Consider the following 66,234-nt stretch of genomic DNA (forward strand, 5'->3'; position numbering starts at 1 on the left):
TGAGTCTTTACCTGTATTTCCTTTGTATATCCTGATGCATTTGTTGGTAGTTTGTTGAGTACGGTGGTTATACTTAGCCTTGTTTTCCCTTTTTCCCTGGAAGCCGAATTGTGTTCAACGACAAGCCACATGAAGATGGCGAGTTGCTACACTTATGTGCTGCATGTCGAGCTATGCTGATGCTATCGCTTCTTTGGAAAACTGTATTAAATTTTGTTTTTCTGCTGTGTTGTTAAGACTGTTTAATTTATTTGTTTAGTTAAGACGATAGATTTGTATGAAATTGTTTGTATGAAATTGTCATAGGGTCTACTCGGGATGTTCCTCGACTGAGATTTAACGTATACTACTATTTGGAAATTAGTATAATTTATGCGTGTGACATTATCCTTAACAAGATTGATTGATTATCACGGTAAAATTGTATCCACTTATGTTAGATGATAGCAGATGGCTGCTATTGCAACTCTCATTATTCTAGATTTACTGACTCTCATGTTTATCCTTATTAGTCATAATTTTTTACTACCTCGGTTTGGTCTGATCTATCGAAATTGTTTTTTATAAGGTTAATATTAATAGGAAAGTTAGTAGATTTCAGTTATTATCGGTTAGTTCTATACAACATTTTTCATAATATTTTTATATTCATATTATTTTGCTATTGGAAATATAGCCAACCATTCTATTAGTGTGTTCTTACATCGGATCGGCTAATTGCAACAACGACCATCAACCGGAGGCCAATCGACTAGTTGACATAACTCCGATTTTTCTATCTTCCTAGTCAATTACAGAGGTCAAATTGACGGGCACATTTCTGAACCCAATCATTTACGAATTGCACTAAAGTTAATCAGATTTCCCATACCTTCACGTGCCTGCGTAATTTCTGTATCACATCAGTACGAAGTTTCCGTCAACAGGTGCATCGGAGGTGTTCTCTGTCTTCTATCACTACTAGCGGGCCTCCAGCCATTAGGGATGAGATGAAGTCATCGCTAATCACTTATCTATGATAAGGATCGAACCTGTCATAGGTAAGTGTAACTATCTTTCGCTGCGGCTTACGCTTATATGCCAAAATTTGAACTTTTAACCTCATATTTAATATTAATTTTAGGAGTTCTAACCAGAAGTATATTTTGAGTCTTGGCTTTTACATCGCTAAAAATACATATATAATTTTTTTATTTATAAATTATTTTCTTTGTAAAATATTGTTTGACTCTTTTCATAAAAAGACAAACAATCACCCCATGATCATCAGCTAACTACACAGCTTCAGAACCTGCCATGTGCACATTTCCAACTAAAATAAACGATGTGAGCAGTAATGACAATTGTCCTTCCACTCATCGTATAGAGAGGCGTGAACACGATGGACTAGTACACCATTGATACTGTACATGACGTGGTTGGTTTTCGAATTAAACAAGCTTGGCCCAGTATTAATCTTAATCCCACTCCACTGCGAGTCTGCAATACAAACTGAAATTAGTCTTACATAAAAAATTCATAATGAATTGACTCAATTTAAATAGACAGTCATCACAACACCTATTGAGAGGTTCGTGAAGACAGATGGACAGCCACACACCCGTGCGCTAGGCTAGCCAATCAGGCTAGACCGAGGGCAAGGGCAGTGTGGGCCGGCCCATGCAGCTTTGTCCTAATGTTTTGTGAAATGTAAAAATGTATTAACTATGTTTGACTCCGGATTGAATATGATATAGTGCTCAAATTTAAGAGAAAATTCGATCTATAGCACAGAAAAGAGGCCGGTACCAATAAATAGCACTAAAATGTTTCACTCTCGACTAGAAGCACAGATTTTCAAACTTTCTATGTTCCGTAACACTTCCGTCGAATACACCATTTGTTGGATGGATTAACCGTGACTTTGAATAGATAAATAACACTTCCGTCGAATACACCGTTTGTTGGATGGATTAACCGTGACTTTGAATAGATAAAGACCAGCACACCCTTTCTGATATCTGTATAACACAAGCACTTGGTTGGGCTGGACCATTATTCTGTTCTTAGCTCATTCTTCTCTCGTTCTTCTCTCTGTGCTTCTTCCTCCTCCCTCTGTGCTTCTTCCTCCTCCTATAGCGAGAAAAGGAAGAAGTTGGGCAGGTTGCAGACCCCTGGCGCGGCGCATCAACGCTCGACGACGGTGGGTTCCAGGCCATTGGCGACGGCGACGGGTTGCGTCTTGGTCGAGGACCGTGGCTACTCATCCACATCCACAAACCCTAGCTTTTTGTGGACAATGGCAGCCAAATCGTCGACGCGCACCTCATCCATTGATGGCTCAATAATACGGCGCTCCCGTGTTGCAGCATCAAGGGAACAATCTTCTCGCACAGGTGAGAAATTTTGTTCAAGGTTTCATCTCGTCGTCTTCTGCTGCTCTGTCATTGCCATTGGTGGATTGCCCGGATTGTGGACAACAAATTGGTCAATATGTATCCAGTAGTAGGGATAATCTGGATCGAGTGTATTATAAGTGTGAAAACCACGGAGGGGTAAGCTTGAATTGCTGAAATTCATTTCATCTTACATTATTCAATGGTTAATAAGGTTATGAAATGATTAAATTTGTAGAAGCATGGGCCTTGTAATTTTTGGTATTGGGAAGAAGTCTACCACAAGTACCTTCTTCATCATGGATTGCTCAGAGGAGAATTTAATAAAGGGAAAATCAAGGAAGAAGAAAGGTTCAATGAAGAGGAAGATGATATTGAGTGTTCAAAGAAGTTGATCAAGCTTGCAGTGGTAGTCCTTACCCACTAGGAATTTCATCTGGATCAACCATCCCCCCTGTATAGCAATAGAGCACCAATCCACTAAGCAATCTTATTTACTGCTTCAAAAAAAAAAGCAAACCTATCAAATCCTATTCTAGAGTGAAAATAAGGGCCAAACATTCCAATGTAGGGTTTTCACAGCAACTAAATGGATCCGTGTACCTGCTAATGTCTTCACCAAGCAATGAGATCCTTTGAGCCCCACTGCCAAGAACAAGCTGCTTGGTTGGCTAATCCCTCGGCTGGCAGCGTCGACCACAAAATGCAGTCGCCGACCTCCGTCTTGATGTCGTCGCCGCCGCCGCACACGTCCGCGCAAGCCGCCGCCGCACACGTCCAGCAAGCCGCCACCGCCGCCTTAACCCTAGCTTCCACCAGCACGGTCAAACAATGGCATGGATAGCAAGCAAACAACCTGGCCCAGTCCAAAAGTTCACTACGATACATGAAGGGCATGTTGGTCTTTGTGCATTCCAAGTCACGGTTAATCCATCCAACGAACGGTGTATTCGACGGAAGTGTTACGTAACGTAGAAAGTTTGAAAACCTATGCTTCTAGTCGAGAGTGGAACATTTTTGTGCTATTTATTGGTACCGGCCTCTTTTCTGTGCTATAGATCGAATTTTCTCCAAATTCAAAGGGGCGAACTTTGGTTCAAGGTGTACTAAACAACATCATTAAAGAGCTAATGAGTTCAAATTCTTTCAATGGATTAAAAACTTGTGCTTTTCCTGAGAAATTCCTCAACAGATTCAGGTTGCTTCCGCAGACAAGCACCTTGAACAAGCTTGTCTCCTAAACCCAGTCCGCTTGAGTACTCGTATGGGTAGGCAGACAAGATTTTAGGGGACCTGACTTTTGCATGGTTGCTCTATTTCTTCCTCATCCTCTTTGTGGAAAGGAACTACAGCGTGGAGAGGATGAGCTGCTATTTCCCGCTGTGACCCATGTAGCTCTTTCCTAACTGGCTACACTGTGCATGTGAGTGTCTTTTCTCCTTCAGTTGATGGATTTTCTTTGCATTGCACATAATCTCCAAGGATTTGTGGAACTATATCATTTTAAATAGGTATGCCAGTAAGAAATACTAGCACTTATTTATTTTCCTAGATTAATGATGGTCGTATTTGATACTTAATGACTGTTCACAGTATGTTCGAGGGCGATGCGGCCTTTACATATTTACATATTGCTTGACCTAGTCTCAACCCATCGTATTCCATGGTTCATGGTTGATCTATCAATTTATCCAATTTGATGGCGAAGTTGTTCTTTTTTATTGATTTGCTGTCTCGAACAGCTTCACTGAAAGAATTAGTCAAGAATTGAGGTGAGTCATTGAAATCACTTGTGTTGTAAGCTATCGCGCGCGCATGGCAATGCATGTTACCGTCATGTGTTGTATTAATTTTGTTGGCAAGTTGCATCAATATATTCAAAATTGCATAAATCCAAACTTTATGTTGCATTTGTTCAAGATAATTGTTTACACGCCTGAATATACTTGTTTCGCGAAGGTAAGCATTAGCATTTGACATGCGGTATCATCTCTTGTCATGTAGGTCGAGTTCGGCGAGCCCCCATAAGTTATCTTATCCTTCTCGTTTTCTATGCGCACGCTTTCAGAACTACTGGTATATTTTTTGTAAAAATTTTCTATAGAAAAGTTGTTTTAAAAAATCATATTAATTCATCTTATATTTTTTAAATAATTGATAATTAGTTAATCATGTACTAATCTATTACTATATTTTTCGTATCGGATAACTAACACCCTTCTCCCCTCAAATGAACGTGGCCGTAGTCCAAGCCCATAATAGCAGTTGCAACAGTTTGAAAGAGTAATTGAGGTTCAGCAGTTTATTAAAAAAACGGTGACATACAACTACTACCCCATGGTACGGTTGAATATATTTATTTTGCATATTCTCCATAATCGTGGCCACGAAGGTCACCCTTCTATATAGTTCATTCAAGCTCTCGGTTGACTTCGCTTCCAGTCCATCTAACTTATACATTTAAGCATCCTTTTAGCACTATATAGGTTGCATGGGTTGTGTTCTTTTGTTATATGAAAAATGAAAGATTATCTTATTTTTTATAGACATTCTATTATATGGTATGAACGATGGAATTTAGAACTAGAAGATTGAAAATCTAGATTAAAAATATTAGATTATCAATTTTAATATAGATTTTTTAAAAATACTCCGTTTATCGGTCCAAGAATCTTGGACACAAAACACAAGCAATAATCTGACCAAAAACGTGTGCAGAAAATAAATGTCTTGACAGTAGAGGTCTTATAGTAAAACATGGTCTCTACTAGCCTGATAGAGTATTTGAGAATTCTTCTGATGGCTATCTTAAACACTACTTCGGTAAACAGTTTTTAGAGACGGTCGAAATGTATTTTCACAGGCTGGAGTGGCAGCCGAAGGCAATAGATCGCCCATGAAGACGAAGCACATCTTCAATATTTAAATGATTAAAAGGTCTTGATGCAAATGCATGCTCCATGGTCATATAAGGTGTGGTTGAAGCATTGTGTTTGGAGTGTGCATCTGATAGTAGGACACCCCGTTTGCTTGTTGAGTATGGCTCTTAAGTAAGCTTAATTGACATTCTATATGATGGGCATCAGTCATTTGTTGCTGTGAATGTCCTTGAAATAGAGTTTAGAACTGTGTACTTGCATCGCATCTAGGGGCAGGACAATGATATGTATGTGGTTTATGACTTTAACAAACCAAACAAATTACCATCCGCTCTTGGCTTCCTATTGTGATAGGGGCAAGGCAAGATGCTTGTGCCATAGAACTCGTGGTGGAGCCATCTTTCCATGATGAACCATCTCGGAATTATTGATGTTTGAGAGTGCATCTTTTTTTGCGTCTCTTTTTCCTTCTCTATATAAATAGAACACATCGGATCATTTGTAATCCTAGCCCCCTCTCATGGTTACTGTATGCATTAGTATTCTCAATGGAAGGTTTGGGTTGCCCCTAGAATATGTTCCTTGATTTGACAAAAGGAACGGCGACAACCAGTTGAGCTAATAGGTTTCTAACATTTTATTCAACTTCAGTTGGTTCTTGAACACAGAAGAAAGGCCATCTATTTTATCATGGACACTTTCTAAAGTTTTGTCATTGGCTTCTAGCTTTTTTTGACATGCTTTCCTTAATTCTAGCCTAGCCAAACATGAGATCTTTCAAGGAAGGTCGGTTTGAATTGGCATCATTGATATTACTATTGTTTTCTCCTTGGTAGTAGGGGCGTGATTGGTTTCACTTCCACCCCTAACATTCTTGCAGATGATAACCGTTATTGTTGTTGTCCATGAAGAGTAAGTCTTCATGGGTTTTGGGGCAACCCCTCCCCGACTATCTAGTGTTATCACATATTTTGCACGTCGATTGCTCATGATGTTCTAGGATAGTGCTATGCATTTATGTCTTCTTACGCGTGTATTTGTCTAGGCACTTTTATGAGGAGATCCAATTAATCGATGGACACCTCCATTTGCTTTATAGTGTGCATGCCCCATTAACGAGTTTGGAGCTATCTCGAGACCATGTTCTCTACTAGATCTACTAAATTAGGATCTGTCGGCGAGAAAAAGAAAACTTCTACATCAAGATCAATATGCTCATGGACTACAGGAGTCAGCCCGTTGTTGAAGTCTTGGATGATGAGTCAATCATCCATCGCATGCTCAGGGCAAGCCAATATGTATTTTTTGAATTCTTTCTCATGATCCCCGAATTATCTCATTGGCCAGTGGCCACCTAATAGAAGCTGGAAGTTCTTCCACAAAGGATATTGGTTTTGCCCATTGGAAAGTGTAGGATCGAAACAGAGTTAAACAGACCTACCAGAGGGGGGTGAATGGTAGAGAAAACCAAAACCCAAAAATCTTTCGCGGAATAAAAGATTACCTCTGGTTAGCCGCTCCTGCGATTACCTCTGGTAACGCCGTCCTATGCCGCCAATCTGGTTACGCCGCTCCTGAAATTAACTTGATCGCGTTGCTCCTGTGCCGTCAATCAGATCGTCGAGATCCAGAGAAATACCGTTAGATGAAAGCAGAATCTGTAGATTGAATGCTCTCAACTTTATTGCTTCAACTAGTATTTTCAAAGTGCAACAACAGCACTCCTCTCAAAATTGTTGATCTAGAATCAACAACTATTCAACTCTAATTTTCTAATTCTAAATCTCCAAAAAGCGTACCGAGGACATACCCCTCGGTACTTATTTATATCAACAAAATCTATCTCTGACTAGGAATCAGACTCCTTATCCTAGTAGGACTCATCTCCAAAATTATCTCTAATTAGAATCCAAAACCAAACCTCGGTGCTACAGTACCCGTGCGCTACAGTGTCCGAACATGAACAGTGCGCGGTCGCTACAGTAGTCCGACTCTGCTACAGTAACCCGCACGGCTACAGTAACCCGCATGGCTACAGTACCCGACCAACTCCTTTTCGCTTTTTCTCATCCGATCTTGATCGGATTTAATTCACGATTTTTCCGATGCTTACACATGCAACATGTGAAGCCCGTTACGACTCCATCCCACACATTGTTCCTCCACCATGTGCCATCTCGTATTCAACACTGTCAACCGGCATCCTTGATCGTCCGGACCTCAGCTCCTCTCTGAGCTTAGTCACGATCCCACCGCCGGTGACCGGTATTGACCTCCGAGAATCACGACTCTACTCCAACCATGTCACATGACATTCCGACCATCCAGACCTCGGTTCCTCCCTGAACTTAGTCATGGTCCGCATCCCGACCATCCAGACCTCAGTTCTTCCCTGAACCTAGTCATGGTCCTTACCAGACATTGACCACAGTTGACCTTAAGTCACCTGCACACACAGAGACAAACAAACCGTTTCTGGGCACAGATATCGCAACCTGACCCGCATTAGTCACACACACTCACACCAACACAATAACTATTTACCAACTAAATCTATCAATTTACAAGCCAATTGTTCATCACAAAATATAGATCATGAGTATGATCTTACAGAAAGAAGTTCATAGGGAACATTTTAGAACAGTTTTTCCCATGGTCGATGACAGTTTGCTTTGCTCAAAACACGGTTTTGCTGTATAGAGTAGAGAGAAGAGAAATAGTCAAACTATAGTATTCTAAATATGCATGTGATAAATGGTAGTACTTCTTTATTGTTTTGAGATAATTAACCATCAATTTTGGTACTTAATTACTGCGAACAGTGTCTCTGACGGTGATGTCTTTGTATGTTGCATATTGCTTGACCTAGTCCCAACCCATCAAAATACATGGTCTATCTCTCAAACTACGGAGTATTTGATTTGATGGTCAGGTCGTTCAGTCCGATGATTTGCCGTCTCCAACTCATTGAAAGAATTAGTCAAGAAAAGTGAGGTGAGTCATCGAAATCACTACCCCGATGCTACAATTAATTATCTTGGAATGTTGCATCAATATCTTCAAAACATATATCATTCCAGATCCAGCATTGCATAGATCCAAACTTTATGTTCCATTTGCTCAAGATAATTGTTTACATGAATTGGTTGGCAAAGTTGAGCATTACCATAGACATGGTTGTAGTATTATCACTTGCCGGTAGTCCAAGCCTATCATTGCAGTTCAAACAGCTTTAAACAGTAATTGAAGTTGCAGCACTATTAAAAAACACAGTGACATACAACTGTTCTCCAAAATTGTGGTCGCTAAGGTCTTCCTTTTATATAGACCTTGTTTAGTCCCAAAAAATTTTGCCAAAAATATCATATCTAATCTTTAGATATCTAAATAAAGTATTAAATATACATAAACATTAAAACTAATTACACAGTTACAGGGAAAATCGTGAGACGAATCTTTTAAGCCTAATTAGGACATGATTAGCCATAAGTGCTACAGTAACTAACATGTGCTAATGACGGATTAATTAGACTCAAAAGATTCGTCTCGCGGTTTTCAGTAGGAATCTGAATTCTTTTTATTCGTGTCCAAAAACCCCTTCCAACATCCGGTCAAACGTTCGAGTGACCCCTTTAGCAAAAAAATTGCCAACTAAACAGTACCATAGTTCAATCAATCAACCACTTGAGCATACAAGTGTTGACTTCGCTTCCAGTCAATCTATTTTATTCGTTTAAGCAGTATACTGTACCTAAAGTAAAATAAATGGGTTAAACATCCGTTTTTTTATTCAGGTCCGAAAACCCCTTCCAACATCCGGTTAAATATTTAACGAGAAAAATTTTCTCGATCTAAACAGCATCGACAGTCTCTACGTGTTGTATGAGGGGTTTATTGACAGTGCTTCCCTAAAAAAAATATATTGTGAGAGCCAGTAACAATTGTAAGGAACATGTAAGCATGGTACCGACCTGCCCCATGCGTTGTTTCTTTTTTGAATTGTGCATTTTTTAACACTTCTATGAAACTTGAGAATTGTTTTATATATAATAATGCCCTTTATCAATTTCTTGTACTCTTGGCACATACTCGCTCTGTCTCGCTGAATAAGGCGCAGATGCATTTTTATTCAACTTTTCAAATTGTGAACAATTATTTAATATAAATTATATTTTATTTGATGTAATCAATATGATTTAATTAATATTTTCAATTTACTTTCCTATGGTTACAATTGTCTTGCAACAAAGTATATAAGAAATTAAAGTTAAAGTCAGTTTTGGACACTGTCAAATTTGACCGCACCTTGTTCGGGAGACAGAGGGAGCATCTGAGGATTCTTCTCATGGCTAGCCAAAATGTTGTGTAGTCGTACAGAGAATCCGATTCTTAAATATTGGGTTGAAAGCAAATTATTTGGCAAATCCTTCAATATGGATCGTGCAGATATGCATTGAATGGAAAAGATGGCCCCTTGTGAATCTGTGGAAGAGAAACAAATGTTTAATGAATATTTAGTTATGTTAGTACTATCTCCAGTTTTTATGTTTGAAGCAGTTAACTTTAGAATTTATCTTTTTCTGACTTGTCTCATTGAAAAAATTACTTAATAATTATATATTTAATATTATTTATTTTATCATTAAGTAAATTTATGTACGATTTTATTTCTTTACATAATAATTATTTGTTTTGTTATAATTTATTTTATCTATAAATAAGCTTTAAGCATGCGTAAACTCCAATGTGCCCTGCCTCCGCATTTTCGTAGATCTGCACTGTCTTGGTTCCTTATCACAGCTACTAGTCCCTCACGACGAATTAAGAACAGGTGCAGTTATGGCTGAATCGTAAGGACTGCACACAGTTAATTTTAACCTATTTTGATAATTGACAGCCCACGGTCGTCACTACAGTAACGTTTTCAGCCGAAAAATATGATACAGTGTACCGCTACAGCATTCAATCAGTGTGCTGCGCAGAATTGGTATCTACAGCAGTATTTGCACAGAATTTCTAAATTAGATTAATGGTCAGATATTTAAAAAAGTCGATGGTGTTATCTATTAAATTATTAAAAGAGTGTTATTAAATTATTGGAAGAGTGTTAGGAGCCAACCCAGAACGGAACTGATGCTCGCTCTGTACGGTACTCTTACTAAAAAGATTACCCCCTGTTTCCTAGAAATTTTGCTAGCACAAAATGTACTAATCATTGTTTCTACTTCACTAGTTTGACTGAGCGCTCAACACCTACCAAAGTCACCGGCATCCGTGATATTAGGTGGTGTTTAGATTGAAATTCTTTTTTTAAAAAACATCACATCAAGTTTTTTGATACATATTTGAAGTATTAAACGTAGTTTAATTATAAAACAAATTTTAGATTTCGGCTGGAAACCGCGAGATGAATTTTTTGAGCTTAATTAATCTGTCATTAGCACATGTTGGTTACTGTAGCACTTATAGCTAATCACTTTCTAATTAGGCTCAAAAGATTCGTCTCAAGATTTCTTCCGTAACTGTGCAATTAGTTTTTTGGTTTATCTATATTTAATACTTTATTTAGGTGTCCAAAAATTTGATGTGATATTTTTGAAAAAAAATTGAAACTAAACAAGGCCTTAATTGATCTGTCCCCATTTGCTTTAATGCTCCCTCTCTCAAAAGTATTTCTGTCTTTAGGTTGCAGTTATGCAAAATACCGATTGCATCGTCATATGCTTACCATTTAGCACAATTGTTTTTATATAATTTTCCCACTAGGGCCATGTTTGGGAGACTAAGAGTCTGTTTGACGGAGTTTTAGATTCTGAGAAGCAGCTGCTTGTTAGCCAATTTATGAGGATCTGAAAAAGCTTTCAAACCCAACATCTCTAACATCTAGATTCTTAATTCATTTTTCAAAACACTTGACTACAATGGAAACGGACCTAGAGGCTGACCTCAAACGGGTCTCACCTTTTGTTGCATGTGAGTGATCACTGATAACTACATGTACCTTTGATTGGTAATGATCCGTGAAAGGTAGATATACATCTGACGAGCACTTGGCAAACACCTCTCAGACGTAGAAATAACTATGACCAACGCGCTCTGTATTATTACCACTCATCGCAACCATAGTTGATACCGTCCGAAGTTGACCTTCTTTTGCGAGTTGATCGCAAAAGTTATCACCGGTAGGTGTCACCGTTATGGCTTTTATTTACACGTCAGTGGTATGTATATTGAGGAAGTGGCTAACCATGTCCTCTGGCATTTGTCAATATGGGTAATTTTACCATCTCTAAAAAAATATATATCTAGGTACCAAAATTTACTCTTATAATTTTGTTCCCGCGAAGTACAAACTGACTAGAGTGTTAACAACAAAATTTGAATTTAGCCATTAGAGCAAAAAGCGGGAAGATATAACCGAATTGTTTCGATCTATGTTCTAGCTTAGCGTAGTAGTTTATCCTCGATCAAGGTTTATAGTTGCGTTTTGTCTGATTTGTCGGTACTGGTTTGGTTTATATGATTCTGTTTTGATTTAGTCCGATCAATCTCGTTTACTGAATCTATGTCTATAGATTAGATTAAGTGCTTGCATGTACCTTTTACGGGAGTTCTAGCCTACATTATCTTGAGTAATCTATAGGTTTATTTATTAAACTTGTAGATCATCATGTTTTCTGTCATTATATTGGTTCAAATCGCATACTGCCTCGGTTTGGTCCGATCTATGTTTATCTGGCCTAATATAGTTTCAGAAGCTAGTTTGATCTCCTAAGTTTAGCAAGTAAGTTAATAAATTACACTGGTTTAGTTAATTGTCATTAATATGTAATTTTATATTAATTTCATGTTTGGTCATGCTTAAACCTGAACTGCCTTGGTCTAGTATGTGATTTAGCGTGAGTATGCATGTGATTGCTTGACATTGTTATACACTGATGATTAGTCTACTAATCCAGTTTTATGGTACTTAATTTACATCGGACTCTATCGGCCGCTGACTACATGTGCGATAATTACTCGATCAAGCCAATCAGCAGGTTAATGTTGAAACTACCTCGGTTGAGTCAAATCTTTCAGGAGTAATTAGTTGATTGATTTGTTTGGTAATTATTATACTTATAATTCAGCCAATAAGATATTTTAAACTTATATATCGTGAAATTCCTATAAAGCCAACTGATTTATTCCATCGGTTAGGGTTCTAAGGCGATATTGGCTATCTAGCCGATAGAATTTTTGGGTTTAATAGTTTATCCATGTTTGTTTATATCTTGTGAGTTACAGAATCAAAATGACTGACACGTCCATGTTTTCTAAGAATTTAGGTCTTGCACTGAAGCGATCTTACAAGGACTTCCAAATTTTCATGTGTGACACGTCGTCAAATCAGCTTTTGACGTCAATATAGAGTTACCAAAATTTACAATAGAAAATATGGTACCTTCCGGTACTTTCTGAAGAATTGGTAAAATTGTGTTATTGATATAACCAGACCTCATTTTATCCCTAGAACATATTCAGCCATCCGTAAAATTCACATGTTCTACTCATACAGTACATTTGTCAATGAATTAGTCGCAGCGAAATCAACAACATTGTTTGCGATATTTGTAAATCCTTTGATGAACTACAGTGGAACATTCCTTCACTCGGAATTATTTATTGGACAATGAACCTAACTATATGTCCTCTTATCTGCCCAAGTTCAATGTAGATTATGTAGTAAGTTTCTTACTACAGATATTAAAGTAAATTAGAACAGATATTCGCTCCTGGTATCAAACATTAGGTTTCACACCATAGACCTAGTGCATCACAATTGACATGCTATAGCACCCATGGAAACTGAACCTATCATCAAACTGTTCCTGGCGTTAATTGAAGTCCATTTTGTAATTGAGGTCTTCATTGTTAACTTTATGTTTGCCCACAGAGCGTGAACTACATTTCGAAGAGCCGTGTAATCATATTTGCCAGAATTGTTGGATTCAATAAAGTAAACTGTAACAACCCGTCCACTTACACATATTGCTTTGTATAAAATGGTCAACTTGGAAGTGATATGGTTGGAGGGGTGATGTCACGCACGATAGTATGCATTAAATCTCGGTTCAGGAATTAGCACGAGTAGACACTATGACAAAGTTGAATACACAGTTCCACAACTTAAAAATATATAAAAACAATAGTCTAACGAATGCAGTGGAGAAGAAAAACAAAAATAGCTAATCTTGAACTCGAGACGATGACTTTACTTCCCAGACATCCTTGACAATTGGACGAACCTTACTCCTGAGGGCTGCCTCCGTCGAACTCAAACTCTAACTCTGAAAGGGGTAAATTAAGCAAGCGGGAGTACATACTACCGTACTCAATAAGTAACACTCAAGAGAGAGGAAATAAGTAAAAGCATTGGGTATAAGGATAGGCTAAATTTAGTTTGCATAAAACAACAGTTATTTAGCAAAATAGTAGTTTTAAATAGACTGCATAAAGAAATAAAGTAAATATTTAAATCATCCACTGTCCCACATTAAAACACATTGCTGCCAATAAACCACCAACTGAACTACACCAGTTCCACATTAACCGAATTATTAAACATGGGACTAATCGCGATAAATTTGGCAGTTCGCTCAATAACCACGCGCAGGGCTGTTCGAATAGTTTTACTCTGATAAGAGGTATACAACTTTACCCACAAGACATGGCCCCACAACACGTTAACATGTGCTGACGTATTGCCATGATACTTCGGAAAGGAAACCATAATAAACCATTCACATAACTTGCCCTATTCAATCGTACCATACTTTAAGTTTTGCCTCCACCTTTACACCAAGGCAGACAACCCCCTCTTGTGCCTAGGTAAAACTGGAAAAAGCATAGGCCATCACGGGACTCATTCATGTTCCTTCACGCTCACCGTTTCCTGGATAGATCGGACAGAGAAAAGCTACCCTTCCAGTTTCCCCGTTGCGCACTCTAGCTTGTGGTTAGTACATATATTACTTCTAGGGTTTCTCAATAATCGGTCCTTAATTGCTATGGGCATACCTCTCAAAACCATGCACCCACTTCCCACCATTAAGCAATATTTTAGTTGCAATTAACTCACATAGGGTAATTAATGGTAATCATCAACTATCATTGTCTAACATTAATTAAGTGATAACCCATGAGCTAGTTGAACTAAGCTTGGCTATGCAATACCGAAGCCTAATTCTAGACAAATTACCCAAGGTATACAATAATAATATTTGGGATACAATGGCTAATCAATAGGTAATTGCTTGGTAAATAGATAAAAGTTAGAGTGCCTCTTGCCTTCCTCTAGACCTTGCGGAACCTCAGTGACAGCTTCAAAGTAAAGCGGCCTGTCGACAAAATTAGAATCTACACTACATACAAGACAATTAAATACAAAAGGCTATAAGACTACTAAAACAAAACAAGAAACTATTTTTAGTGATTCTTGACAAAATCATTGATCCCTTCAATTTGAATGAGTTTAAACGGACTTCGAATTAATTAGTTGTGATTTCTAGAAGTTATGTTGTTTTCTTGCTTAGCCTAGAGGAAAACATGTTAACAACTTTTAACAGCAACCTAGACAAAACCGGGAAATGGCCAGGGACAAGGGAACTCACTGGACCGAGGACTGATTAACGACTCACGCACGAAGCAAAGATTCGTACAACGAACTCGTTAATGGGGAAGTTGGAAAACATGAAACGAAACACGAATTCACATGACAGGACAGAAACGTGCATGAATCAAGGATTCAGATGATGAATCAATATTGATACGCGAGTCATGAACGTACGACCGAAACAACGATAGGGTTAGCGACTGGATTAACGACAAGATTAACGACAGAAATAACAACATGATTTAACGACCCATTAATATAAATTTAATGACTCGCTAAACCGAGAAATTTAACGACTTTAACGTAAAACCAATCTATGTGTACAAAATGGAATTATGTACTGTAGATTGATATCCCGTTAACTAAACTAGCTAGGGAAACCGAACAATTAAACGATCTAGGGAATTGGATGGATTTGCAACGAAAAAGTAATGTGAACCTCGAGATTGGGTATAGGATGGATGCTCTCGGCCAGGGTTGGGCAGGGTTGGCTCAGGCAAGAGGTGGCGGTTGCTTTGGTGTGCCGGCTGGCCGGCGGCCGGTGGCTGGCTGGCATAGGGGGTGGTGGCTCGACGGCAGGGAGAAGGAGGGTTGGCGATAGGGCTAGGGCAGGGCACAGGGTAGCATGTAGCAGGAGGACAGTGGGGCTGGCACATGCCTGGAAGTAGGAGGGAGTGGTGTTGGAGCTAGGGAAGGGCAAGGGGATGGCCTGTGGTAGGTGGACGACGGGGCTGGCTCACAGCAGGAAGCAGGATGCACAGAGGGCTAGTGTGGCAGGAAACAAAGAAAATAAAATGTGGGGATTTGAAGCAGTCGGTGAACTTTTAACTTGTTTTTTTTTTAAATTCAACTGTAGATCTAGTTATTTGAATTCGATCCGACGAAATATGAAAACACGCATTCATGGCCTTTGGATGAATTAATTAAATAATTTATTTTGGTTTATTAACTCTTGACTAAACCAACACGATTTCTTGTAATTTATTTTAGGGGAACGATTTTTAGGCTTAGGGCAAAAATCAGGGTGTAACAAACCTATCCCCTTAAATAAAATCTCGTACCCGAGATTCGAATGAGCTGGTGAAAAGGTGCGGATAAACGGCCTTGAGTTCATCTTCCTTTTTCCAAGTGGCTTCTTCTTTTGAATGGTGGCTCCACTATACTTGGTAGAATCTGATAACTCAGTTTCTGGTCTTCCGCTCGCTGGTTTCCAAGATCCTAGCTGGTGTCTCCACATAGGTCAAATCTTCTTGGATGTCAAGATGCACTGAATCTACTTTCTCTTTGAGGACTCGCAAACATTTATTCAATTACGACACATGGAACATGTCTTGGATTCCGGCCATGTTAGTGGGGAGCTCTAACTGATAGGCAACTTCTCCCTTGCGCTCCTTCACACGGTATGGTCCCACAAAGCATGATGCCAACTTCCTTTTTGTCTGAAACCGATAAACTCCTCATAGTAGTGTAACAGGAAGATACACATAATCCCCTGTCTCGAATCTAGGATGACTTCGGTGGTTGTCAGCATAGCTCTTCTACCAGGTTTGAGTAGTTTTCAATCTGTCACGGATGATTCTCACTTTCTCCTCGGCTTCACTCAGACCTTCTATTCTGAACACATGGCATTCTCCTGTTTGTTCCCAAAAGAGCGGTGTATGACATTTCCGGCCATACAATGTTTCAAATGGTGCCATTTGCAAACTGGTCTGATAACTGTTGTCGTATGAAAATTCACCCTAGGGTAAGCTTTTATCCCATGTTCCACCAAAATTGAGCGCACGAGCTCGCAACATATCCTCAAGAATCTGATTCACATGTTCTATCTGACCATCTATTTGAGGATGATTAGCGGTGCTGTTTGACCAAAACTTTGAAGTGAATTGACTCCTACGATCAGGTGCAATCTTCTTAGGTACTCCATTGTCACGCCTAGAAATTCCTCACATGAATTTCTGAACTTTAATGTATATTAAAACCCCTGTTCAGGACTAGCGAGGGTACACAAATAGACAATATTGATTACATAACCATCGTTCTTAAAAACAAATAAAAATAGAACAGTTAATCTTACGAAAATGCAACGGAAAGATAACGCAGACTAGCTCCAGCATAGCACAACTCCAGTCCACAGGCAACGGCTTGACGGTGGACAGCTTACTCCTGAGAGTAACCTTCATCGGATTCGACCTCTAACTCTGAAGGGAGAAATTATACAAGGCTGAGTACAAACCACCGTACTTAACAAGCAGCATGGAATAGGAATAATAAATGATGCGATGGATCACGAGGAATTGGCTAGGGTGAATTGTATAAAGCAACATTTAATAAATAACAAAGATTTAAATGGAATAGCATAAATAAATAAGTAAATTAATACTTTTAAAGTACCAACATAACTGTCCAATTTTGCACCACGTTGCAACAGGCCAACCACTACTTAACGTTACACCTATTGCAGTAGTCCCAAACCAGTACCAGATTAATCAAGTTATTAATGGTTCGGTTCGACTAATCACAGTGAATCTGCAGAGGAAAACCTCAATTTTGCTGAATTCTGAATTAATTTTTTTAAGCATAATTTTGTACTCTGCAATTTAAATTTAAATCCAGTTAATGATTTTCCTTGTTCCTGAGATATTCTGAAATATTCCGATGAACTTAAATTTAATTAAATTAGTTCTTTTGATGGATTTTTCCTGAGTTAATTAAGCCATTATTATTTAACAATTTCTTTAATGATTTAGGCGGATAGAAACTTAGGGTGTGACATCCATCCAAACACCCGATTCTTGCCACATAAATCTCTATGAGTTTCTTTGTGAAATAAGTGGTGTGTACTAGTATAAAATGTACCACTTTGGTTAGGCGATCCACGATCACCAAACGGAGTCATGTCCTGCAAACGTTCGAGGCAATCCAGTAATGAAATCCATTCCGACTTCTTCCAATTTATATTCCAGAATCTTGAGATGTTGAAGCAATCCAATTGATCTCTGATGCTCTGCCTTCACTCGTTGAAAAACATCACAAAAGGCAACAAATTCTACTATCTCTCTTCTTATGCTGACCCACCAAAACTTTTCTTTGAGGTCTTGATATATCTTAGTGCTTCCGGGGTGAATGGAGTACTGAGTTTGATGGGCTTCTCGGAGTATCAGCTCTTTCAACTCCTTATTTTCTTGCATACACAATCTTCCCCCCATCCAAATGGTCCCATGTTCATCTTTGTTGAATCCACGAGATTTACCGACCCTCATATTTTTCTTGAGTTCGGCTATTTCTGGGTCTTTAGCTTGTGCTTGACGAACCTGATCCACAAGCATGGGCTGTGCCTCTAGGGCAGCTACATACCCTTCCTTGACTAAACCTAGATTTAGTCATTCAAACTCCAATTGCAACTGTTCACAAATTCTCGCGCCTAGAGAAGTGTTGCAATAGCATCTGCTACAACATTGGCCTTGCTCGGATGATAATCGATGCTCAAATCATAATATTTGGTGAACTCCAACCATATTCGTTCTTGAAGATTCAAATCCTGTTGCGTCAAGATATACTTCAGACTTTTGTGTTTCGTGTGGATCTCACGTCGATTGTTGATTAGGTAATGCCACCATATTTTTGGGCATGAACCACTGGTGCTAACTCCAAATCATGAGTAGGACAGTTAATCTCATGAGATCACAACTGATGAGAAGCATAAGTGGACACTCTTCATTCTTGTATTAACACACAACCTAGTGCAAGCCTAGATGCGTCATAGTACACCTGGAAATCTTTTGTCTGATCCCGCAAAATTAAGACCGCTTCAATACCAATTTCTCTTTGAGTTCCTTAAAGCTTCTGTTGCACTCGAAGGTCCATTTGAATTTATCCTATTTCTTCAACAGTTGTTTCATCAGTTTGGCAATCTTGGAGAAGTTCTCAATGAACCGACGGTAATACCTGCAAGTCCTAAGAAACTTCTGATCTCAGAAACCGTTTGTAGTGGGGTCCACTTGGTAACTAACTCCTTTATACTTTGTTAGCCAGTCCATTCCCAAAATGACATCTAGGTTTGTAGATTCGAGAAGGATAAAATTGGCTAGAAAGTGTGATCTTTGGATTTCTATAGGCAATGAGGTACTATAGCTCATAGAAGTCACAATATTTCCTAGGGTATAAACCCACATTGGGTTCTTTAATTCCTCTTTTCTTAACCCATAATTCCCCACAAATTTCTTGGAAATAAAAGACTGCGTAGCACTAGAATCAAATAGCACTGTAGTAGGTATTGAGTTCACATGAAATGTACCCAATACCACCTCAGGTGCTGCTTGTGCCTCCTTAGTTGATGCATCGTTGACGCCGGCTTGCACGAACCTTAGACCGTTGCGTCTTGGCTTCGGACACTTGTCGGTGAAGTGGTCGGGCTTGTTGCAGTTGAAACAAACTCCTGGCTTTCCCCCGAAGTTTTTCTTGGCTAGAGCAGCTTGGTTTCAAGGTGCTGGTGCTATTTGAGGGCGTGCAGTTTGCGTCCTTGGCAGACGCGGAGCTGGTGGACGTTGAGGTTGTCCACCACTATTGTTGTTGCCACCATTGTTGAAATTTTCTCGGGTTGTTGGGACGGTGCTAGTGAACAATCAGGGTCCATACTGTTGTCCAGTGTGGAAACGAGGTTTCTGGTTATTTTCCTAGCGAGCTCTGAACTGTGTCGCCTTCTTTTTGTGGTCCATCTTGTTGCGCTAGTCTTCTTGACTGATAGATTTGTGTACCAGTTTCTCAAAGTCCACGTAGTCGCTGGAGATAAGCTGGTTGGTCAACTCATCATCCCAGCCAGCTAAGAACATCTTCTGCTTTTCAGCGTTGATGTGCATGTCCTCTGGGGCGTAACGTTTGAGACAGAGGCAAAGGCGACGGGTTCCTGTAGATCTCTTGGACATGAACGGGAGCGATGGTCGACTTCTATGGGGTCACACGGATACAAGCACCTCGGGCTCTGGACGTCCCTACAGTCTTGCGTTCTCTTTCTTCAGTCTGGCCACCTCGTCTTGAAGTTGAACATGTATATTGTAACATACCCAAGCCATAAACCCGAGAACTAAATTTAACTTAAATGCATCATGTGGTTGGGAGTGATTTTAATTGTTTTTGGATCTTAATCATCTCATCATCACATGCAATAATAGACCTAGAGTCACAAAAATAATTAATTTGGTATTTATGTGCATCCAAAAATTCTGCAAAAATTCTGAAAAATACCTTGATATGTCAGAAACCAACCCACAAATTTTCATAATTTTTAGTTAAGGTTTGATAACTCTTTGATTTATTTTAATCTCTCCAAAAACCTGAAAAACTGTTAGTAGATTCAAACTTGCTCTCTTCGAAAAATTTATTTAAAAACCTCTTTTAAAAGTTTTGTTTCAGCCAAAGTCTTCTACTAACTTTCTTCTAACACCAAGAGGAGTGGCACACGCTAGATCGCTATCTAAGCATTTCTTCTCATCCTCCAAAAATCCTTTGCAGCCAACTCTACTTGACTTAGCCTCCAAGCCAGATTTCAAATTTCTTTCAATGACAAGTGGGCTCCACACCCCTAGGACCCACATGGCAGCCTCCCACTCTCTCCTCACAGCCTCCACCGCCCCCCATGGCCAATGGAAGCCCAAGAAATCCCATCATAGCACCAGCCACCTTCTCTCCCTCTCTCAGTCTTTGTAAGCATTTCGTCGAACACCTGACGGGCGTCTTCCTTGGAGTGGAGAAAACAGCACCCCTAGCTTCCCACCATGCCATGTCGGGCCTTCTCCACGAAGCTAAGATGTTAGCCGACGCTGCTGATGGGTCTAGACACCGTGTCTCCATACCCATCGTCCACCTCGCGCCACTCACCACCCGTGTACGACTCCATTGAAGGTAGACGAGGCCGTTCCGACCAAATCACCGCGCCTAGACCAAATCTCCTCCTCCACTACTCTTCCACGGCACGCTGCACACGTCCTGACGCGCCCAGCCGCCCTGTTCCATCGTCGCACGGCTCGAGAACGCAGGGACAGAGCTTAGGCCATGGACCGAGCTCACGGGCACCGCGTCCAAACTCCACCTTTAAACCAGCCCTCGCGCCAGCAGGCTCTCCTACCTCGCCTCTTCACGTTCCAAGCGAACTCCGGGAAGGAAACCACTTGGGATGGCCGGAACGCGAGCGCCCATGTCGGCGCCGGCGAGCCCACGTCGCCATTAATCTCTCCTAGGTGAGTCTCACGAGAAACCGTCCGCGTCATCCTTCTTAGCATCCCTCAGTAAACCCATTTTACCCTTGTGCTCAGACGAAACATCACGCCGAGCTCATCCGTGCCTCTTTTGCCCAAGAAGCAATCTATCGAACACGTGGTGGGCGTCACCGACCTCGCCGCCGGCCAACGTCTTCACCGCTCCCGTGGACATCGTTTCATCCGTTTCTTCGCTTGGTGAGCACCCTAGTACCTTGAGACATCTCTGGCACTAACTATTTTGCACTAACCGAGCCCTTGCATGCACTAACCAAGCCACTACAAGCACATGCATGGCCATACCAAGACATACCACTGTTGTTGCTCGTGTTCCATGGGCTACGGACCACCATTTCCCTCACCACCACCACTCACAGATGCGCAAGGACTCCCTCTACATTTTCTCTTTTGCGCTCAAATCGATTCAGGCCACCTATCGTCGCCGGCGAGCTGAAAATCCAACTCACCCATGGCTGCCCCTTGTTTGAGCCGACGAGGGACCTCCTTCGGAGAATTCGACTAAAGCTAGGGTCCTATCCGAAAACTACCTAGACACATATTACTGTAGCAAGGGAGTGCGGGTTGATTTCCTATCTTACGAGGGCCTTTCTGCAAAACGCCCCTCACTTCAGAAAACGCCATTCACTGACATGTGGGCCCGGCTGAAATTTAATTTTGAAAACTGATTTCTATTTTTTTTAAGCTGAGAATGAGCAGAACTTCAAAATTTTGTAGAAAATTCATTTTAACTCTGAAAATTGTGAAACCAGTTTTGTTAGATCCGTGGAACTGTGAACTATTTTAGAAAAATATAAAACTTGGTACTTTTTTTACAAACTTTTCCTTTAGTTTTGTTTTGCCCTAAATGTCTCCTAGAGCTTGTTAAATCCATAACAAATTGAAAATAGCTCTAAAAATTGTGAAACCACTTCTGTTAATTTTCTAAAATCATGCTCTATAACTTTGTAAAAGTAATTTTCTTCACTTCTGTACAAAAATGTTGCTTAATAAAACTTAGCCCTTTTTAAACCTTTTTAATTATTAAATGCATATCTCTGTAAAACAAAGTGATAAAATAAAAATTTCTTCACTAGAGGCCACCTGAGACCAGCACACACTCACGGCATAAGTCTCATGCATTTTCATGCATTTTTGGTTTTTATGTATTTTTGTATTTATCGTATACGCGTATTTTGAATAGAGGAAGAATACGTCGAAGAAGAAGAGGGTGAGTTTGTTGAAGACCAGGTTCAGGTGTTTGCGGACGAAGGCAAGTCAGCCCCTCCTTTGACCACTTTGATCCTATGTTTTAATGGGCTAAATGATTCTATTGCAAACATGCATACGTTAGCTAGTATTAATTTTAGAAAAAGAAATTTTATAAATATGGGAATGGTAGATATGACCAAATTGCTGCATAACCTACCTTGAAATATTGAATCCTTGCTGGTTGTAACCATAGGGTGCTCTTGGATACAATTATTGTGTTATTTGGGATTATGCTATGCTTATATTGCCGCTATATGCTTATATATTCGGTTACCGCCTTACAAATTACTCATTTTGATAAATGTTATATGTGAAAAAGGTTATTTTGATGCTGCTGGACAGAATTTTAAATGTGTGAGTATTGTGAATAGAAAATGGAGGAAACTTGTTTTTAGACTTGGGCGGCGAGTGGTGTACATATGGTAGTAGATGTGCACCGATAGGAGGAGCGTTCGCCCGGGTCGATTAAGGACCTCACTCTATGTCACCAACTAATGAAAACAGTACAAACCACATGTGTTAAGTATGGGCTGGCCTTAAACTATTAAGTTGTTTAGAGTTTAGCCTTGCATCTTGGTAGGCCGAAGAGTATGAGTTACCGGGTTTTGGTACCTTATCGGAACTTCCTATGGATTGTGATTTGTTGAAATTGATTAACGACATGTGGTATGTGATGATTTGAGCGGGCAGTCTGTCCAATACAACGGTGCCGTGCCTCGTGAGGGATTCCGGGTAGGGTTCCTTACAGCGCTAGGTTAAAGCGTGGGCCCGCTACCTAGTGGCGCTACTTTGCTAGTAGCGTGGGTAAAACACACATCGTGCTGGTGCAAGGCTAGATAATAAACAATGTAACGGTTTTGTTATGACCTCTAGATCACACTCAATGTGTAGAGTGTGGTGATACCGACGGGTATCGGACAAACTAGAGCGATCCATATCATGTGGGCTTAAAAGTTGTACAAACTCTGCAGAGTCTAAAACTAATCGATTAGCCGTGCTCACGGTCATGAGCGGCATGGTGAAGTGTAATGAGTATAGTTTATGATTTTGATAAACTCTTTGTGAACTTGAAAAATGGTTGGAATGTTTTGTTGGTGAACTTGGGTAAAGTTCGGTGAATGGTGATGATATGATGGTAAGTGGTGATGATCTACCTTGAGGGGTAGACGCATGTTATTTATTCATTTACATTACAAGTTTTACTAACTCTATACTATTGTTAAAAAAAATTCCGTTGAGAAAATGTTGTGAACTAAAACTGGCATTTATGCAAATTAACCTATACACAGCTTATCCTTGAATACGGCCAACATGTAGCATGCTAGGGTTGTCACCGACTTGCCAGTACATTAATTTGATTAATGTACTGATTTCTTGCTTTCTTTTACTTGTTTTTGGTTCAGACCCTGCTGCAGGTATTGACTGTTTGGATGAGGAGTTTGATGCAGCTTGTGATTTCCAGGATGGTTCTAACTAGGGATTTACCCTAGCCGGTTTGCCTATGGGCTTTTGGGTAGCACGCTTACCGCATGAACCAATATGTATGGCTTGTCGCCAAGTACTACTTAGGACTTATTAAGACTATTTATGCGTTATGCTTAGAACCACTTATGATTCGGATATCATGCTTGAGATGATTTATGTGAGGCTATGTTGCATTCCTGGGCGACTAGTCCCACATGAGGATGGGTTTGAAATGGTTGAGATAATCGGGGAATATGCCTTTGTGAGATCGAGTCTCTGGGGTACGCTTTTGGTTGCCACCATCGAGTGGTTGACGGGCGTATGACGTAGATGACTGGCGTGGCTGTTCCAATGGTTATGTCTTCTATTTCATATCCGATGGCTTAGAGCCTTTGTAGTGCCCTCTTCAAGATATGTTGGGGTCTGCGATGAGGTTGGGTGGTTACCGTAATTATTTGGGTTTAATTTGAGACCCCATCCATCCAGATATTTCGCGCTGACATGTCTCGGAGCATCGCACCACCTAGGCTTTGGGACGTCCTCACATATATAACATATTTATTTAAAAACTATTTTTCGTTTGTAAATATGTCGTTTAGTTAAAAAGCCAACAATCACTAGCTGTCACATGCAGGGACACTGTTTACGTACTAAACCGCACTATTTTATTTATGTATTTTTTATAATAGATGAGGAAAATCCTCTCCTAGCTTATTTGAGAAAAAAAAATCCACTGGAGCTAACACTCTTGTCAAGTCAATGGTTAACGGTTGGGAAATGGAGGTCAACTAATGAAATTGTAGTTAGCGGTGAAGTACTGGACAGACCTCCTCGCAGCTAGCTATCGCTGCTCTTGGGCGATATAGAGTATTGCGTCTATATAAAGCCAATTCGTAACCTAGCAAAATGACCACGAGAAGCTCTAAACCATCCAGCTGCTAGCTTCTAATTAGCCAGCCATGTCTTCTACATTACTCTTCCGTGCTCTAGGGTCGTTCTCTTGTGTTTTCCTCTTCGGCTTCCTCTGTTCATCCGCATCCTGCCGTGTAGCCGACGCTGCCGGCACGCCCGTGCTGCAAGCGCTGAACTGCACCTCGGCAGCCGGCAACTACACGCAGGATAGCGCCTACGCCGCCAACCTTGGGCAGCTGCTGCTCGCACTCCCAAACCAGACCGTGTCCAAGAACGGCGGGTTCTTCAACGGCACGGCCGGCAATGGCACGGCCGGCACCGTGTACGGGCTCGCCATGTGCGCCGCCGACTTCAGCCGCGCCGACTGCATGGACTGCCTCACTGCCGCCAGCAGTAGCGCTGGCGGCGTCGTCAAGCGCTGCCCCGGCAGCACGTCAGTCATCGCCATGTTCGATCAGTGCCTCCTCCGCTACTCCGACCGTAACTTCTTCGGCACAGCCGAAACTGGTATACTTATTAACTAGCAATCTTCATAAATCTTTTTCAGTATTAGAAGGATTGGAATCTTTGCTAGCTGTAGCTCAAGTTATAAGTCATTTTGACTTTGGTCAAAGTGAAACCATTCCAAGTCTAACCAAGTTTATAAAAAAATAGTAGTATTTACAGCCCAAGACAAATTTGTTGTTGTATATGTTACCATATTTATCTATAAATTTCGTTAAACTTGAAGTAATTTGACTTTGATAAAAGTCAAAACAACTTCTAACTTGAAACAGAGGGAGTAGTCTCTAAAGCACTGGTTGGTGTACACACCGTCACATCTATTATTACAACGGCCTACAAAAATCCACGTATAAAATAGATATATTTGCTTGGATTTCATAATATTTGTTGTTTTGATGACACTTTTAATTTGGTTATAAATGTATACTTTAAAATTAAGCATAAAAATTATATATTTGTTTATATTTATAAATAAAATAGATATTAGGGTAAAAATATTTTTTATTGGAGACCATACCCTTCGTCAAAGCATAACTATTATAGAACCGGAGTGAGTATATAACCAGCTACGCATAAATGTTGAGAATCGAGATGTACAAAACTACAATATCCGTATTGTGATTTTATATATATATATATATATATATATATATATAAATGTAAATTAATTAAAATCGCCGCATGCGCATATACACGCAGATATAGTTTACGGATCAAAAGGAGATGTCTTGTCGACGAGGGGTACAGTAAGCAGCACGCTGAAGCAGGGCTTGTTCTACCTAAGCGGGCAGGCGGCGAGGTCGCCGGTGCGGTTCGCCGCGAGCGAAACGGCGGAGCCGTTCGCCGTGGTGCAGTGCACGTGGGACCTGCCGCCGGACGCTTGCAAGAGCTGCCTGGACGCCCTGGCGACCAACGCGTCGGACCTGTTCGAGATCACGACGCGCGGCGAGCGCAAGAGCTTCAGTTGCCGTGTCAGGTACGACGTCAACACCAGCTTCACGTTGGTGCCATTCAACATAAGCACTGCAGGCACCCCTGGCCCTGGATCTGTCATTTCTACAAAGAACAACAACGGTCAGTACGCACTATTTGCTCTACCTGTCTATTACTACCTTATCTGATTGGTAGTTAAATATGCACAGTTCTATATGAATCTAGGCACAACTCTATCTATCTATGGCTGCAGCTTACTGGAAATGATCACTTCGTTCAAAAATATTTATCGTTTAGGATAAAAATTAGTTAGACATGCAAAATTGCTAGCTTGATGACTCTAAGTATATATTATTTTTTCATTTCGGCCTAGTCTAATCTGTAAAATAAATCATAGGTCAACTTCTTATTATATGCAGTTCCTTGTTTCTTTATTTCGACCTAGCTTTCATTTCTTTGTTTATTTCATCTTGCACTTCATTTAGGGAAAAAAAATAGAAAGCATACATACTGATGACACTTTTACTGCTAAATTTCAATCAATTTTTAACAATAATTCATGCCGCACCCACAAGCTACGTCATTGTCCCTGACCTCGGACTAAGATGGCATTTAATCAACTGTTTTCCATAACAGGGCCGGTGATGATTGGATCCATTATTGCCGCCGTCGTTTTGGTGGTCCTCATTTCAGTTGTTGTTTGGCTTTGTGTCAGGCATAAATCTACCAAGAAGGTTGCACTCGGTATGTACATATCTTACCATTCCAATTAATGAACAAAGTGCATTTATGTTGCAATTATATATAGTCATTCCACTAAACAAATCACAAGCAGAAAGATTAAACTTTTGCACGACATAATGCATCCACGTGTTTGCAAGCAGCTGGTCCAAAATCATACTCCCAGGAGGAACTCTACGCTGCAACAAATGGCTTTTCAAATGACCGGAAGCTAGGACAGGGTGCTTTTGGCGCTGTATACCTTGGTGTTCTAGCAGATCATTCCCAGACTCATGTCGCTGTCAAGAGGATACAGAGAATGTCGGAGGCAGCATGGCAAGAGTTTGTGGCAGAGATAACGATTGTAAGCCAGCTTAAGCATCGCAACATTGTGGACCTCATCGGTTGGTGCGACGACCGTAACAACGCTCTGCTTGTCTACGAACTGATGGACCGCAGCCTTGATTACCACCTCTACCCCCCACCCCCAGAACGCGTGGGGGAAGAAACGGAGGTTGTGCTAGATTGGAAGAAAAGGTAATTAATTAAGCCCATTCATGCATGCTCTGTCTGAAGTATCAACTCTTGTGATCGTCATGGCCTTTATTTGAACTCAAGAACCTCTAGCTCTAATACTTGATTTGTATACACTCTTCAATTAAAAAAAAACTTAAACTAATGAGGAAATCCGAACTATTCAATTATGGTCTAACATTTCTGCTGCATGACCGCAGGTACAATATAATCCTCGACATGGCAAATGGTCTTCTGTACCTACACACGGCTCGCAATGAATGTGTCCTCCACCGGGATATCAAGCCAAGCAACGTGATGCTCGACGAGAAGCTCAGCTGTGCAAAACTTTGCGACTTTGGGCTGGTGAAACAAATCGACCATGCCGAAGGAACCCCAGGTCGGCAGACGACCATCACTGGCACGCTGAGCTACCTAGACCCAGAATGCATCAGGACATCGATCGTGAGCACAGCTTCAGACGTCTACAGCTTCGGTTTGGTCATGCTTGAGATCGTTACTGCTCGGCAGCCAACGACGCTGCAGCATGGCCATAGCAAGAAAAACACCCTCGTCGAGTGGGTGGAGGAGTCGTTCCGTCACAGAAAATCGGTTGCCGACATGGCAGATCAGAGGCTGAAAGGCGAGTTTGATACAGAGCAGATTGAACGGGTGATCCGGGTTGGGTTGCTATGTGTGCTTCCAGAGCCTAAACAACGGCCGGACATGGCGACAGTGGTGGACTATCTGAAAGGAAGAACCGCTGTTCCAGAGCCATATCCTGCAGGTGCAGCTGACCGGCATGCTGCCAACAGCTATGAATCGTCGCCTGTGTCTCTGCTCGTTAAGTGAGAGCTCAGCACTAGTCACAACAACTAGCATGCAGAACTCCATGCATGTGGCTATGGAAGAAGCACTACCATTATGCAGCCCGACATGTTAACGACGTAGGAAGGTGTTTTGGTGTTGTTATTACTATTAATCAGATCATTTGGTATTGTATTTGTGTGTCTAGTAAGCTGTCAGTACGCATTATGATGTCACTGTCTTTGCCCTTACTAAATTGAGTTTCAAGTGGATGTAAGAAGAGCCACATCTATCTCAACTAATTTGTTTGTTTGTGTACTGTTAAAATAAGCATTGAATATATACATTAATAATATTCGGTGACTTCTCGACTTTGTAGCTGAAGTGATACATGTCGGCTATAATTGGCTGATACATGTAGGTTATTATAGGCAATAGCTTAAAACAAAATTATCTACCACGTAAATAAAGAACCATGCAAGCAAATGATTATGGATCGTTACGGCACCGTGTGTTGTGCAGCGGAAGAAGGTGTAAGCATCCAAAGGAATTTCGGTGATCTGACGCACATCGATGTAGAGGAAGTAGTAGATCGTTTTAACTCGACCTTTTACTCCACACGCATACATCTCATGGTATAATTGTGCCAATTAATACCGCGATCTAGCGGTGCCCCTACTGGTATGCACACATCCAGTAAAGAAATGTCGTGCACGGATATACTAGCGTTCAAGTATAGCTAGTTTTTGCTCGGGAGAATGATAGCTAGGGTTTTCCTGGCAACATAACCAACCTCCTCTATATATAGGACCCAAAATTAGGCCTCTAAGGCCCATAAGAGTCTTATTTGGATCCATAATGAATTGAGCCTATATTGGATTAGAATCCGATTACCCTATACCAACCCATTAAATGCGTGACCCATAGATTTATAAATATTCGGTTAGAATCACTATAACAAGAACCCATCTCTAGCAATACATGCTTACCAATGTATTAACCATGTGTTGTAAAAAAAATAAACTTAGCAACATTTATTAGTAGGTGAGGTGTGTTTTCAACGGATAATTCGCATTGTAGCACATGCATTGCAACATGTTTTACAATTGGCAATAGATAATAATATATATTGATAGTCAAGTGTTGCAAAGAACGAGTTGCCTTGGTAAAACTTTTTGGACTAGCCTACCTTCTAAAAATATTTCAATCTCATCCGTAGTTAGCCCCAAATAAATTATCATTCATAAAAAAACTAACATATTTCAATCCCATCCGTAGTTAGCCAAAGGACGCGGCTACGACGCGCGCGCTAGCTATTTAGTGCTAAACCAGGACCCACCCAAAACAGAACGGCGCTAGTTGCTACTAGTACACCCAAACGTGCATGTATTTTTTCTCTTATGGAAAATTCTCTTAAATTACCCATCTAATTTATGATCCGATTACACCATTGCGTTTGTAACAATTAAATCTTTATAACAAGATCTCACATGATTATGTTTTTATGAAAAAATACAAATTACTTTTATATTATATCCAAATTACTTTTATATTTCATTAAATTACTTCTTTGTTATAAAAGTAAATTTAATAAAGCTTGAAAGCAATGTACATATATTGTAGAAGTAACTTAAAACAAAAGTAAAATAACTTGTTACAATATTCTAAGAAATCTATTGTAGGGGTAAAAACATAAGGCTACCTAAAAATTAGATTTAATCAACATCTCATAGTTACCCCACAACGGATTTACTTCTAATGTCATGACATGTTGCTTTCTTTTTATTTTAAGTTACTTCTACAATATATGTAAATTACTTTTATGTTATATTAAATTTATTTTTATATGTCTAAATGTAACTTGATGAAATCTGAAAGTAATTTGGATATATTACAAAATTAATTTGTAGTTTTTCATCAAAATATAATCATGTGTGATCGGATAAGTAGTTTAAGAGGAAATTGTATTTGAAGCATTTGCAGTTCCAATTTGCTTATGGACTAGCACTATATTTTTAATTGTGTAAGGTCATGTGTGGATCGGACAGCTACGTGTGGGATCGGATGATTGATCAATGCGTCTCCATTGCGTCTCTAGTTAAGTCTATCGAGTGCGGGATTTACTTCTAATGTCATAAAAAGTTACTCTATTTTAGTTTTGTTTTACTTGTATAATATATGTAAATTACGTTTAAGTTATATTAAATTTATTTTTATATGTCCAAAACAACTTGATGAAATCTAAAAGTAATTTAGATATATTATAAAAGTAATTTGTATTTTTTTATCAAAATATAATTATGTGAGATCTTGTTATAAAGATTTAATTGTTACGAACACAACAGTGTAATCGGATTGTAGATTTGATGAGTAGTCTAAGAGAAAATTGTATTTGAAGTATATGTGATTTCAATTTACTTGATCGACTAGTAGTATACTTACAGTAGAGTATGGCCATGTGTAGTGTGTAGATCGTAAATCTACATGTTAGATCGGATGGTTAATCAATGCATCTCTAGTTAAATCTATTGAGTGCGCGCACAATCGTTAGATTTCATGTTAGCCAAAACAAATCCTCATTCGTAGACAGAAGGATATGGTAAACAAAAGAATATGATAGAAGTGTGTATGCCCAGGCTCGAGTGGACCATTGAGGTACTAACCAAGTAATCAACATGAATACTTGATTGGAAGGGTACTTAATGTTTCTAAGAAAGAGTATATGTGAGAAGTGGATTATTCATTTACGTTCTTTACTGGGCCAACGCATGGCATGCTGGGCTGAGAACCAGAGAATCATTTGTGCGTGTGTACGCTCGAGAGATAGACTCATCTTTCTAAAAAATCCCCTTCGTGGTGGGTAGCACAAGGGTTCAAGTTAGCGCGGCCGTGGTCTCCACTGAGACATGGCTTCGATATACCGTGGTACGGACGTTTAAATTTAAGGATAAATTAAAAATTTTGAGAAAATTTAATAGAAAAAATATGTGTTAAATATATGTAGAAATTTAGTGGTGATTCATTGCCTTCTACATAGAACAAAAAAAACTGATAGCCAAGGCATATGCATAAAGTTGCTGATGTATACCTGTTTATTTTTCTATTTCTCATGTCTATAAGTACCAGTCTTTAAAAAATAACATGCAAGATCCACTAGTTAATGTGATTGCACTGTAGGAAAAATAAAACTATGCCCACAACCATGTAAGGTAACAAATGTTTTTTTTTGTCATAAAAGGCAAATCGACAATCGTCATAAGTTCAGGGCAATATTGATTCGTCATAAGTGTTTGTTTTTGGCATTGAAAACAATATGGCTTGGATATGATAGCATTTAAAATATACTTATTTTTTAGAATTTACAATAATATGTAAATCAGTTAAGTTTAATAAACTAAATAAGGGAATGAAATTTTCTTATAATTTACAAATTCCCGATGAACTATAATACCATATAGAATTTTCGTACAAATTTCACAACTACATTGTTACTTCTAACAATAGAAATATTGTTTCAGCAATTATTTCAAACATAAAAGAAAGAAAATCTCTGAATAGGTATTGGGCTTATTTCAGCCCATTTCAAGGAGGGGGGAAGGAAACAGCCCACCGATCTACCCTCTAGTCTTGGGCTAGTTTAGATCCATTTCATGAGGTAAGGTAATGAACTAAAATCGGCCCAACACTGATTAAGTGATTTTACTTATTTCATATTTAAACTAATTCCTGAAATGATGTTTGCATTATAAAAAAGTACTTCTTGATATTTGAATGTATCGAAATTTGGGAGAGTATTTTAATATTTTGATAATTTAAGAAAAATAAATCTACCCACGATTTATTAGGGAAATTTTGTTTTTATTGTGAGTTCATGTCACCTCCCTCCTTCCCATGTGGTTGGCCCACCAAACCATTGGCGAAGTCCATTTTCTATACCCTTAACTTGTCAAAGTCAAAACTATACCCCTCCTATCTCATGCAAAACCTTTCCGGCCTAAGCTCGTTACAAGGAAATGGTTGATTTGCATCGCTTCTTCAACCTCTAGAGCCCTCCCTTCTCCTGTCAAACCCCTATCGTTTTCTCTTAAATTCAGTCAAATCCATAGGGTATGCTTTTGTATAATTGGGATTGTGGTATATTGAATGTTACCTAGGTTTACATAACCTCTGTAATATAAGGGTTCTTTTGGGGTATAATGTTTGGCTCAAGTATGACTTTCGAAGTAGGCTTTGTTCACATATTATATGATACTAATACAAATTAGTTATTTAAAAGTAGTACGAAGCAATGTTTAAATGACTCATACACCGATCTTCCTATATCTAATTGGGCCTGCAAATGGGCTACATAATATGGGCCTGTCATTAGACTGTAGACCCAATTAGATAGACCCATTTAGGTTTAGCCCACTGGGCTGTTTACCATGTAACAACACATGTCATGATGAATTAAATTGATGATATTTTTTATCCATGGCAAGTGTATATTTATCAAAGCGTAGTGATTTATGACATTTCATGCACTTGATAATGACGAAAATTGGTGTAATAAACTCTATGACGAAACAAGGATCGTCACCAAACCAATGACAACAAAAAATGTTTTCGTCATAGAACATGATTAGAGACGCCTCATAGGTGATGATCTACTTTTCTTCATGCAAGCGTCAAAGAGTTTGAAACGTGACATTAGTTTCGGTTTTTGTGACATAAATGAAATGTCACCTATCATAAGATTTCTTGTGTCCTGAGTTGTTACCTTTGTTGTTCTGCTTGTGTTGTTCAATTTGCATGCAACGATTAGCCTTCTCAGCGAGGTCGGTTGGGTTTTGGCTCTGTTCATTACTAGAGGAGACGTAGTGGTACAATTGTAGGGTTCAGAGCATGTTTATCGAAAGCTAGATCGGGCGTGTCAAGTTTCCACCAAGTTGATAGTTACCCTCACGTGACGAAAGATTGGATAAAATAAATGATGGGTCACAATGCACTATATAGGAGGTGGAAAAACCCTATGTCGCTTTCCTTGTATGTTGCATGGAGACAATGATTTGGTATTTAGAAAGGTATCAAGAGACATGTCTTATTTCTATAACTCATAGAGTCAATTCGATAAATGAGAATTCCAAAAATAAACTCCAGAGAAAATCGATAAGATTTGTAGCACAACAAAACAATAGAAAAAATTCATGTTCGTGCAAGCGTTAGGAGCCCAATTTAGTAGACTATGTGCGCTTGCTCTACATGGCGAGTCGAATGAGCGGGCGTATGTTTCTCTTTAGCTACTTGGTAGCATTGCTCAAATGCTAGGAGATTATCCTCCCTTTAAGGAGGTCCACACCTCCTAAAATAAGTAAGGTGTATCTAAAGTTCACATGCATGCCGAATATTATTAGGTGGGCTTTTGAGATTTTCTTAGTGATCATTTCTCCTACACGGAAAACCAGAATGACAAACTCCAATGATACCTCACCAAATGTCAAATACCCGTAGAGATTTGCTAGTTTTACATGTATTTTTTATATACCGGTATTTCTATAGAGATCGATAAAGGTCCAACGCCATCTAAAACTCTAAGCTACCCTTACTAATAACTACTCCGTCAGCAGTCTAGTCCTTTGTCATAGAGTATAGCGTATAAGTCATACACCATTATCTCTTCGTAAGCTTAATAAGGTTTTTTTAGAAAAAAAATCAGATTTAGAAATCCGCGACAGCCTCTGTTTCCATCCGTTACTTTTCATATGCTGCCCCCCAAAAGTACATTTGTTTATCTGAGTATTATACGCGGGAGTGATAATTTTTATGTCATAAAAGTTAGCTACTTAATTGAGAACATTTTAGTCTAATCACCGTACTCGAGCCCAATCATTTGCATTTAAAGAATTGTGCACGCCATACTCCTCCTGAAGATTTCTAATACGCAACAACTGGAGCAGCATGCATGTGTTCTGCATGTAGCTGGCCTTCTTTAGAAAATAATGATCAATGCAAAAGAGAGCCAGATCAATATTATTCCAGCATGTCAGCAGCAAACCCAGGCAATCTAAACAATTGCTTGTTATTGGTAGCAGTCGGAACATGATCTGCTAGTACAATATATGCTCGAGACTGCCGCAGATCAGATTCTAATAGAGTAATCACGTGGAATTGCAAGTATCTGGAGGAGAATATGTTTCTCTACTGTAATTAAGCATCTCACGTTAATTTATGGTCTATCACTGCTTATAAGTTCAAGCAGCGATCCAATTAGCGTTCAGTCTTTCGCAGTTTCTTTCAGACTTGGGTGTTGTCCTGTAAAATGGTTTCATGCCGTTGCTGTGTTTTGGCCTTGTTGCCGGTGTCCCCGGCAAAAATACCCTTTCAGCTTTAATGAAAAGCGGGGCTACGGCTTTTTTCTTAAAAAAATATAACAAGTTCAAGCAGCTAAACTATCACCGCACTAAACAATTATTTAGATAAGCGATTCTCATTTCAAAATGGATTTTTTTACCATCCTTGAAAAGCACCGCAGGTAACAAGAATTTTAGTACAAATTTTTGGTACCTTAAGGTACAATATACCTCAAGGTACCATACTTTTTACACTAAAAAGGATGAAATATTGAGATACTTTTTCAAGAATGGTAAAAAAACTATTTCAAAATATTTTTCTTAAATATGTCGAGATCGATACCACTCTTTCAAAAAAGCTCCTAATTGTTATACACTTCACGAAAAGAAAAAGAAAGACACTGAACCTTCTGTAGAGTGATGAATTCAGTGATTCTTTTTCATTTGTGAGGAGCGATTCGAGCTTAGTGTTACGTACCGACGATACATATTTTCTCAAATTCAAATTGAAATTTGTTTTGTACTAATACCACATACCTTTGACACCTTCGTACTGTACAAGTCTTCAAGAGGAGTTCAATCCGTCTCTTTCACAACGGGATGCCATTGACGAGCGCGAGAGCGTTGCTGGTGTGCTGCGTCACGGTCGCCACGCCGGCGGCGACGTCCTTCCCCGCCGGCGACGCTGTGACGGCCGCGCCGGCATCCTCGAACCCGTCGGAGCATGTCCCTTCGTTCGTCATGGCCGCGCTGAGCCACGTCTTCGCGTTGGACACCTGCCACCTCGCCTGCCTGCTTCCGCCACCGGTGACCGTGGAGGCCGAGGACTCGGTCGAGGCCATGGCCGCGTCGAGCCCGGTGAGCTCCGCCGACGACCGCTTGGCGAGACTGGCCGCCGCCGAGATGGTGCTTGCGCAGTCAGTCAGCGCGGCGTCCACGCGAGCGCCACCGGCGCCGCCAGGGGTTGCCGCTTCTTCCGAGCCGGCGCCGCCGCCACCACGGCGGACGAGCAGGTCCTTGATGCGGGCCGAGAACGCGCGGAGGTGTGCGGCGGCAACGTCGGCCGCGGCGACGGCGAGCTTGACGCGGCTGGCCTGGAACGTGGAGGCGTAGGGCAGGAGGGAGTCGTAGCAGACGTCCGGGTACAGCGTGGTTGCGCAGCGGGCGCGGAGGAATGCGGCCGTCGTCGCAGACTGCGAGGTAGGCTCGGTGGTGGTGGAGCACGGCGGCGCGGCCTCGCCTGTTGCAACAGCTCGTGCAGCTGAGGTGGCCATGGCAAGAAGGAAGAGGAGGCGGAAGGAAATGGCGCGAGGTGGGAGCGAAAGTGCCATGAGTGGAATTGGTCTGATCTGAGGGATGGGTGTCTGTCGGAGACTAGTTGTTGACGATTTGACGTGGAAACATAGGGGTCTTAGATGTTTAAATAGGGATGAGTGATACTAACTGATAATGCATACTAGCTTTTCTCAGTGGCCAATTATGTAAGAGCATCTCCAAAAGAATGCTAATATTTTGTTATCTTAAAAAAAATTTTTGGTTCATCTAAAAATATTAGGCATAAAAATTACACACTCCTCCTCCAATAGAAATCTAAAAATGAATACCTTGTATTAGGAACTCATATTTTTGCCCCAAATTTAGGATGCACGTGAGCTAATTTTAGGCATGCCTAAATATTAGGAATGTATTTGATAATCTGTTAGAGATATATTGCCTAGTCCAACTTCCAAAATTTAGTTTTAGAGATCAATTTTAGACATCTCTTGGAGATGCTCTAATAAACAAATATTACGTGATTTTGTCATAACTATTCCCGTAATATGAATAAATTAATAAACTACTACCTCCGTTCCATAATAATATAAGATGTTTGATTTTTTTAGTTGTAACGTTTGATCATTGTCTTATTTAAAAATTTAGTACAAATATAAAAAATGATAAGTCGTGCTTAAAGTTCTTTTGATAATAAAGTAAGTTACAAGCAAAATAAATGATATTTTCATAATTTTTTGAATAAGACAAATGATCAAACATTATAAACAAAAAAGTCAAACATATTACATTATGAAACGGAGAGTAGTTTTTATAAAGTTGATACTCGAAAAACATATATATGACATTCGTATACCACCGGGGTTTGTAATTTCAGTTTGTATATTTCTATCGGAGCGGGGCGAAACCCTGTATACCATTTCCGAAATTTTCCTACTGGCAGTACCGAAATTTTGGAAATTGCGATCCAAAATTGCAAACCGTGTGTACCATAATTATTTTGCATGAAAATCGCGCTATATATAATCTGGAAGGGCTCCAGTCGTTAGAAAGGATCAGCATCGTGCATTCAACCGTGCTATAAAATTTGTAGCGCTAGCCCAAAAGATGCTACGTCGGTTTATTTATGCATGTTCATTTTAAGTCCACTAGTGCTAGTCCTGAGCTAGAGTGGCATGATGGTTTATATGATTAGGTGTAAAGGAGAATGGAAGAGAGACTAATTCGAGGGACTTCAATATACTGTCAATAGGAAATCACCCTAAAATCATGACTTTTGGATTGTTGGACTGTTTTTGGAATTGTGCAGCCACAGTGTCTCACACTTATTAATTCGCCACTCCGTCTTGGTCGCCCACTCTAGTGGTGGATTCAAGGCCCAACCAACATGGCCATATGTTTTGTTTATGCACCTTGAGTAATGGACCCGATACTATTCTACGTATGACATGGTGTGGTAAAATATATATAGTGCAGCGTCATTATTAAGTTGAAAAAATCTAAAAGGTACCATTGATAAATGTCTAAGTCTAAGAAATGTTATTGACGAATACGAGTTCTAAGAAATACCATCGCCGTTAGGGTTCCGTTTATTTCCACCGTTAAATACACTGTTCACACTATAGCACTTAACAGAAAAAAGTTAATGAAACCCTAACGGCAATGGCATTTCTTAGACAGATTCGTTTGTACAATGATATTTCTTAGAACTCACACTCATCGATGGTATTTCTTATAATTAAGTGTTTGTCAGTGGAATTTGTTAGATTTTCTCTATTAAGTTTGCCCAATTTTATCACAATTCCTAGATCCGACACTGACTTTCTTCCTCTTAGACCATGCCACTCCCAAAGCCTCCAATGTGCCAAACTTTAGACCATGTGTGCCATCATAGCCCTAGAGATAATTTCAATACACCAGCGACGTTCCGCATGAATAGCCTCCTCTATCTCCCACTTCCCAAGGTAGTGGCACCCAGCCCTTCTAACTTTACTCATGTGTCTCTCCCTATTGGATCCCACCACTGGTTTAACTGGCACTCAAGGTCATCCATCCAACCCCAAGAAAACCCCAAGAAATCCTCGTGTCCCTCGTTGCTAGGATCCATCCTACTGCAAACCCTAGAGGCAATCATAGAGATAATTATACATAATATAATTCATATATAGGGGTGAGTATTATATCCTAGAGGCAATCATAGAGAAAATTGTACATTATATGCTTATAGTACTGTGTAACAAAGTGTTATCCCGATTCTTGAAATAGTAACTTATTATTGATGGAATAAATATGTGAGATGTTATGAATATGAGATTCCCCATAGACATGCATTTACCTTGGCAGGAGTACCACATACCCAATCCTATAGGATAGATGAAGAAAATAGTACTCAGATATGGAAATTTTTCACATCAAAATTGTACTTAGAATCCTACTTTGTTCCTATCAATATTGTTCGTAAAATATCCATATTTGTCGCCCTAGTTCTACTTGACAAGAGGGCAACTATGGACATAATACAAGACCGCAAGGAGGTGGACACCAGAGAATCCACTCCAACAAGCCTTGAGAGGCCAATAGACCCTAAGGGAAAATTACAAGTCAGACAATACAAATTCCATGAAACAGAGATTAGGTGGCTGATCTTCTAATAGGTTTGCTTTGGTGATGTGAGGACATTCACATTTGAGGCTTATGATCAACAATTGTCATTTGGCAACACTACACCCGCGCATCTAATTGTAGTCCTGCAAAGGTTTTGCTGTTGCAAACAATAGAAGAAATTCACAAGAACATGGAAACCATAATTTTAACCGATGAAAGATCAATCCCACAAATTTTGGGTTACATAAACTGATCTAGCTACGAAGATATGACAAAAACACAATCTAAGTAAAAACACAGTTACTAAATATATCTGCCTAGGACGTTTTATGGTTTATCTCTAGGGGCATCCATATCCTAGGCCTAGCTCACGACACAACCACAAGGCCCAAAATAAATTCAAACAAGATGAGGTAAGTTCCTTGTTTTGGTGATTTTGGATAACTTAGGGGGAATTTTAGTGAAAAACCAAAACCATATCAAAGTAAACTCCATAATCTTTCCAACAAGTCTAGTGCTTATGGGCCTAGAAAAGCCTTCTAGATTAGTAGGAAAGTCCACTTGAAGGGCCCAATCTGAACTCAAAACACGTGATACTTTATCTCATCTTCTAAGGAGCAAAAGTGGCGTGATACTTTATCTCATCTTCTAAGGAGCAAATAAAATATGAGAAGGTCATATTTTGGTCGGAAAAAACTACACTGATCATGCATGAATTTTGTATACTCTATTTCTTTGACTCAAAATTCATGTCGTCGCCTTCTTTGTTCAAATATATGAAATGTGATTCAATATGTTAGTAGGTTTAGTTATATCCAAACTGGTAATGTCGTTATGCCTTTCGATGTAATGGATTATGAAAGTGCATGGGCATGTTCACCTATGGAGGAGTCAATTACATGTTGAGTAATCTAATTTAGGACTACAAGGATGATGGAACATCTTACCTTGAGCTTAACTAGTATCATGCTGTAAAGAGAACTGTACATACATTATAAGTTTAGCCGACATGATCTTTATATACACTCGGCATGTCAATATGTTTTTAGGTACTTACTGGATTGTAGGACATGAATCTACTGGATTGCACACTTAATGTGTTGGAACATATTTGGATTGAGATCCAAATATACTCAGTTTGTATAGGTATCGGTAAAGTTCTTATTTGATATGTAATTCCTAGTTAGAAATTCTATATATCCATAGGACGGGGACATGGGCCGGGATTGACGGAAACGTGAAATCCATAGCAATACCTGTCTTCATGAGTTCTAGCAAACTCATGTTTGGCATTACACACTACATTTATGGATATAGTGAAAGGGGGAGGATGGAGTCATTGAGTTGAATCACTTTCTCAACGTTGACGTGCATTTCGTTGGATTAATCTACTTGGACTTTACTTTTTGCTGCTCTGCCACTACGCCAGAACGCCACCTGTGACGGGATACCACTGACGGGCGAACGGCCTGGTCAGTGCCATCCATCACCTCTGACGGGTTGTAACCACATCTGTCAGAAGTGTGGCATCCTACCTCGGCCTGGCAGCGGCCCGTCACTGGTATTCGATTACATTGACGGGCAAACGCGAAAAGTCGTCATAGGTGATATCCCATCACCTGTGACGGGCCGCACAGCATAAGCCGTTTCTGGTATGCCGTCACCTGTGATGGCTTTCCAGTTGCAAACCGTCACAGTTAACATCCCACCACCTTTGGCGGGTATTTCTTTAAAACCGTCTAAGGCGTGTGTTCGTGCTATAAATACCCCCAACTGCCAACTGTTTTCTATCCTGACCAGTGCACTGTTCACAGTTGGGTTGGGAGGACAAAGGGGGCAAATTTTTGCAAAAATTGGAGGTAAAAATAAGATGTTTGACTTTTTTCTTTCAATGTTTGACCATTTGTCTTATTCCAAAAATAATGAAAATATTTTATAATATTTTTTCAAACAAACATCATATAATATTTCTTTATGTTATTTATTGCAGATGGATTGAAAGTGGATGTACCATGTTCATCGTTCATCCACGGAGTATAGGGAGAGGGTCACTGAATTTGTTAAATTTGCGGACAATGACAGGAAAAGCAGGATGAGCCTGTATATATCGTGTCCATGTAATGACTGTAGGAATAAAAGGATGATCCCTGATAGTTCAGAAGTGCATCCTCATTTGATAAGGAAAGGATTCATAGAGAATTATACATGTTGGAGCAAGCATAGAGAGCAAGAGGCACCTGATGTTGATGCTGATGAAGAAGTGTCGGATCAAAATACAGTGAACGTCGTCGCAGCTCTAGAAAGCATGTTTACACCGTCTCTGTTAGGCGGAGATACCATTGATTTCGACACTGAATGTCTATCTCAAATGTTGCATGACATTGAAGATGCAGATGACAATGACAGAGACTTTGAGAAGTTTAGTAAGTTGGTGGAAGATTGTCACATGCCCTTGTATGATGGATGTAAGTCGAAGCACACCAAGTTGTCCTGCGTGTTGGAACTCATGAAGTTTAAGGCAAGTAATGGATGGTCCGACAAGAGTCTTACCGAACTTTTTGAGCCGTTAAAAGACATGTTGCTAGAGGGGAACAAATCACCCCAGACGACATACAAAGCTAAGCAAGTGTTATGTCCGTTGGGCCTGAAAGTTAGAAGAATTCATGCTTGTCCGAACGACTGTATTTTGCATTACAAGCAATATGCTGACCTGCATGTAGATACAAACGAGCAAAAAGTGTAGATGAAGGAAGTAAGTCAAAGAGGGGAGGACCGGCAAAGGTTGTATGGTATCTCCCAATTGCGGAGCGCATGAAGAGAACATTTGCGAATAAGGAACAAGCAAAGCTCGTGCGTTGGCATGCTGAAGAACGAAAAATCGATGGCAAGCTTAGACACCCAGCAGATTCAGTACAATGGCGGAGAATCGATAGGATTTACCAGGAATTCTTAGAGGATCTAAGAAACATGCATTTTGCCATGTGTACAGATGGAATTAATCCATTTGGTGATTTGAGTGGCCGTCATAGTACAAGGCCAGTTCTTCTTGTGAACTACAACCTTCCTCCTTAGTTTTGCTTCAAAAGAAAGTATATTATACTTGCCATGCTCATTCAAGGACCGAGACAACTGGGCAACGATATTGATGTGTTCATTGAACCAATAATCGATGACTTCGCGACACTTTGGAATGAGGGCACACGTACATGGGACGCATATGCATAGGAGTATTTCAACCTCCATGTAATGGTTTTTAATACCATCAATGATTATCCAGCCCTTGGCAATCTTTCTGGCCAAATAGTCAAAGGGAAATGGGTTTGTTTGGAGTGTATGGACGAAACAAGAAGCAAATGGTTGAAGCATTCACACAAGATGGTCTACATGGGTCACACGAGATTTCTCCCACAGTATCACCCTTATAGGAATATGAAAAAAAAAATTTAATGGCCACAGAGATACAGCCAGACCCCAGAACACCCAACAGGGACAAATGTGCCAACTTAGTGATGGGAATAACCAACGAGTTTGGAAAAAAAGAGAAAACCTGTAAAAGCAAAAGATAAGAGCATGTGGAAGAAAGTCAATATTTTGGAGACTACCATACTGGAAGGATTTTAAGGTTCGCCACTGCATAGATCTGATGCATGTTGAGAAGAATGTATGTGAGAGTTTGATGGGGCTACTGCTTAACCCAGGTATTACAAAGGATGGTTTAAACACCAGACGAGATCTGCAAGACATGGGTGTTCGTCCGGAGCTACATCCTGTTACCACAGAGTCCGGCAGGGTATACCTTCCTCCAGCCTGCTACACTCTATCGAAAGATAAGAAGATGAATTTGTTGACATGTCTTAGTGGTATAAAGGTTCCATCTGGTTACTCGTCAAGAATTAGTAGGTTCATTTCACTGCAAGACCTTAAGCTGGTAGGAATGAAGTCGCATCATTGGCACAATCTTATCACACAATTGTTGCCCGTTGTGATAAGGAATATTTTGCCTCCTAAGGTGCGACACACAATAATGCGGTTGTGCTCCTTCTTCCATACTATCGGCCAGAAGATCATTGATCTTGAGGGACTAGATGAACTACAGGCAAAAATTGTGAGAACGCTATGTCATTTGAAGATGTACTTTCCTTCAACTTTCTTTGATAGAATGGTACATCTTCTAGTGCATCTTGTCAGACAAACAAAGTGTTGTGGACCTGCTTTCATGACGCAAATGTATCCTTGCAAAAGGTATATGGGGATCCTAAAGGGTTTTACGGAACCGATCCCACCCCGAGGGAAGCATCATTGAGAGTTACACTAGCGAAGAGGTCATCGATTTTTGTGTGGACTCCCTGTCGGAAACCTCTTCAATTGGATTACCACCATCTCATCATGAGGGGAGGCTTGATGGTGTGGGTACTGTTGGACGGAAAATAGTAAGTAAGGATCAAAAGGTGTATGATAAGGCTCATTTCACGGTACTCACGCATATGATCGAGGTAGTGCCGTATGTTGATGAACACTTGGGATTTCTCCGACATGACAACCCAGGCCGATCAGATAGTTGGGTTAGAAGCAAGCACATGTCTTCCTTCAACGAGTGGTTCAAGAATAGAATTGCGAACGAACAGAACTTCTAGAGTGAAACATTGAAGTGGTTGTCACAGGGTCCTGAATGGAGTGCCACAACCTGGCAAGGATATGACATAAACGGATACACCTTTCACACGATCAAGCAAGACAACAAATGCACAGTGCAGAACAGTGGGTTGCGCATTGAGGCTGGTACCGACGACGGTAGTCGCCGTGATCAGTACTACGATAGAGTAGAGCAAATATTGGAGCTAGACTACTTGAAGTTCAAAGTCCCGTTGTTTCGTTGTCGATGGGTCGATCTTCGCAACGTAAAAGTTGATACGGAAGGTTTCACCACTGTCAATTTGGCTAACAACGCCTACAAGGATGAACCTTTCGTTCTTGCCAAACAAGTTGTTCAAATCTTCTATATACTTGATCCGTGTAATAAGAAGCTACATGTTGTTCGTGAAGACAAAAGAAGAATTGTTGGATTGGACAATATCACAGACGAAGATGACTACAACCAACATGTGTATGGCATAGCTCAAGAAATACTTCTAGAAGAGGAGGGAGAGGAAGATGATGTTCAACATGCCCGCGTCGACCATTTGGAAGGATTATTTTTGTAATTTATGTCATGCACGCGTATGAATGTAATATGTTCGCAATGCTCATTAATACCATATATATTTGGCTACTGCATTAATGTCATGCATCATCTATGATAATATTACTCATGTATTTTACTAATCAGCATATTCTATTGATGCATAAACTTTATGAATAAAAATACTTTATTTGTGTTTAAATTTTATGAATACATATGCACAAAGTTTATAACATAAAATAATTTATCTGCATATAAAATTTATGTATATTTATGTAAAAACTTTATAAATAGAAATATTTTATTTATTTATCATGTTTATGAATTGAAATATTTTGTATAAGTAGAAATTTTACCAATGAAAATTATTTTTCATATAATTCCAAGTAGAAGGTCAAAATTTTAATATCACTTTTATTAAAAAAACTTAATCTAAGAAATTTATTTATTTTTGTATTTTACTTGCCAGTATATTTTGATACATTTTACTTTTCCCAACTGAATGTGTAATTTGTTTCAAAATTTTATTTTAATTTACATAATAAAAATTAATTTGACCCGGTGCAACCTTGAAGAGGCCGAACCCTAAGTCAACTATGGTCAACCTTACCTCTGACGGGCGCCAGCTAGAGGCCGTCACAGGTACGCATACCTGTGACGGGTTGAAATCTCAGATCCGTAAAAGGTCCTGACATTTTTGATGGCTTCATGTATTCCACCCGTCATAGGTACGCATACCTGTGATGGGCCCTTAGTTGGAGCCCGTCACAGGTAATGTTGACCCATGTTAACCTAGGGTTCGGCCTCTTCAAGGTCCAGATCCGACCACACTCTCTCTCAAACTTCACCGCTGCCTCCCCGCGCTCCCCCTGCCTGTGCTGTCAGACCTAGTCTTCAGCGCGCCTCCCCGACCTCGCCGTCAGCGCTGCCTCCTCGGCCTGTGCCCTAGCCCCCGCCAGCCGACCTCATCCTTGGCGTTGACTCTGGCTCCTACTGCCGCGCCGGCTCCCCGACCTCACCCCTGGCGCCGCCTCCTCAGCCGGCCTCCGCATCATACTTCGGCCCCGCGTCCCCGACCTCTACGTCAGCGCCGCTTCCCCCCCTCCCTCTCACTGACTCCTCTTCCTTCTCCCGGACCAGGTAGGCCGCCGCCTTCCCACCTCCCCCTCCCTCTCACTCCAATGAGTTTGATGCAGTGGATGGTTAGATTAATTTGATGCAGTGGATGAATTTACGATGAATATAGTATGATTTTGATGCACTGGACTAATTTACGATGAAACTAGGTTTATTTTGATGCAGTGGAAGAATTTTGGATGAATTTTAAATTGGTTTGATGAAGTGGATGACTTATGGATGAATTTTGGATTAATTTAATGCAGTGGATGAATTTACGATGAATTTAGTATGATTTTGATGCACTGGATTAATTTACGATGAAACTAGGTTTATTTTGATGCAGTGGAAGAATTTTGGATGAATTTAGAATTGGTTTGTTGAAGTGGATAAATTTACGATGAATTTTGGATTATTTTGATGAAGTACATGTGTTATGGATGAATTTAGGATTATTTTGATGTAGTCGATGAATTTACGATGAAGTACATAACTGATGAATTTAGGATTATTTTGATGAAGTACATGAGTTATGATCACGAAACTCACATATTTTCCTAGTTTATGCGGTGCCAAAGAAAATATTTTGTGGTATCGTAGCCTACGTGTAACTGCGACCCTATGGTAAATTCCTTGCTCGAATTTTTTGTCTCGTACGTCTAGGGGAGAAGCGCAATGTACGACGAATCACCAAGCACGTTAGGCAGCCCACAATATGCATGACTTAGAGATGAATTCTACGTTGAACAAAGTTAGCATTTTCCTTAACATAGACGCTGTACCGTGGAGAATCGAGCACCAATATTATTTTTACGCCCACCCAGGTCAGGTGTTAAAACAAGATCTGCTTGGACACGAAACGTTGATTTCCATCCCCAGGATCTTTAATGGACAGCTGAGATATTTCATTTGCTGCTGCAAGCAAGCTTCAGCTATTTACAATAAGAAGAAAGGAAAGATAGAAAGAGCAATACCACATTACCACGTGAGTCCAAACCACTAGGAAATTATATATGGTTCCGAGATGACATGTATGATCCGTGAGCTTTACTTAAATAATCCGTCTATATCCATCAGATTAGCTGTCTAAATCGATTATGCGTGGAAGAGTACACTAATGGTACCCAATGGATGAATATAAAATTTCAACAGAAACAAGGAAACAGTCATTTGCTGGGAACGGTTTTGCTTCCCAAATCCTGGAGCACATTGGGAAAGATATGCTTGCGGATCATAATCTCATGGTTATTTGTGCAAACTTCTAAGTACGAATTGTCGGAACGCATGTCCTATATATATGAAATGTAAATATTGTATATTCTTGCAGAAGTATAATTTGTACAGGACAAAGTTGGTTAAGTATTAAGTGCTATAGACAGCAAACTTAACCATAAAAGTGTGAACCCTAGTATTCCCCACCCGAAGTACGGATTTTGTATGCCTGCAATGTTTACGATAATAGCTATAATGCTTCTAATTTATGTACACCATGCAACGCTGATTTTCGTTGCAATAATATAAAGTAGTAAAAGCTCCTTGCATTAGTGTACAATAATCTCCACCACTAAAGATGTTTTCTCCAAATATTTGGTAGGTTGTTCTACACTTGTACTTCTAACCGAAACGATCTTAACCCTACAGGTATTGATGGAGAAACCATTGGTTTAACAAAGTTATTACAACAGGAAGAAAAGACGTGGAGTTAACTAGCGAGAAACTGTGGTTGTCATATGGTACTTCTCCCCGCGCACTACTGATCCAACAACTCAGTCACAAAGTATTTTTTCACTCTCACTCCCTAATAGCTATTTCTATACTACTTTAAATGTCTCTTTTTCTATAATTTTTTTGTAAATTAGCCCATGGTATTTCCTAATATCGTGGAATAGTTCATATTTGGTTCGAACAAGTGATATTAGTATAGTTGATAAAAAATACCTATAACATTTTATAATACATTTTCATAGCAAAACATGAGTACTTTGCTAGTATATGTAGATATAAGTAGCAAACCAATTTTACTCCATCACTGATCCAGTGATCCTCCAATCCTACTTCTATGGAGGCAACGGTAACAGATACCAAGGGGAATTGGGCCGCATTCGGCCACCCCAGTAAGTTATCTAACCTCCATCGTTTGCGCACGCTTCCCGAATCACTAAACGGTGTATTTTCTGCGAAAATTTTCTATGCGAAAGTTGTTTTAAAAAATCTTATTAATCTATTTTATTTTTTAATAATAAATAATTAATTAATCATGTATTAATCTATTAGTATGTTTTCCGCGCCGGATAACTGACCCCTTCCCCCCTCCCAGCAAACGCAGCCTTGGTGGTGGTGGCTGTGAAGAAGAGGGGTGATTCTATTTAGCGGATGTTCACGTGCATGGTTCCCGTGCAAACATCTTATTTAACTAACCCATATAAAATTTACATGTATAAACTTTAAGCATATAATTTTTACGTATATAAACTTTGTGCATATAATTGTTAATAAAGATATATAAGCATATAGATTTAAAATTGTAAATAGAATCCTAAGTTGAATTGGAGTCAAATATGTAAACTTTATATGTATAAATATTGATGATACAAACTTTAACTATATAAAGTTTCTAAAAAAGAAAAGGAATTATGTGCCGAAAGGGAAATAATGAGCGTTCGTGTAGAAACCATCTACGCGAATGTTCGCTAAATAGTCCTTTCGGAAGAAGAGTCCAATTTTGATGTACGTGCATGTAAAATCTATCCACTTCCATAGCTGTCATATCTAGCCCTTCTTCAGAGTCTGAATGGAGGTGGACAAAAAAATTCTGGAGGACATGTCCACGAGCATAGGTAGCCCTATCTGATCCAACAAGGGACCATAGGGATGTATCAAGTTCCTCTACATTCAAAATCACGTGACTTTGTTACCGGCATGTGACCTGATGAACCCCAGGCTCACATGTGAGTAACAAAGGTTTGGTGATTGTGAAGGTAGAAGATCTCAATCCGTGCAACGGTGTAAGGATAGGGTAAAAACAGTTTCAATTTTTGTGGGTTGGGATGGAAGAAAATAGTTCCAAAAGAACTGAACATGATTGAAAGATCAGAAATGCAAATATATGGTGGTCCTTATCACAAGGTGCTGTAGTTACCAGCCCATCACGTGTTGATGAATTGCAAATAGAAAATTGACATCATCTGTATGCTTTCGTGCATTTGTGTGTATGTACTTAAGTTGAATAATATGACTTAGGATGTGAAGAGTAATCCACTTTCTCTAAGAGAAGAGGTGAAATACATGGCAAATGAACATTATGCGAAATTATTGTTGTGATTGGTTTATGGGTAGATTTATGTGAGTGTCTAAATCGTGATGAAAATATATATAGAACATTGGAAATATAATGTAAGAAAATTTTTTCAATGCACCATGGAATTCGTCTTGAATTCGAGTGTGGAATGTTCAAATAACACTATAAAATCATTTATGATGTTATCTCCCCGATACAGTAGATCAGGTGCAAGGCTTTTATAGTCTTAGGATTATATCACTTCATGAGTTAACACCTGTACATGATTGCTATTTCCCAATTGTCTAGAAAGCATAGGATTCCTTGATAGCGTGATCCATACGATTCGCCTTGTTCTGGGTTGAGTTCATTTTGTGCTAAGCTACTTGCTATACTGGTTCATCTTATCTTCTATCATGCCCTACAACCATAGAATGCGTCTAAGCTATTTGCTCGCTTAATGGCAACTAGTTTTCCTAATTGCCACCATTCATAATGGCAACTATCTTTCCTACTTTACTCCTTGCCTAATGGTACTATACTATCTTTCCTATTTCCCCAAAAATGAGATGCATGTTCTCTACATGGTCATATCCGAATCATGGTCGAATAGGAGGCAAGGTGACTCTGCAGCAACACTGTTTGTCTTAGGTGACGAGCAACGTCCCTTGGATTAGTATGCCGATTCAACCAATGTTGGGGCATTGAGCTAGGAGGGGATGGTCGGTAGAAGGCTTATTTGGCCCAAGCTAGGAAGTGTGAGGATTCCACGGGTAATGTGTGCTTATGCTCTATCACACCATTAAGAAATGCCTTATACAACACCGATACTGCAACGTTGGACGTACCGATAACAATCATGATGTAATGATGATATCACATGTCGTCGGGTGATGACAGAAACGGTCTATATTTACGGTATGATTCCATTAAAGGTGTTTGCGCCAAACTTGGTACATTATGCCCATTCTAGTTTGAGTACGCGCACGCGTTGCAATTTTCCTAGATCATACACGTCATCGGTCACTTATGTGTTTCGTCTGTCGTCTATAATTCTTCTCCAAACCATGTGTTGCCCAAGTCATTCTCTGACAACAAGACCAAGGCATGTTCTAGCAACAAGCGGGATTGACTCGCTCTTGTTTTGCAAAAATGATCATTCCCATCGTATCACCGCACATGTTGTTCGAGGTCCATCATTAGATTACTGGGATATGACCTAAATACAGTAAACCATCTTATTATCATATCTACTTTTGCATCTCACTGTCTCTTGGTCTTTTTACATCATATATCAGTAGATGATGCCTTTAACTATTTTTTTGTGAAGTGCCTCAGCAGATGGCGGCCGGATCCGTCTATATCCGAGTTCGTGGCGACCGGATACGCCTGCCCCGAGATCGTGGTCGTCGGATATGCTAGTGCCGTTACTAGGAGTAGGGGAACGAGAGTCAATGCTACGGCGGTGGAGAGCAACTAATGGCAGCGAAGACAAGCGGGAAGAGGTGCTCAATTAAATATGGGCTTCAGCCCATATGCAGATTAATTTTTTGGAAAATCACAACTTATTATAGGAGAGGAATACCACTTTATATGGAGGGGTGGTGTACTATCTATTTGAGACATATGTGGTGGAGAGAACAAGAGGAACACATGCGCGTGAATGGTCCATCAAAATTGTTTTTGGCTAACGTGTTATGATTTGATTTATTACTGAAGTAACTTTAAGTACGATTTATACTTTTTCTATATTTGGACAAAAACTTTGAATAAGATGAGGGGTCAAACGTAAATCCAAAATTCAACGAGATCAATTAAAAAAATTGAAGGGAGTATTACATTAACAGATTTTTAATTTTCGATAAACCTAGAAGATAAAACATGTATGATATATGTTGGTTTTAAATGAACCGATACCAATTTTGTTTTATCCGAATATCCCAGTAGATGCAACAAAGTGATCTGGTTTGGTTCTGTACAACTTATCCGGTTTGCCTACGTGAAGTAGAGATAAGACATGCGTCCTGATCACACGACCCGTTACATCTATATATATAATGAGGCACCGTCTCATCACATAATACTAAATCGAAAAAGCAATCTTGGTTTTTATCTCCTTGTTTCTACTGCGTTGTTGCTTGTAGTCTACTCTGTTCCACTCGCTGGCGTGCACTAGTGATCGGGAGAGTAGTTCTCCAGAACCTTGACCTTTGACATCCTGCGCCGGGAGAAGACGACAATAAGATTTTTCGATAGCGTATTGCACGTCTGCTCACTAATAACCTGTATGCTCGAGAGATGCGCGCCATGACAGCATACGATACCATGAGTCGTTCCTCTAGTACGCACGGTCACTCATCAACACGATTAACAATGAAATCATAACACTCAGTACATGTTCGCCATATTTTTTATATATAATCTGTTCATGTTTTAGTGTCTTGTTTACAGCATAGGTACTAGTACAGGAAAAGATTTTTCGATAGCGCATTGCACGACTGCTCACTAATCTTCTATGACGACTCGTCTACCTGTCTGGTCGAGAGATGCGCACCAATGGCAGCATACGATACCACCTGTCGTTCCTCTAGTATGCACGGTCACTCGTCAACACGATCAACAACGACATCATTATACTCGGTATATGTTCACCATATTTTTTATATATGATCCGTTCTTGTTTTAGTGTCTTGTTTACAACGTAGGTACTAGTAAAGGAAAAGATTTTTCGATAGCGCATTGTATGACTGCTCACTAATCTTCCATGATGACTCGTCTACCTGTATGCTCGAGAGATGCGCGCCAATGACAGCATAGATACCATGAGTTGTTCCTCTACTACGCACGGTCACTTGTCAACATGATCAACAACGATATCATAACACTCGGTACATGTTCCCCATATTTTTTATATATGATTTGTTCATGTTTTAGTGTTTTGTTTACAACATAGGTACTAGTAAAGGAAAAAAAATCATGAGTGGGGCTTGGGCCCAAGCTGCCTCAGGCCCAATTCCGCCCTGATTACATGTATAGATCGTAGCATCTAAGTATCATTATTTACATGGTTAATGTCATGATTTATTTATGAAATAAATTCTATCATTATGTTCTTATACATTGAACGTGAGGTGTGGTAGTGGAGTGAGGTAACGACGAGAAGAGGCATATGTGTGGGGGCTTACTGCTATGGACTTGGCTTGGTTTCCTAGTGACGGTTAAGAATAATAGCACATATTATATAACCGATACCTATAATGAACACTATCTAGTTTTTTAGTTGACGTCATTGACTTTTAGATTTACGTTTGACCTATCGTCTTATTCAACAAATTTATATAATTATTGATTATTTTGTTATGATTTGATTTATTACTGAAGTAACTTTAAGTATGATTTATATATTTTTTATATTTAGACAATATTTTGAATAAGACAAGGGGTCAAACATAAAACCATTAGTCAACTATATTAGTCAAAAGAACTGAACGGAGTATTACAATAACCGGTTTTAACTTTTAGATAAACATGGAAGATAAAACATGTATTATAGATGTTGGTTTTAAACGAACCGATACCAATTTTGTTGTAGTGTCCAACCAGTTAAAACGTGTAAAAGCCAGACAGGCAAACGTTCAACCTCTCTTAACACTAGTACACGACGTGTTCATTGCTCACGCGTGAGTCATGATTTCGTTTATAAGTACATACTTTTATGTAATGAACGAAAGTGATACAAGTATGACGAAGTGTGTGCAACACCATAGCTTAAACTTTAGTCTTCACAACGGTATGCCATTGACGAGCGCGAGCGCAATGCTGGTGTGCTGCGTCACGCTCGCCACGCCGGCGGCCACCTCCTTCCCGGCCGCCGACGACGTCGCCGCTTCTCCGGCGACCTCGAACCCATCGGCGCACGTCCCCTCGTTGGTGATCGCCGAGCTGAGCCACGTCTTCGCCTTCGAGACGTGCCACCTGGACTGCCTCCTGCTCACGCCGGCGGCGGCGGAGTCCAGCTGGCTCAGCGGCGGAGACGGTGCTCTTGCAGTCCTTCAGGGCGGCGACCACCCGAGCCCCGCCGGCGCTGCGGAGGAGCAGGTCCTTGATGCGCGCCGAGAAGGCCCGGAGCTTGGCCGCCGCGACGTCGGCCGCGGCGACGGCGAGCTTGACGTGGCTGGTCTGGAACGTGGAGGCGTAGGGGAGGAGGGAGTGGTAGCAGACGTCCGGGTACCTCGTCGTGGCGCAGCGGGACCGGAGGAACGTCGTCGCCGACGACGACGACGCCGCCGCCGCAGGCGACTCGCCGGCGGCGACACGTGTCGTTGATGCGACTACGAAGAAGAGCAAAGGGAAGACGAGGAGAATGGCGCGAGGCGGGAGTGCCATGAGAGCGGAATCAAATTTGGTTTGCTAGCTTTGCAGCGAATTTTGATAACACTTTTTGACGTGGAGGAAACTAATTGGGCAGATCGGGGCCTTAAATAGGAATGATTAGAGATATAAGTAATATTTTTGTTTTTAAGCCCGTTGCTAGCCCGGCTGCTAGCGTGCACCAGTCATGCATATGACTTTCTTTCGTTGTATCATCTCATGTCTTGTCAGTATCACTAGTCATTATGCACGTTTATAAATCGACTGTTCAAATATTTATCCCAAGAACAAAGAAATATATTATTGCTACGTTCTGCCGGTTTGTGTCAAGATAGATTACCAGAGCAAGTCAGCATTAGCAAAATAATGATTGAAATTTGACCCTGTGAAAGGCATTATATTATTTTATCCGTTTAGGTATTAGTTAGCACAAAACAAAATGATATCAATACAAATACAAAAGTCCATTTCACTGTATTATCTACTTTAAGGAGGGAATTATTGAAAAAACTATTAAGCCTTTGGTTCAACACACACTTATGTTATATAGTCATACGTCATGATCCCAATATGAATTTGGATACTTTCATTGAAACTGATCAAGTATAAAGAAATTAATTGATTCGGTAGATGGGCTTTCCCCTGATTACTGTTGTCGTTAATCTTAAAGTCAAGAGTTTTACAAGAAAGAGAAAAGGGTTAGTAAGTCATTTAGCACTTTTATTTATTAATTCATTCTTCTGTTTCCTCATGCATTTGAGATTTATAACTATAGAAAGTTAATGAGGTGGAGGTGGACCGAGCAACCTTCTTTGATGAATGCCATAAGACAAAAGATGGCAGATATGTTAATGATGCTACTCAAGAAAAAATGGTACTAACCTATCTTTTTTAACTGTTTGTACAACAAAATACATTATGCTAAGAGTGATTTTTCTCATGTAGAATAATGTACACATGAAATTGGCTGAGAAAAGAGTAAATGATCAACAACTCACTGAAGCTGATTTTGAACAAGCTATGTTCGATGTGTTTGGAAAGGATCATAGTGGCAGATTTAGAGGCATGGGTCTGACCATTACTCTAACAAATTATTATGGTGGAAGGTTTTCAAATATATCAGCAAGCAATGAACAAGAAGCCAACTCTAGTAATTAATGCTTTCATAAGTTTTATGGTCTCATATATGGCATAGAAATATCCTGAGGACAATTTATTGGCTAGGCTACCACCATCCCTTACTATACTCATTCCAACAAGTGAGGTATGGGCAAAAGATTATTAGTTTTAAATGAAGCAACTTATATGGGCATATGCATAAGCTTGGAAAATAATATATTCATGGATGCATTTTCAGGTTAATCAAAACCAAGAAATTCAGGCACCGAATACTACGCCATGTCCTAGTCATAGAACATCTTCTCGGCCTTCAACTGAAGAAGAGTGAAGTTACAAATTTATGGCAACTATATCATTCCATACTACTTGTTGTATTAGGATTTTGTAGTTAACTTGTTTTACAACCTACTGTTTCATTATTATTGGAAAGAATGTTTCAGCATTTTTATTAGAAACAATGTATGGATATTACTTGTTTGTTTTAATGCAAAGTACTGGTGCTAAAAATCTTGTTGTGATCTACTGGTAATTCAATGTGGTGATATTCTTTTATGAATTTTTTAAATAAAATTGAGTCAATTGTTCTGGTGTAACCAACAGTGCTAGAGAAAGTATTACACCTAAATTTGACGCAACATAGGCTCCCATCATTTCGCTTTTTATAGGAATAAGCAAAAACGCGTTTTTACAAACGAAAAATAATTTGTAAGTAAAACTTTTATATACGTGTCCATAGCGACTTAAAAGCGAAATGTGTAAAACAAACCATAATGAAAAAACCACAAAATCAAGTTCAAAATTAATTTCTAAAATTCAAATTTTGGCTTATAAGCAGTTGCAACTGCGAAACAATGGAGCCTATAGAGACGGGTGTAATCGTGTCTATATGAGTAAAACGTCTTTAAAAAAACTAACTAATATGCTAGCCATGAATAGAGACGGCTCTAACTGTTTCTAGACAAACAATAAACCGTCTCTAATATATGGTAGAGACGGAAACAACTATGCCTAGCATCAACAAGCGTCTCTGCATGTTTTTATCAAAATTTTGTATTTCAAATTTGACACAGCCACATTTTAAAGTAGAGATGGTTTTCCATGTGCGTAGAAATTTGATTTGAATTTCGAGTTCTCTGTGTAAAGATGGTTCTGACCGTCTCTAGCTATACATGCGGCTTTTCCAACCGTCTCTGATCATTTGACACAAGAGCAATAGCAACGCCTATGACACCGTTGCACAAACCGTCTCTACGACTAATAGAGACGAGCATAGCTGTCTCTAGAGTGGTGAAAGAACCTACGGGGCTTGGCCCATTTCCACCCCTAATCATGCATATAACTTTCTTTTGTTGTATCATCTCATGTCTTGTCACTGTCAGTAGTCATAATGCACGTATATAAATCAACAGTTCAAATATTTATACCAAGAACAAAGAAATATATTATTGCTACGTTCTGCAGGTTTGTGTCAAGATATATTACCAGAGCAAGTTAGCATTGCCAAAATAATGATTGAAATTTGACCCTATGAAAGGAATTATATTATTTTATCCGTTTAGGGATTAGTTAGCACAACACGAAATGTTAGTATTCCTAAATGATGTAAATACAGATACATAAGTCCATTTCACTGTATTATATACTGTTTTATGGACGGAATTTTTAATAACTATACTATTAAGCCTTTGGTTCAACCAAAACATATGTTATATAGCCACACATCATAACCCCGGTATGAATTTGGATACTTTCGTTGAAACAAAGCAAGTATAAGGAAATTAATTGATTCGACAGATGGGCTTTCCATGGTTATCGTTGTCGTTAATCTTTGCTTCACCTCGACATTAGCGCCATCAGCATATTTAAAGTCAAGAGGACCATGAATCCGGTCAATGGTTCCATGCATGCCAACTATAGCTAAACTGCAGTGTACAAGGGCACGTACAAATGGTTCTCGCTGTCGTCTCTATCAATGCATGCTAGCTGACGTGGACAAGAAAGAGGATAGGGGAGAGAAAAGTGGTTTTTTTGTATGGAGTCAGCAAAACATCTACTCTTGGCGCATAAAACGAGAAGATAAATAGAAAATATGTTTTGTACGTATGCTGACTTTAATCAGAGGCGCTGATCAGATGGTATGTGATGGAAAATTAATTAGTCTATAATTATGAAGAGCCAGCTTGAAAAACTGTTAATTATACGAGAAGTTTTTTCTGTTTACGTGTCTTGAAATAGCTAGAGCCCATAATTATTGAACATGCCCTGAGCATTAAACAAAAGCCTGTCAGGTCGGCCAATGTGAAGATGCGGCAAGCAACTGCTTGTTGCGCCAGAAATTAAGCGATTTACCTATATTAAAAATAGCTGTTTATATTTATACCACGTGATCCCATTCCCTGGGAGATTATGATGCCACGATTGATACCAATGTTAAATAATCAGTACATATATCGAACAGATTAGTTGTCTAAATCGATCATGTGTGGAGGAGGTACATTATTGTTGGCAACTTGTATATGAAAAAGAACCAACCATGCATTTTCATTGATTGGACATGGTTTCCAGGTATCGATGAACATTTACATGATATGTGTTATCTTCTATGAAAAATGTAAATTTTAAGATATCCTATATCATACGGGTAGCAGTTACGCACTTACTAATGGCAATTTTTTGGCTATTTCATCAAGAATCATATTGATGGACTCCTCAAGCTTAAAAAAACATATGCACTAACAGTTCCTCGTGTTTTTCTTCTGTTTATACATCTAAGCCAATATTTGTTTTTTCGACCTTAAATTTAAGGTACATCAATATAGTTTATTTTTTATTTTGTCTTTTAAGTCATTCACGACACCTATATAACATTTTTATTTATAAATTATTTTTTATTTGCAAATCTGTTATTTTTTATTTGGGTTTTTGAAAAAAAAAAACAAATAATCACCTCCTCGTTAGGCGGTGACCCTCTGCCTAGGCACTATATGCGTGCTTAGGCGTTCTCTAAGTGTCCATTAGGGATTTTCTATCGTCTGTTACTACATATAATTCGATATATCGTGCAATTAGCAGTTGATATATAAAAGAGTAACTTAGTTGTTATTTTTTTTTAAGATTGTCAGTTTAAGTTTTGACTACTTTGATTACATTGTTTTAAATATGACGAAATTAGTTGAGTGTTAAATAAAGGCTGGGTTTTAAGGAACACAGATATTTGAAAACCTGTAATTACGTGCCATGTGTCATAATATCTCTGGTGTTGTGTAACTTCGATGATAAAACAGAGAGTTTTCTAAGATTTATTCTAAAAAACTAGGTTGTTTACAAACTAGTATACGTCACAAATAAACATAGTTAAACACATTTTTTTTGGGGGGATATTAAAAATCGTTTAATTTCGGGCCGTTAATCTTCGTTGATCCCTCGGAGAAAAATTCATCGTTGGGCTACACTAGAGCCATATTTGTATCTTTCTTCACCGACTCGATTCCAACAAGAAAAACCAGAATAAGTATTTTTGTTACATTTTTCCTCAACTTCTATCCATACGCTTCCTAAACAGTTCAATCATAGTATTTTTTTTAAAAAAATTTCTATATGAAAGCTCATCGTCTTGTCTTGTTAGAGTAGATTTTCAACTTTATAGTAGTTAATTTTATCATTTATACTATTAAATAGTTATTAAAAAACAGATAAATCTTTAGAGTAGATTTTCGGCTTTAGAAGAACAAAGCCCATATCTCACTACTACCTAGCAAAGCGTGCTACTTGCATCAGCGCAGCCCAGCCGAGCCTTGTGTGCACCGAGTTCATTCAGCCAATTTATGTGAGACTTTCACAATTTCTTTTTTTGACAAAACCTTTGAATTTCCAGTGGGACAGTCACATTTTCACAAGTACAGGAAAACCAACTCTCAAAATGAAAAGTTTAATACTTCTAGCCTTTATCTACTACAATCAAATTGCATAATTTTCTTATATAAAAGACCTAACACTCTGCTTTTCAGGAAGAAAATCGGAGACTTCAAAACAAAGTATCCTATAATAAAAAGAAGTATTCGGTAATCAATTGCAAAGGTATTGTCGGGCAACCGTGGACGCAGATTTAAAATAAAGATGACACGAGATGTTTGATTAATACAACTGAACACTACATTTACCATATCATACTTATATTAAAGTCAACAGAATAAAGTACAACAGATAAAATTATCAAAGACATACAAAACGGTATATCTCATTTGAAAATGAAGCAATAAAATTTGCACACATGTAATTCATTACATATAGAAAGTCATTAAGTCAATGATAAACCAGTAGATTTTAAAGATTAGTTAATTTTTGAACCAACAGTGGTAGTTAACTAATGAATAATCTATAAAATTTTGGGTTAATATATAAGAAGTCATACCACTAATAAATCAGGAAACATGTGTAGGTCCTCTAGTAGAAGTATGTCTCTAGGTTCTTTAGGTGGTTTGAAAAAAAACTATTCTCCGAGCATCCATGGTTTGAAATATCTTTTTAACTTTATCAAAATCAAGTTTTATAAAAACTCTCAGTCCCAATATAGCACAATAAATCAATGTGTTATCATTTATCCTATTGTATGAGTCGGTTTTTGCTACAATCTAGGCTAGAAGACTCTTTCAATATCCATTATTATCACCTTTAATATCTAAATGAAATAACGTATAAATAGAACAGCAATATAAATTTGTATTTCAATCATTTTAAAGGTAAAACTAGTAAAATCTTAAAAAATTAATAGAAAGAGGGTAGGGTGCGGAGCACCTCGGGTAGTAGCTGGGCCGGCTGACCCACCCTGCCCAATGGATGGGCCTACCCCTTATTTGCTGGGCATACGGCAATAAGTACGATTACTAAATGAAATAAGTTTGATCGTAATGTCATTTCATGGTGTGCCTAATTGTAAAAACCAGTGGAGACATGTCAAGAAGGTCCGCTGAACTTGCTGATGATATGTATGCACACACGAAAAATGTTTTTTTTTTCACATGCCAAATCAGCTGAATTAAGTACTCCAAAGTTTTATCTATGCGAACATTCTGCCGTTGCGTTCTTTTCTTGGATTAAGATGAAACATTATCTAGTTTTTAACAACTATTTCATAGTACAAACGTTGATATTAACTATACAAAATTGAAAGACTATTATAAAAATATATATGAGATGGTTTGCATGACGGTAGAAATGATATGGTTTTTGATAAATCTTCATCTAAAACATATATGCAGGTATTATTGAGGGCAACATATTGGTAGCGGCCACTTGAAGCTTGATGGCGTAGACGCGTAGTCGAAGACCATCGGCGGCAAGGTGTCCTTGTACCTGAGCGCTTGAATAGGTGATCAGTCCATCGATGCACGAGGTAGACCAATGTAGTCGATGGCGGTGTCGGAGATGCGCAGATGTCGACGAGGTGGTGGACGACGCAAACCCGATCTCTGAATGGGAAGAAAAAAAAAGGACAGTAAGCAGCAGAACAGTAGCAGCAGCAGTCTACTATTGTTTGCACGAGTCAACAGCAGCCTTTGACCTGTCCTTCCACAGCCTTCCCTAGTCTTATCCATCCACACGTGTAGAAAGATTGAAGAAAGAGACAAGCAGTAGGAGATTGATGGATGGAGGCTGGTGGAGGAAAGGTTGACATGTCAGGTTGATTACAGATATGGAAGGAGTCCACACAAATCAATCCTATCCTAATATGACTCTAACTACCGTATTCTCTAATAATATTGTCTGCCATCTACTTCAAGCAAAATGGTGATCTTGTATTACTTTAGTTACGAATGAGATAAAATAGGTAATGATCATGTCTTTGTATATAACTGAAGATTATATTATTTGTTTACTGGTTACCACTTTCAACCTTTTCCTATTAGGACTCTGTGATTTTCCCTTATATATACGCTTGTAAGCCGCATAGGAAGACTCTTCGATTACTTCAGTCAAAACAAGTAATTCACATCAGATCATAGCCTAAGTACAACTACACATCCTTGGAGAACTATTCAAGAAAATGTAAACAAATTTTAAGGGTGTGTTAGCCAAGTTGAGGGAAGAAGACAAACGAGGCTAGTATAGAGGACAAGGTAAATATGTATAATGTAGGCTCTTTTACCTAACTTCTACATGTTTGCGAAAATTTTCTGACTAAAGTTGTTCAGATTTCACAGGTGATGGCTTCGTTTAGAGTAACAGATGGCAGCAACAAGCAATTTTAATTCTCTCATTGCTGGAGTTTGTTGCATTGACAACATGAATGGTATGATAAGAGGAAGTAAATAGCTGCTGAAAAGGCTAATGCAAAAAAAACTGGTTAGCACAAATGCACGTCCAGCTAGAACTAGTACTAATGATGAAATGACTTCCCATGATGTAGGAGAAATTGGAACTAAAACTAATGATGTGACCAAGAGACCGATGGGTAAAAGGAGAGCAAAAGAGCAATTAAGGAGAGGAGGGGGTGATGAAACCGATGGGTAAAAATGGAGAAAAAGAGCAATTAAGGAGAGGAGGGGTGATGGATGTGTGGAGGCAATTGACCAGAGCTAGATGTGGAAAAACAGAAGAAGGAAGAGAGGTATAAACATATATAGAAACTATATATAGATAGGCTTGAGTTAAAAGGGTTGCAAGTGAATTTGTGAGGCCTCAAGCTAAACAGAAGAAGGAGGCAGTTGAAAAGTACAATTGAAGAGAATGTCAAAAGAAGAGAGGATTATGACAATAGATTGTACTTTATTGCCTCTACTTCAAGAACAATACTACGAGAGCCTACTAAATGAGATAATCACATTCGCGCAAAAAAATTCTATTGACCTTGTATGTGTTACTTATTTATAGGAAATATTTATTTTACTATATGTTTACTTATCATTCTCTTTTGTTTGATTATGGGATGTTTTTTAAAGATATTAAGGAGAGGAGATGGTGGTGGATATGAATGTTTTGTGTTAGTAGTATTCATTTCGTTATAGCTTCCTTGGCCAGGACGGTGCTTGGTGGGCATGAATTTCCTTCAGTATATTTGGGATTACTGCAAAATGCAGCTTGTGGGTAGTTTAATAGTGTTGTTTTTTTTGACTTGTAAGCTGGACATGTTTTTTCTTCTTCAGTACTGTTCATATCAGATTTAAGCTTTCAATTATTTGGATAGCTGTGTACTACTGTTGTGTACTTCTGTATCTGCCCAATCGCCATTGGGGTGATTGTTGAGGTGCAGGTGGCTACACTAATTACAACTCACACGCTTATTCAACATGCTAAATTGAGTATAGAGTTCAATTGTTCCACCAAAAAATAGCTGAAATATTTTTAATTTAACAAAGAAAAACTAAATTTAAATAACAAAATGTGAATCATGAATATTTATCTGGATGATGTTTTCACATGTGCTCTACTAGGTGTTCTCATAGTTGATGGTGGGTTTCATTGTCCCTTATTTTTGTTTGTGTCCTAATAAATTCCTCAAGATCTGGTGCTTCATCATGTGAAACTGTAACATTTTCTCCTCCCTCATTGAACTGTTCTCTAGGATCCACTTCTCCCTCATTTTCAATTATCATATTATGCATGATGATACAAGCTTTCATATATATACTAGTGCCTCTTCATCCCACAATCGAGCTAGCTCACAACCAATGGCAAAATGAGCTTATAGAACACTAAAGGCTCGTTCAACATCGTTTCCAACCACTTCATATACTTTTGCAAAATATTTTAGTCTATTACACTGTGGTTCTGGTATATGGTTTTGACAAAAGTGGCCTAAGACAGGTATATGCCATCTGCGCGATAATATCCCATCGTATTATTGTGACCATTAATGCTATAGTTTACTTTTGGAGCCTCGGTTCACCTAGTGTTGCAAATAATGGAGACGGATGGTCAAGTTAATATCATTATGAGAGTGTTGACGTCAAAATGTGAACGTTGACGTATCACACATGAAGGCCTGGGAGTCAATCTTAGACAGCTCCAGTGCAAGACCTAAATTTTTAGAAGGTGCGCGGGCGTGCCAGTCAGTTTGATCCTGCAACTGACAAGATGAACAGTAACTATCGAGCCGATAGGTAACTAATAATCCAACCGTCTGGATGTTGACACTACAATGGTTAGCCGATAGGATAGACGATCGGCCGTAAAAAGCTTGGATCGGCTAGAAAATCGATAGAAATAGAGTTAAATCAAATATTAGACCAATGTAATCCACCAAGTTACTTATTAATCTTAGTCGATCGGACGAGCCCCTATAACCATACCGAACTATACATGTAGAGATTAGACTTAACCAAGACAGTATGCAGTTGAGCACGATATGATTATAGGAAACACGAAGATAGGTGAGGCTAATAAATAAACCGACGAATTACTTGGAATAAACAATGAATCATGTGTTGCGATCGGCTAAACCCAATTTGCATGTAATCCTCATAAGCCGATGCAACATAAATAACTACCGATCTAACAAAATCAAGCCGATTGGTATAGAAATAATGCAGTAAGACAATCGACTACTTTATCGGTGTAAATATGATAAGCATGTATATCGACAAAAATCATCGGCTATAGACAGCTGACAAACAACCAAGATCTATAAAATACCTAGCTCAGATTGCTAAGCATAATCATAGAAGATCAGACCCAACCGAGACAGTTCGAGAGTAAACCTAGCAATGTCAGGATATATACTAAACAGATCTAGATTGCTATCAAACCAATGGGCCGATGACTGGTGACAAACGGCTGGTACTCCGATAAAACAATGAGTAAAATACATCGATCTGATATAAATCATCTGACAAATGTAATCTACTAGATCGCACCTAACCGAGACAGTACTAGATTGAATATGTCAAATAGCGAATATCAAACCAACATAGATCGCCCAAAGTGGTCAACCAGATCAACTCAAAACACGAAAGTGATCTAAGTTGAAACTGATACGATAACTAGCAATCGCGCAACTAGATTAGAAGATCAGACCGAACCGAGACAGTTCTAATCTAGCCGAACGATTACCGTGGCCTGACGGAACGTAGGACTTACCCCTCCGTCGGAGATCGAGACGATGCAGCCCCACGTCAGGTGCCAAGTTCCGTCGGAGTTGAAACCTCGATTAGGAGGGTGGCGACGCGCCGAAGGTAATTGATCTAATTGATGTGTAGATGAAAAACAATGACCCCGAACATATATATTTATACCCTCGGGTTGAGGCTTGGTCGTGTTGGACACGACAGACAACTCCTAATAGATGAAAAGAAATAACAAACTCCTACTTAGACTCTATCTCTAACACACAAGTCCCGATTGGACTCTAACTCCCTTAGAGATAAAATAGAAATCCTAACTAACTCTAACTAATAGATAAATTTGCGCCGCCAAGCCCTAGGTCTTCATGATTCCTTCTCGAATTCGGCTTCTTGTGGATAAGATTTTCTATCGGCGATTGCACCTTTTCTTATCTGAATCCAATAAAAAAATTTACCAAATTTTGGTGTTAACACATGCCCCCCCCCCCAGTTCTGAAGTATGAGAACTCATGCCTCAAAATTATCTTCTCAGCTTCGGCTTTGGCGACTCCAAAAATCCTCTTCTTTTCGTAACCGGCTTTCATGAACCGATACTGCTTGAATGAGATGGGCCAAACTTGCAAACTCATGGCAAAAGAATTTGTCTTTAATTGGTTCTAGTAGCCCTCCGAATGCAAGCTCTGCCAACTGTTTATCATTTAAGCTCAAATTATAGCATCGGCTCTGAACATTACGAAACCTTTGTATGTATTCCATAGCCGATTCTCCTTCCTGCTGCTTAACCAGAATTAAATCTGTAAGCCTCATCTCATTCGTGCTAGCAAAGAAGTATTTGTGAAATTGTTTCTCCAGATCGGTCCAACTTCTGATAGAATTTGGAGGTAAGGATAAAAACCATGTAAATGCTGATCCAGAAAGTGATAGTGGGAACAACCTAACGTTTAGAGCGTCATGAGCCGATGCCTCTCCACACTGTGCTAGGAATCAACTAACATGTTCAATTGTGGACACATTGTCTTGCCCTGAAAATAAGGAGAACTCCGAAACCCTATATCGACGTGGCAATGGAACCCCATCGAACCACTCAGGATATGGTCGCCGATACAGATCTATTTGCCTTTTTGGTCTGATTCCAAATTGTTCCCTCATGACCTCAACAACTTTATCGGCCAACTCATCTTCCGTTGCATCGTATTCACCATGCCAATATTGACGAGGTTCTTCTGGCCATATTGCCCCCCGAGTCGGGCTCCTTCAACAGTGTATTCGTCAACCATTGTCTTGATCAAATCTTGCAATGTGCTCATCAAAACTCTAGATTGACCAAATAAAGCACGATGAACCGATTCATTAACCATAGCTGGAAGTGTTTTATCCATCGGCTTCGGGAGTTGAGTATTTTGAACTGGCCTCTCTGGCATCATGACGAAACTATGAAGACAACACCTTTGAAAATCCGTCAAGGATTGCTCCACCAGTTGTTTCTGTCCTTCTGTCAAATCCGCCAAGTGCATATAATCGAGCTGTATCGTTCGCATTATGTGATCTTAAGTACTCATGTTCAAAAACTTCAACAAACCTTCTCAAACACTTAAAAATGGTATTTCCCCAAGGCCATAATAATCATCTACAACATCTGTAACTACACCATAAGACAATTACTTTCTAGAAACAACTTAATCCAAGTATATCAGTGGCATTTCTCTTGTGCAAAACATAGTCATCGTGTTGCTTTAATGCATTCATTATGCGTATAAAACTAGGATGGCTCATCCTAAATCTAAATGAATAAAACAAGATATAATGAGCTGTATACATTAGCACTCACAATAATCATTAGCTAAATTAAATTGACTTGGTAGAAACGTGCATCTAAAATAAATCGGCCTGTAAGTTGGATTATTGGAGAACCGTGGTATTATCTCAATAGGCATGCTTCTCTGCTATGGTCAATCACTCGATGTCCAGTAATAGACCTACCATTTTTGGTAAATTGATGGAATGTGAACATGAATACAGGACTTGTGTCGCAACAAAAAAAACACCATCATCATTAGATTAGGACTCATCTAATAGTTGTTGAAATATGGAGCGAGGATAACTTATCGCAGATTGGACAAACGGTAAACCTTTTAATTATTAGACTACAAATATGCCATGCAATAAGTAATGTTTGTGAATATCCATATTTTATTTAGATGAAATCTAGGTAAACAACTTCTACACCACCTGTAACCAAGTGGGCCACTACAACACATTTTATCTCGATAGAATAGGATGAACCACAAGCTGTGGTGCATGGATCTAAATAGATTACTAACATTAGGTACGAGACCTGATTGTTGACATATATGGCTAGGGCAACAGGTTAGTGTTCTGTTTTTCGACAAAATAAAAAAAGGTCAAACGAATTATATGACGGTGTCGGGCGTTGTTGTGTAGAAGGGGAGAAGGATTAGAAGAGAATGACGTGAAGGAGAGAAGATCAACATGAACAATGGAGAAGTAAGGAAGCAACACCAAATCTAACAAACTTTGCATAGGTGGCCAACTAACCAGTATTTACGATCCAATTTTTGGGCTTCTATTAGAGTAGGGGGTAACTTTTAGGCCCATTATTTTTTAGGAGGATTTTTGGGACTTGATTTTTAGGTTATTATTGGAGATGCTTTTAGTGGCCTATTTGGCACCGATACAGTGTAGATGGTATTGATCTCTCACAAGCACATAAAAAGAGTAGATGAATAATAGGCCAGATATAGGTGGAAGCATAACTTTTATTACTTTTTTCACGCATACATTAATTTCTCTTAGTATGTATACCCCTAACAGGGATACTCTTACTAGGGATATGTTTGGTAGAGTCCATCTTTATCTTTGGCCCGAGATAAGTCGTAGGGACCATGGATTGTGAACTCCTAACACTCTCCCTTGGACAAATAACCTATTATACACATGTCTCATTACAAACTCCAATCGAAAAACTCGGTGGGAAAAATAGGATAGGAGAAAAGAGTACATTGTACACGCTAGTTATTTTTACTTTTTGCATCAACATATTATGAATATTAATTTCAAACATATTATGTATATTAATATTCATAATATGCATCAACATATTATGAATATTACTTTTTCCACTTCAAACAAAAATATTGACAGCAACCCAATTGGGAAAATTTGAGACTTCATTACAATATGCATCATTCATGTACAGGATTTTATGAAACAACCATCAAATGAAAAGTTACACCATCTAGTTCTAACAATTCAAAACTGTTATGTAATTTTTGCTTGATATATGGAGCCACGGTTGACACAGATCAAAAAGGAGTTTTAGAGTTACAACCAAGTATTCATAAACCTACGGGTTGTGCACTTAATGTGCTGGAATAAGGGAATTCGATGTTGATCCAATATAGCCTCAATTCGGATAGGGATCCGATTAGGACTCCTGTGATCCATGGAGGCCCATTTTTGGGTCTTGTATAAACAGGGGCGAGCAAGCTGGTTACGAGTATGAGAAAACCCTAGCCGTCCTCCTGTCGAGACAAACCCTAGCCGCATTTAGATGCTAGCACGTCCGAACATGGTGTTCCTTCCTAGATGTGTGGATAAGAGTAGAG

The 66,234-nt window shown here is 39.3% G+C and overlaps 2 protein-coding genes and 1 pseudogene across 2 annotated transcripts; 1 reads left to right on the forward strand and 2 right to left on the reverse strand.

The window, feature by feature from the left end:
* The first annotated feature begins 24,852 nt into the window (after positions 1-24,852).
* LOC121055542 (cysteine-rich receptor-like protein kinase 8) lies at positions 24,853-28,327 on the forward strand. Its single transcript, XM_040528240.1, has 5 exons — positions 24,853-25,312; positions 26,009-26,383; positions 26,879-26,986; positions 27,127-27,499; positions 27,697-28,327. The coding sequence occupies exons 1-5, from the start codon at positions 24,853-24,855 to the stop codon at positions 28,325-28,327; spliced, it is 1,947 nt and encodes a 648-aa protein (XP_040384174.1).
* Positions 28,328-35,069: 6,742 nt separating this feature from the next.
* On the reverse strand, positions 35,070-35,942 carry LOC121055543 (21 kDa protein-like). Its single transcript, XM_040528241.1, has one exon. The coding sequence runs from the start codon at positions 35,940-35,942 to the stop codon at positions 35,202-35,204; it is 741 nt and encodes a 246-aa protein (XP_040384175.1). The 3' UTR covers positions 35,070-35,201.
* Positions 35,943-51,841: 15,899 nt separating this feature from the next.
* Positions 51,842-52,445, reverse strand: LOC107305041 (annotated as a pseudogene).
* Positions 52,446-66,234: the final 13,789 nt, after the last annotated feature.

Source organism: Oryza brachyantha, chromosome 10, assembly GCF_000231095.2.
Source record: "Oryza brachyantha chromosome 10, ObraRS2, whole genome shotgun sequence".
Classification (NCBI taxonomy): domain Eukaryota; kingdom Viridiplantae; phylum Streptophyta; class Magnoliopsida; order Poales; family Poaceae; genus Oryza; species Oryza brachyantha.

Bases quoted from the DNA above. Each gene is read 5' to 3' on its own strand.
- LOC121055543 (XM_040528241.1), bottom strand. From the start codon at position 35,942: ATGGCACTTTCGCTCCCACCTCGCGCCATTTCCTTCCGCCTCCTCTTC.
- LOC121055542 (XM_040528240.1), top strand. From the start codon at position 24,853: ATGTCTTCTACATTACTCTTCCGTGCTCTAGGGTCGTTCTCTTGTGTT. The intron at 26,384-26,878 runs GTCAGTACGCAC...TTTCCATAACAG, and splicing joins TTCTACAAAGAACAACAACG to GGCCGGTGATGATTGGATCC. The intron at 27,500-27,696 runs GTAATTAATTAA...GCATGACCGCAG, and splicing joins GTGCTAGATTGGAAGAAAAG to GTACAATATAATCCTCGACA.